We start from the raw sequence: 71,771 nt of genomic DNA, 5'->3' as shown, positions 1-71,771 counted from the left end.
ATCCCAAGTTTCAATAGACTCGCGTAAGCAGTCGCAATTAGTATTTCGCTGCCTTCATACCTTTTGAGAGAAGAGGACGCTGACAATAAAAGATCGTCTTCCTCGCTGAAAACTAGAATAATATATAGATTCTAGTCTGAAAAATTCCGTAGTACTTGCAGAAGTACAGGGAGATCTCAGGGTGTACTGTCTTAAAACACTTAAAACACAGAATGTTATTAGAGTTCTCCATGCTTCCCGAAAAGACACGGATGGATGTCAGTATGAAAGGTTCTGCTCAAGAATGCCAACTAATGCGCACAAAATTGGTTCTTAGGCCACAGCCACAGCCGCAGTCACGGCCCCGTAGAAAGTCTTCAAGAAAACACACCCACCTCAAAATGAGCTACTTCAAAGGTATACGGAGGAATTAATCGTCTTTGATTATAAAATCAACGAATAGAGTTGTCCTCTAAACGACTTTTTTTTTTTTCTTTATTTGTTTTTCAGCTATCCCAGCCACACAGGGTGAAAAGAAAGCACTACTTCACGAGGTGAGTGAGCCTTCCAGAAAGAGTGACCGACAAATCCTTCATCGGATATGCGCGTACTATGGAATAGCTGCCACTTACCGATTTCTCGAGTTAGACATCACTATGATGACTAGTTCCATGTCCGGTCCTCTGCCATCGGATCCAAAGAAGGCAAAGCGAGAACAGTGGCGTCACTAGGGTCAGCGGCACCCGGGGCGGTGGTCCGCGGCGAAACCTCCCCCCCCCCCCCCCCCCCCCCTCCCCCCTCGCTCGTGGCCTCGGAACCCCTCGGAACGCTGCACCCGGGGCGGTCACTCCACCTACTTTTTGTACATGTATTTTTTACGTAAACCGTTTAGCGATTGATTGTTTTTCAGCATATTCTGGATCGTCATCGCCCTCTGCCAAGCACACGAGGCCCGGACCCCGTCAATCTAACAATGATTGGCTTTCTCTCCGTGGCCTCCGGCATCCGTATTTTCAGATGCAATAAATTTATTTGATACCAACTCTAACATGTAATCGGATTTTGGTGTTTTTGTATTTCAATGTCTCTATTTCTCGAATTAGACATTAATATAAGGACTAGCTCTATGTGTTGTCTTGTGTCATCCCAACTGTGATGTTTTTATTTTAGTGCTCGTAAAGAGGTAATATGAATTAATAAATATTTGCCTCAATCCCTAAGGACGCAGTGGCCTTGCTCGTATATCATTCAAAAGATGTTCGCTGTAGACACGATAACAGGATCATCTGTGGACACATCACAAGATATGCTCGAAGCGCGTTGGTTTAACACAAAATGTGTATGTTTTGAACACGTCTGCAGGCGGTTTTTGTACGACTGATGGGGCAGGACCGTCGTACAAGGAAGAAATATGCCACAAAGTGTTCGAAAACTGTCTTTTGCACGATGTTTCAACACCGTACGTCCGCGGTTTATGGTGATACATTCGGAGGTTTTGCTGGCGTCGATGCGACCGACGATAACATATTCACAAAGGCCGTTAGAACATATAAGGAGTATTCACTGGGCGCCATATTTGTGGGTGCTGTTTAGAGCGCATGCTCAGAACGAGCTCACATCAATAGGCTGCTAAGACCGTCAATCTTGAGGGTGCGGAATGTACGTTACAAAAGAACTGTGGAAGCTATCGCCATCAGCACGCGCTCAGCTGTCGCGCACACAGCTACGGCCGCCAGTGAATACTTCCTCTAGCGGATCGTGCTATACTAGAAACAAAATATTACGAACGCATTTGTTTTCGTAAATAACTAAAAACAAAATGTTTATGTATATTAATGAATATTTTAATCCAGCTTTCACCATTTTGCCCTTTCATTTTTAATTCAATATTTCGTATTTTTCAATTTTATTCGAAATCATTCGACATAACGAGCTTTTCATGTTACCATTTAGCATGAACGTACCTAACCTGTCGCGTACCCCGCCCTTCAGCCTTGTTCACACGCACCACCGTTTTCTTACGTTACGTTATGTTACCAGAGCTTACGTCTGCTAATGTCGAGAGCCACCGGAAGATCAGTGTTTCGTGGGAAGCGTGGCAAATGTTGAAGGATAGCCTTGCACGCGACATTCGAGCCACGAATGTTCCGGTGACTTATATCGTAATGTAAGAAAACGCAAACAAGCGCCCGTTTGAATGGGTCTTTTTTAGTCCTAAGCTTCACGTCATCTTCGCGAAGTGTTTTTCTTTTTTATGCTCTTAATTTCTTCTTTTCGTTTTCTTAGGTGAAGCAACCTCCGAGCTACCTCGAGGCGACCCGTGTTCCCCAAATCATCATAACGGACTATTCCACAATCCCGAAGTCCACCACAGCGTATACGAGCGCATGAGCTGGCACACGGCTTGAATCTCAAGCAGGCACCAGCAACGATGAATGCTCCAGTGCTTCATACCATTGTAAACTGTAGATAAACAAAAATGTGTGTTTGTTCTGTGCCGTACTTTATCATCTTGACAGTTGAGTCTGACTTGAATTCACTAAGCTCAGTGTTACGGAAGCTCGTCTGCTTACGCACACGCCACCAAGACATCTGTGCTGCCACCAGTTCAAGTAGATAGCAGCTGGCACACGACATTCGAGACAGAAATGTTTCGGTGACTTATACGTAACGTAAGAGAATGCTCACATTTTAAACGTTTCTTTTATAAACTATGAAACAAACGAAAGAAAGAATGGGGAGGTAGTAGGGAGTTTTTCGTAGACCGCGTTTCCCCCTCCGCTAAGCCCTCCGCAACGAAGAAGCCGCTACTGCGCTTGCGCGCCGATGGCCTTGACTGTAGAGCTGCGGGTAGCGTATCGTAGCGGGTTGCGGAGAACGTTGAGAGACGGCGAAAACGATCTACGAGTCCGACAGACTCCGCCGGCGCCTTTGCACGTGTATCGTAACGTGCCGGGTTTAGTTATCGGAGGTATGGGAACGATTTACTTTTTAAAACTGGGGGAAGGGGGGGCGGGAACTAATTAGCTACGCCTATTTATTGATGGCTAGTTGGGCTAGTTGGTTTTGCATCATGGCCCAGGATCCAGTGGCTTTAAGTTTATCAAGAGTGCTTTATCTTCCTTCACTTCTTCACTTGCTACGTACCCCTCGTCGCTTTATCTGTGCCGACCTGCAGGGGTGTGGCGATCTCTGTAGCAGCCCTTAAAGCCACTGGATCCTGGGAAAGTAGCGCCATTGCCTTCCCTACCTGCTAGCCGGACACAAACGGATACTAATATACAGACGACCCAAACCTCGCAAGGCGATTGGCTAATCGGCCTACGTTGCCATAGAAATCGCCATCTTGGTCCATTTAAATCTTTAAACCAGCTCGGAGCGCGTGGAGCGAAAGCTCGCGCTGCAGAACCCAGGGATCCTGGGTTCGAGCCCCACCCCTGCCCGTTTCGATCTGGATGAGCATCGTACCGGCGTGCGATCGTGTATCACTACTGCGTGATGCACGTTAAAGACCCCAGGCTAGCGGCTGTACCGCACTGGCTAAATTTCTCATCTACAGCTGGGAGACTCGTCGCCCCTGTGAGGCAGACCAAGTTCTAGGCTGTATAAACACACACACAACCCAATTTTTTTTTAAATCTTTAAAGCTTCCAGGGGGTCGGAGAAAGCCTGGCGCGTCGCGAGAAAAGGCGGCCGCCGTAAATGGGAAAGGAGGGGCGGAGAAACGGGAGCGGAGAGAACCTTGCCCGCTAGCACCACAAAAGAGCGAACGGCCAAACGCAGAAACAATCTTTTTTTTTTTTTTCTCTCTTTTCTTGTCGCTACCGTGGAGAGGAGAAACTCAACGTCCACCCTTTCCCCTTTTCTCCCTGCGCCCTTTCGAATCGCCGCGCCCGTTTCACCCGGAGTACGAAAACGACGGTGACGAAAACACAAAAACAAGCGTGGTTCGGGGAGCGGCCGCTCATGACCCAAGCGCTTGCTGTCTAGGTCTGCCCTTTCTGCTCTGCGCTACCATATTGGTCACCGTTCGGCGCGTTCCTCCTCTCCTTTTTCCTGCGGCCGCGCGCCCTCGTCGATGTGCCAGGCTTTCTCCGTATAAAGGAGGCTATGACCAGTCGCGCCAAGATCACCATGGAGCATCATCGTACTGGAAGTGTTCCTCTTCAATATAAGAGTCTTTGGCACTTCGTATGCAATCAACTTATTAATCAGGCCCATCTCCATGGATCTCTTACAATTATATTGTTCTTGCGCATTTCAAGACACTAAACTTATTTTTCAGTGCCTCCAAGCACCGACACAGCATCTGGTGGTGGTACGAACGTGTACGCCTGTTTCGCCGGTGTGTGGTTAGCAAAATCTCGGTATACAAAAAACGACTCAATAAAGCTACCCGTCACCAGCGAATCTAGATCGGCTCACCAAGAACGGAGGGGTCAAGGAGAAATTGCTCATTTCATGGACCAAGATGGCGACCACACGCGGAGCTTGGCGTTACTTTCCCAGGATCCAGTGACTTTAGATAAACAGAAAGGGATGTGCCGAAAGCGCGTCTCCGGCGAGCACGTGGCGCGTATGAAAACAGTGCAGCACCAGGAATGAATCAGCGAGCTCGCGACACTGTTTCGGCGGTCGAATCAAACTGAAAGACACTTGGAGCAATGTATGGGAAAACAACGAGAGGTCATGTTTCCAAATGCAAAGGTTCATTTGTCCTCAACTTTTTGTAGAAAAAAAAAAAGTTGGGATTATTTTAGTTGGTTTGTACGAGAAAGTTGCAGCGTGCTTCCCTGCGACGTGGCAGGTCACTACTACGGAAAACAAGAACAAAGTGAAATGGGTGAAGTTATGGTGACGAGCACTGATCTCAATGGTGACGAGGGTACCAGTCAAGGAGGATAGAAGGGGTTGCCAGGTTGGGCTATTGATAGCCAAGTTGGGCTACTTTGTCATGCATTTGGCGTCAGAATTTGGCGGTTGACTATGCGGCTATTTTTGGGCTATTTTAAATCCTAACGCGGCACTTTTTTTTTTCTTTTTTTTTTGCTTGGTTTAGAGTAGTTGTACAAAAGACACTTCAGCATGGACACAAAGAGACAGTCCACCCTTTCTGGATTCTTGCTTTCAAGGATTTTCTGCGTGAAGATTCGTGGGCGTGATGCCAGCAGAAACAGCTCACTGGCCGCCGCCATTTTGCGACTCGAGCGACCCCTATCAGCCAAAAATTTCTGCCACCCGCCTGAGCTGTGGAAACCCGGTCAACTCCCCACCTGCATTGTGTGTTCGGAGTTCGCCGGCTTTCCTTGAAAGTGTTTACTCTATTTGCCTGTTCAGGATGCTTGCGTGCTTTTGTAATCTTCCACTGTGGAGTACCAGGGAATACCAAGGCTCGTAGCCTGCTGGACCTTCGCTGGAAACGAACGAAGAGAGCGAGCGAAGAGAGCGAACGTCGAGCAGCCCGCGACGCGGGACGTTCGACGTTTTTCGAGGATTATTTCCGTTGAGAAAATCTCCGAAAAGCCTTCCCGGCTATGTTCCCGGTCTTGGCGAGAAGTAGCTGATAGGGTCCGGTGGGGTCCATATCACAAGAGCGAATGACATTTTAGCGAACGGCGACATTTGAGCGAATGGTCGTTTTAGCGAATAACGGGGGCGCGCGTTAACCCATCCGTCGCGCTGCGCTTTACGCCGCTTCGCGGCGACAGTCTTCGGCAACTCATTACAAAAATGTGAACCCATTTGGCCCACCCGAAAACGCCGCTTCGCGGCGTCCGACTATTCGCTAAAGTGTCGTTCGATGAAACGTGGGCGTTCGCTAAAACGTCATTCGATCAAGTGAGTGCCTCCCGGTCCGGTGTATGGGAACTGAATAGACACGTTCGTTCATTTGCTTTAGTGCTGTGTAAAAAAGCATCAGTCTTCGAAACGTACCCCAAGGCAAGCCGGATTCCGTCCGATCGTCGTGAAGTGACTATCGTCGACACTGTATTTTGGATATGCTGTGTTATTTGAGACCTTTCTCAAATCCTGTTTGGATAACGAAACACAGTGGGGTACGTACAATATATGTTGTTCGATTGATGAGACTCGTTGAATTTCATATAGGAAGCGAGCAAGCCGGCCGTGTCGCGGCGGTCGCCTATTGTTTGCCGCGACCTAGCGGTAGCCGCCGCAGGAGAATCGGGGAGCAATGGCGACGAACAGCACGGCGGCCAGTGTCCCCGTCGTGATTACAAAGGCATTTAAGGCAGTTACGAACTCGGAAAGTTTCTTCGGTAGCGAGTGCCGTCGGCGCAGAATCATTGGGAAGTAATAACAACGATCACCACAGAGGAGAGTGGGCGATTACGAATCCGGAAAGCTTCTTCGGTAGCCAGTGCAGAATCATCGGGGGGAAGCAATGGCGATGAGCAGCACAGCGGACAGTGTTCCCGGTGTGATTACGACGGGGTTTAAGGCGGTTACGAATCCAGAAAGCTTCTTCCGTGGTACCAATATGACGAAGGGAAAACTCCGTGAATCTGGCCGCGTGTACGACGTGAAGGAGGTCCGTTTCGACGGACAAGTGGATGTCACGGAGCGCCGTACACCGCTAACAAAATTAAGCGCGCCCGCAAAAAAATGTAGTGGGCGTTGAGTGGACTGTGTTAATTATGTAGTACGTTTATTTCTGAATTAGCTTGACAATAACTGGGTGATTTTTTTCGCGCCGTTCCGCGATTCCCACTGTAGGTTGATGGAAACATCCAAGGGTAGGCTTAGGTGGGCGACCGCATTCCGCTTCTCGATTCCGGTGAAGTAGTTGCTGCATATTTTAGAGTTTGCCGTCGGTGTCGATGCTGTTCCATCGTAGCTAGAATAGAAAAAAGAATTAATTATATTATTCGTCAGCAGCTTAAACAAAGCGCGAACTGGAAGGTAAGAAACACCACTAACCTGTATGAACGCACAAGTCGCACCCAGATCGCGCAGTACTCCGCCTCATACGGCTTCGAAGGGACGATGTAGTACTACGTGCCGTGCGCGATCTTCGACGTACTGTTGCAGCCTACCACGCAGCGATTGTTGCGGCTTTCTTGGTGTGGAATAGCCATCTCAGAAATTACAGCGCTAACCCACTTCAACGCACAGCCAACGCAGCGACTGGCAGAAGCTCCCCGATGCAATGGACCCGTTTGCCGCTAGGGGCGCCCTGGTCGGGGCTTGAATTAGATGCGCACGGTTCCTATAGTGATCGAGCGGAAAATACCCATGGCAGTTCGGCTATCCTCTGGTGTGGTCAAATATGTTAGGCAGTTAAGACCTTTGTAGGTTGACGCGGCTGAGTGTATGGTGCCGTTAAAAAGATCAGCATAAAATGAAACAAACATCTCAGTTGCATTTGTTCTGTCGCGCACGGACTCGTCAAAAATAGCTTTCATTTGTTTGTTTTTATTCTCAAAAATAGTTCAACGCTTTCTTAATAATTTCGAGAAATTCTCTTCGCCATAGAACACAAAAGAAAAGATAAAGCTATGCGATTTTGCCGCTACCAGCGTTCGAAATTGCTCCTAAGCAGGCTGCCACAGCCTACTGACGAGAAAATCCACAGCTCAGCGCAGTCGGGCAACACTTGCGTACACTCTCAAAACCAGGGATGCGCGCTGGAAATCGTTTCGTTCGAGACTGCCGCTGGAAAAGCTCAAGTGAGCTACCGTGACCTAGATTCAGCTCCGACGACATCGCTTTTGTAGTATGGACTAATGGTGGCTTATTTTATGCTCCCAAGTTCTTTCTGCTTCTTACTGGCGTCTCTTATTTCCTCGGGTTTCCCACCATCCTCCTACAGGAAGCATATCATCCGAGGAAAAATGATACTAAAGGCAACTTAAGACATCCTGCAGAATTTGATGTCGCCCGATAACGCGTGCTGTACCGGATATAACGAAGGAGCCTTTTCCGCGAAACATGAAAGTTTCTTTTAAAGCACAATGTGCGCAGGAGCAGCCCTGTTTCCTTTGCTATCCGAGCTTGCCATCGCGCTGCCGACACTGTCCATGTCGAATGCCGCCGAGTCACGTGTCCCTCACAAAGTCAGTCCTAAGGTAGAACATGTCCTTTCCAACTCTTCAAAACGTCCTCTATGTAAAGTTTGCTTTCCTTGGGAAGAACGATTTTTGTAAGGACATCAGCCCTACTGAAGAAATTTTTGCCCGTTTTAACACGGAAATCATGTATGAGGCGGGTGAGCCGGGCTTGGTCGGGCACGATCGAGTGCTTCATAACTATTTGACTGCAAAAACGCGTGTGGAAAGTTGTTGTACTTTTGTGTTTGAAATAAAACGTTCAATACATTTCAAGATGTCGTAGATCTTGCAAGCTGCTTTTAAACCCTAGATATGCAGACGCAGTGGCTTCGAATTGAGCTCGCACATTCAAGCGCACACTTTTTTGCGCTCAGCAGAATATGGCTACCTTTGAGCTACATAAATCTCTTACATTTGGCTACTTTTGGGCTACACCGTTTGGCTTTTGGCGGTTTCAGCTCGAAACTACCTGGCAACCCTGAGAAGGGTAGGAGAGGGCATGACGTCAGCCGTATAGCGTCCACATGCCATGCTGCCTTGACGCCTCGCGTCTTTCTCATTTTCCTCCTTAAGGCCCGTTCACACTCTTGCAACCGAGTGCGACCGAGAGAGACCAAACCGGTTTTTAAGCCTCTTGCGATCTCTTAGGACCAGCTCCGCTCAGTGCATCCGGTCCCAAGAAGTCTTTCTCGGTCGTACTCGGTTGCAAGAGTGTGAACGCGCCTTTACTCTCCTCACTTATCAGGCCAACGTGACCACATCACGTGACCGTATTTAGCCTTCGATCTGATCAAACCTACCAGACGGAGCGCGCGCAAGCCTGCAAGAAATCCTTCTACAATCAACCATCCTGGTCCATCCATCTCACACGTGACATGTCACGCGCACCAACTGCCAGAGAGATCTACGGTCACGTTGGCCACAACATCGTTTAAACTTTTTATGACTAGGCTTCACCAATATTGCAACCACTTACAGGTTAAGAAGGTAGCGGCAAATGCCCCTCAAAGGGAATCAGATATCCCTCTGCCACCTTTGCATCCAATAGCGTCCCACCGTTTCCGTGACGTCGCGGACAACGCGCGAGGAGGGTCTTGCCTTTCTATAGATATTTGCTTTATCTTTCGACTTTGACTTAGCATTGTGGAAGCCACGAGAGGGAGATTAGAGTTCTCCCCCACCGACGGAAACAAATACGACTTTGGGGGTTAGCTTCCCCCCCCCCCCCCCCCCCCCCCCCCCCCCCCCCCGATGGATACAAAGGCTGCTTTCAGGGGCTCGGTTCCCTCTCCGATGAATACAAAGGTCGCTTTTTCAAAAAGTGGGATCGGAGACAAGTGGGAATCCATTGAAGCGGAACAAGGAGCGTTTCCAGTGAACTCTTCTTTCGACTGCGGAGAGATTTGAAACGGGCGCATCACACTTGTGGGAGGAGCTTCTCCTACCTTCTTGACTTGTAACCTCCTTGGTACCAGTGGTGTGATTACAGCGGCATATGTGCCAAACTCTGCTAAAATGCTCACCCGGCTTCACCCTACATTTCACCAAAATGTAGGGAATATGCGTCCACATTGCTCCATAAGTTCACTTCCCTTTTGCCAGTCTCACTAGTGCAACAAACAGAAACAACCGACACCGACAAGCCTGAAACACGTGCACCATGCATGCAAAAGTATACATATTTGGCAGGCTTGCAGTCACTCGTGCTTACTTCAAGAGCACCGAGAGGCCCTCAGGAGGCGCAGCATGTGTCGACCACTGATCTCAATGGAGCCCTTTTTTGCCCGTTTTCGGTTTCTGGTGACTCCGTCGGCCGCCATTTTCCCATTGAAATTTTAAGAAAATCACGCATAACTTTTTATTAAGGTATCGGATCGGGATGAAACTTTGACATCTGGTTGTGACCACTAGCACTACTTTTGGGCAGAGAATGAGCGTTCGGCGATGCCTAATATATTTTTAAGGTAAAAAAAGAAGAAAAAAAAAACTTTTTTGTGGCACCCTGCACTTGTGAGAAATGTTTTTTTTCTTTCTTTTTTTAACTTGCGGCTATTCATTGCTTTACATAAAGGCTATTCGATATGAACTTGGTTCACCGTATAAAACACTAAAGCTGGGGTACAGGAGACAGTCTGCATAGAGATTCGGACGCGAGTCACCACGAGACCCGTGCGTCGAATGCCGCATGGCCATGAGTTCAAGGAGAAACAATTGGCACGCGAGAATTTGCTACATCCTTGCACATCAAAAAAAAAAAAAATATATATATATATATATATATATATATTACGCACACAAAGCGCGCGCGCGCTTCGGGATCTCGGAGGTTATGGCGCAGCGGCCCCGTCGACGCGCGCCAGCCAATGGAACCGAAGGCGCGCGGAAACTATCTGCCGTTTTCGCGCTTCCAACTGATGACGTCAGCTCGCTCCATGAGACAGTTAATGCTTTCGCATTAAACAATAGTGAGTGGATCTCAAAGCAAATAGTATTGAGATCTACCCCTTATTTTTTTTTCAGTCAGCCAAGAGCTCGGCGTCGTCCTGACGTCACTGCAACTCCTGTGCAAGAAGCAGTACCGGTACAGCAGATCGCACGGTTAATGCGATTCCAGGCGGCAATCGGGGGGTGGGCGATGTTTCAGGATTTCAATGTTATACCGAAAGAAACACCGAGGAAGAAAACAAGTGGAAAGGAGGTGACTACCGACTAAAGAAATCGCGCCTCGCGCAGTCATTATTGCTCTAATTGTGTTTTTTTTTTTTTTGTTTTTTTTTTTTTTGCGTAAAATTCACTTTTTTACACGCGTGTGCCAACCAGACTGTTAAAAAAAAAAAAAAAAAAAACTTTTTTTTTTTTTTTTTTTTTTTTTTAGGGGTTTAACATCGAAGCTTATGCATACTTTTGCAGTGCACAACAATATAACTCCAGTTGGACAGGAACAAAACATCTGCAGTTTCTTTCGGAACAAAGTTCTAAAAGTAATTTCTCAATGTTTTTTTTTGTTTTCACTGATTGAGACAGAAAAGGGCAAAGGATACTTCACAATAGACATTAAAGCAACATTTAAGGTATCTTAATATGTCACTGCACTTCACTGAAGTCTACAAAGTCTACATGGTTCGTTTTTGAGGTGTGGAGCTAGCTTATATGTTCCTGCCAACCCTTTGCATCCTAGAAAATACTTTCGGAGCAGAGTAATTAAGAAAATGGTGAAATTCACTTTATGAATACGGGGAAAAGATTGGGTTTAACCCAGTCTTCAAGAACATGTTCAGGGTGTAAATATCGGGCTTTACACTAACAGATTGCCAGGTGCGGCCCTCGGGACCATCAAAAAGCGGGACATCAGAACGAAAATTGGATCTAGCAAAGAATGTGAACCGTCAGCCAGTTGCTATGCCGACATGCTCACAATGAAACCCCGAGTGCCAGCGGGTACCTCGGAAGCAGGGCATAACTGAAACACACGATTTATTATGCAACTCCTCGAGGGTGGTTATGGTACACAGGTGTCAGACTGTCTTCATGCGGCTGAGTCCTCCGGCAGAGGCTTCTTTTCACTGCGGTGGAATGGCCAGGCTGGTCAGGATTTCCCGTATTGATGGATAGATGCAACATTCTACGGGTTGGGAAAGAAGAAAGACAACACCCACATCCAGTTAAGACAACGACAAGCTCCCAACGATGGATGGGTGCGTAGGCTAGTCGGGAAGTCGCATTTAAAAACGATGGATGCACAAAACAAAATGAAGAAAAGAAGACTAACACATTATAGCTCAAGTCCTTTGCGTATTTCAATGGCTTTAATACAGTCCGTTGCAGGTTAAGGAACGCAGGACATGCTCCCCCCCGAGACTCTATGCTTGCCACAATCAATGGCTTCCTCCTCTAAAGTCTAAACCATTTGCTCTGCTAATGTGGAAAGAGTGGCGGGCTTTGGGGAAGGAGATTTCGTTTCCTAGTTGTTTTTTTGTGGTGCTACGACACAAGAATGCACAGCACCTGACTTGGGCCTTTTTATATTGCATATGCTTAAACACAACCGCAATGTAAACAGCGTGTTGCAATTAGCACAAACACAACATCGGCACTTTTTCATGTTTTGCTCAGGCAAAGTATTCATAAACAATAAATATTACTGCCTAGGTAAGTTGATGCCCAAAACATACGCAATCTATGGCGCAACTAGTTTTGGTGACGGCCTCACAATTGTAAGAAAAGGATAGGAAAGACGGCAGCCTCTGTATGCTACATGACGCAGTTTGTGAAAACCTAATATGTATTGGTGCTTTTTTTTTGCATATTACAACCACAATTATATGTAAGTGTCAAACTCCAAAGCTTACTAACTAGGTTGGTGTCTCGCAAAAGCACCTACCATAACGCTAATAGTTATGAACACAACCTTCCTGCCAGTAAAAAAAAAAAAAAAAAAAAACAATAAAAAAAAGGACCTTTTTCGTTTATGTTAACAATACTATACTGCCACACTCTGTATGCACTCAATGCATTACTAGATTGGTGTCCATACCTATGGAGAGGAAACAGTACAAACAGATATGGTCACTGACAAGACAAGAAGTGCAGGGCATCTTTTTCAGAAGCCCATTCAGTGCACGCTCATTGCCTTCTGCTGTACTTCTGCACGTGCATGCTCGAAGCTCACAAAACGTCCAAGTGCTGTCCAAGGTACGAAGCTCGCACCGGAGGCAAGACGACTCAAAGACCTTCCTGCCATTCAAGTCGTGTCGGTGACCACATCAGCACCAACTGAACAACATTGCAATACGCAGCAACGACGAGCAATCGGTGGCAGTTTCCGGTCAGAAGGGCACCCACCGTTTGGGGGTGCAAACTCGGCGAAGCGACGGAGCATGGCGTTGATGAGGACGATGGGGGCATTGGGCTGCACGACAGGAGTGTCCAGCCGCTTGTCGGCCACCTGCATCACGTTAGTGCTCATGTCGTACACCACGGGCACGGCAATGTGCGATGGCTCTCCGGGGACCGTCCGGGTCAGCTGCAGCTGCACACCAGACGAGGATTAGTCGGTTGTTGCGTTGGGACACGGCTCTGCCTAGAGTCGGCCGAGAGCTACGCTCGAAGTAGCCGCCCCATTGTTCTGGGGCAAATCCACGTGGCTCAGACTACAGTCGGCCAAAAGTTACACTTGAAGTAGCTGCCCCTTTGTGCTGAAATGAAGCCCCACGACTCAACCCAGAATTGGCCAAGAGCTACGATTTAAGTATTCACCCCTTTGTGCTGGAACAAATCTCCACGACTCTACCTACAGCCAGTCAAGAGCTACGATCAAAGTGTCTGCCCCTTTGTGCTAGGACAAATCCCTACGGAATTACCTGCCCCTTTGCACTGGGACAAATCCCTATGGCTCTACCTAGAGTCAGCAGATAGTTGCACTCAAAGTATTGTCTCTTTGCACCGGGACAAATTGTTACAGCTTTACCTAGAGTCTGCTGAGAGCAGCACTTGGGTATCGTTTCAGCTTGTGTTATGTGCAAATGATGTTTGTTGGCACTTACAGGACACTTGATGTGCTTCAAAAGATCACAATTGTTTTTTCTGCTGGTTTAGAAACAGCAGATGTCTAAGTTTCTCCATTACATCAGCTAGTTCTGTACGAGTATAAACACTTCCAAGTGTGTTTGACTCTTGCTTTCCTTTTTTATGAGCAATTCTAAAGGACGGTGCTAAAACGTTAACCACTGGCACTAGCGAGCACCAATTCTATAGGTTTTTCAAGCATAAACATTGTGTTAATTACCTCTGTTAAATTTAAAACAAGCAGCTGAGGAGAGAGTATGAGGACTGCATATTGCTTTATTATTTAGGGATGCGGTGGCAGTTTAGAAAGAAACACACTGGCCAGCACAGTGCACCTATGCATAGGCTCTACCGAAGTTCCAGCATACTAAAAAGCCACTGGAGTGAACCACTTACGAAGAACAGCATCTTGTTCTTGATCACGAGGACGGAACTCATGCCAGAAGGTGCGATGGGTGGCGCGGCAGGCGGAATTGTCAGACACAGTTGCATGCTCCACTTCATGCTACGGTCAGGAACCTGAAAGCACCCCAGCCGCTCGTAAACATTGCTTGATGAAAGCATCTATGTACAATTGTGAAAATGTCAATAGCTATAATGCAGTCAAGTGTGCCTTTGACAGTCCTGCAAGTAAACCTCCAGTGGGTTCAAAAACAGCTTTGGAGCTTAACAGTTACACACACAGACGTACAAATGAGTACATCGTAACAAAAAACACAAAATAAACTTTTTTTTTAGTGGAGATTGATTGTTTTTTCAATATAGTGATTCTATCTTCTAAAGGGCTGTCCATACACGAACGACAAACATGCATATTTGTGGATCTGGCAAACCTCACTGCCGGATATGACGTTTCTTTGGCAGCATACTCTCAATTCCAAATATGTTTGAGTCTAGAAGTTTGGTCAAATTTGTGTACATCCCCAGAAATAGCTTACAATAAAGTTCACCGGACTTTGGCCTCATTGTGGGTGTTTTACAACCTTCAAAACTGCACAAAAAAAAGTCTCCTTTAAAAAAAAAAAGAAAAAAGGCCTTGCAGGTTAAGACAAGACAAAGTCAAAAGACAAGAATGTCCTGAACAGTCATAAAATTGTAACTCTTACAGATAATAAAAGCATCTGTCACCCTTTCAAAAGGATCTTCCACAAAAAAGATAACAAGCTCACCAGTTCCAGTCTCATGAGTTGAACAAAGTCCTTGAGAATGTTCAAAGGAGCATTAAGAAGCCTAGTGAAGGACATAAATGCATTGGGCTTGTACGGGAAACTAACCACCTGAAATGGAAAACCAAAAAATTGGAAGCTGTATTTCAATCTATCGATCAAACCGTCATATGCCAACTGCCACGTAAAAGAAACTGTGGGTTTTTGTTACGTCTTTAGTGGCACACTTCGATTGATCGAGTGACATCAAAATGTCAAGTGATGTCACACATCATGTGCCACAGTGTCACGTGATTCGACGTTATGCAACATGGTCATGTGACGTTATGGGATCACACGGCGGTGAGGCATAACTGCACCCCGATACGACACTCTCAGATAGAAATGGGCAGGGACAAGAATCGAGCCCAGGATCCCTCCATTCTGCAAAGAGATATTTTGCTCCAGGTACTCCAAGCTGCGGTGTGCTAACACGATCTACTGCTAGACACCCCTTGGAGGGCGAGTCAGTTTCCGAGAAGCATATAGCAGAGGCAAGTTATTTAATCTATCCCTGATTGTGTAATACTGGACGTAAACACTCGCAACAGAAGCATGTCGTTCGCACTATGTTTCGTTTCGCCACCTGCTGAACCAGGTACACAAGCCCCTGATGTTTCAGCTGGATTGTTACTGTATCATGCAAAAAGCTGTATGCTACAAATAAAGCCATTCTGTTCTAAACGTACCTTGGTGTCGAAGTACCGCTCGAGCAGCTGCAGCTCGTCGGGACTCCACTGCTCTGGGGGACCCGGCGGGGAGAGTTTGAGGTGAAGGGACTGCATGCTCGCCGGGTTCAGGCTCACACGGCACTGGAGGGTCTCTGCCCTGAACTGGATCACCCCAGGCTCCTGGGTCTGGATCATCGTCAGCTGCGGAGGAGGAAGCGATCCCCTCGGCTGACTGCTGCTCGGAATACGCGCACACCAAGCATGGAACGGTAATCCGTCTCTTTTTACATACGCCGGGTTTTGCAAAAAAAAGTGTGCGTATGACGCAAACACTCTTTTTCTCTCGTCAACTCACAAGCACGAACATGCTTTCATGAGACAGAATGTGCCGTACGATTTGAAAAGAAAAAAGAAAGCCTGCAATGAACATATTATTAACTGTCACTTTTCCATAACACTGCCGATTAAGAAAAAAAAAAATGAGGAAAAGGTTATCTATTTGTGACATCGTGACATCTGACAGATGGCATGCCGGCCTCTTTGACGCGATTCGTGGCTGCTTCGGGAACACTTTTGATGCAGGGCGGTGCAGGACGCTAAACACGGCGGCCAAAGATGGCGCGAGGCAATGGCACGTCTGCACTCACGTTCTCCTCGCCCTGCACGACGCGGTGCAGGCTCTTGCGCATGAAGACGCAGCCGAGGAAGCGCTCCAGCGGGGAGCAGTGTGGGGCCAGCTGGAGGGGCAGGGGGGGTCCCCCCATGCCGCTGCCCATGCTGCTCTGGCAGGCCAGGTCCAGGCCCTTGTGCGACAGCAGGGTCGGCATGGCCGCCGCCCACGACCGCTGCGGCAGCACCCGCGTCGATCCCCCGCCCAGGCCTGCACACCATGAGTAACAAGGACACAAGGAGGATGCTGACGACACGGCGGGAGGGAAGGAGGGTGATGTTAAGCGGGGATATAAACTCAAAATTCAAACTTTTCAGAATTTTTAAAAAATTTTTATTTATTAACTTTTGAACAATGGTTTAAGAAACTTTCGTTCATAAACATGGAGAATTTATCTCACAAAAAGATATTTTCGGCAGCCCTCGAGTCAGTAGATAGCAAATTTTTACATTTTTAATTCAGATGTTTTGTGCACGCTTAACATAGCAAGAACATGTCGCCCTCATTGGAAGCGCCATTTACTCTAGATTAAGCCTGTAGTAGCTTCCCAAGTTTAAAAGTATCGATGGCCAGGAACACCCGACACATCCAAAAAAAAAGAAATGTAGAAAATATGGTACGAGCAATCTTATTGGTGGAGACCCAAAACAGGGCTTACAAAATTGGTCCTGCACAATGACGTGATGTTGTGTTATCTTCAGCGACATTCTCCTGACAGTGTCTTCCCTTTGCCTCTTAGTTCTTGGCGATTTATCTGTCGAGGAATGCCTGCCACGAAAATCAGCTCGCATACGACAACACAAGGTTGTAGCTTTTGCCAGGGGAAGAACCGAAACTCAAAGAGGAAAATGCTACCTATGCTCCAAGTGAATTTTGAGTGCCTGGGACTCGTGGAAAGTAGAAAAATCTTAAGTTGAAACTTCAAATGCTCTTTTCTCAGTTTCACTTTTTGGTAGAGAATGTTGTATGAGGAAATGTATCACTTGACATTTTGAAAGTGTGAGGACTTCATTTAGTGTGGTCTTGGAGTGAAATTTTCTGAGGATAAGGTACTCATAACCTGAAAAGAGTCACTCCTTCATAATGACAACTGAACATTTTAAAACAGAAAAATGTGCATACATTTTTTGTTCTTTTGGGCATTATTGCTTTTCTCTAGGATCACATTTTTTTACAATAAATTTTTTGCCTTAACTTGCACTATGGGTATTCTACTTTAAATTAAAACAAAAATTTTGCGGACGGCAATTATTTTTGTATTTAAATACATTTCCTAATAAAGTACTTTTTTTCTGGAGCGTGATAAGCATAGTATGTTGTTGAATTGGTCTATAAGGCTGAAACTTTGGACACCATCATTCCTAATAGGGTTCAATTCACCTTGAAAATATGAATAAATTTGAACAAAGGGTTCAAAAGTTGACCCTCCCAGGCCATATGACTCCTCAAAAAAGATAAAAGGTATACTCCGCCTTGCCTTGCGTCTGGACGCAGCGGAAGCTACGAGCTATCCTAGCCAATCTCGTTCTGTGGACGTAGACCGTGATATGTTTTCCGCGCGTTTCTGTGCCCCCTCTCCAAGGTCACGTGGCACTCACATGGCCTTGGAGAGTATGTTATTCGGCGGGTGTGTGCTCCTGGCTCGACAGTTGATCCTTTCGGATGTGACACGCACGGCGGCAATGCTCTGAGCTCAAGCACATCATTTCGGCACACATCTCACTTAAAATACTAAATCCATAACAAAGACGAGCTGGATATGTATCCCTCTACTGCACATAACCAATGTAAGTGCATACACTATGTAACATTGAGAGTATGGCACACTTTTTGTACCTCCACTCTTCCAGTACCATGCAAGTGCTTCTTCATATGGTTGCGGTCTCGCTTTCGATTCGGGTTTCCGTCCTGTGTTTAACCGGATGTTGTGAGTTTTTTGTTTGTGTATAATGAATGGGTTAACTACAAAACGATAAAGATGTTAAATAAAATGCTGTAAACGCAAACACTGACTCCTCAATGTTTCTTGATCAGTGTGAATGAACAACAATGATTCTGACGCACCAAGCAAAACTTCTCACATTGCAGTCTGCGCCGCGGTTGTAAAGGATACATGAATTTTGTGACAGCAAATGTCATCCAATCTACTGCAAATTCTATGTCACGAGATTCAGCTCCCTTGTATTTATAAAACATGTTTGGCTCAACCAAGCCAACGTTATGTGCAGCCTGATAGCTGATGTACATTGAGAAGATTTCTTTTGCATTCCCCATCACTTAAAAGGTCTAAAACTGCAGTTGACTGCCAATAAATGCATGTTGAACTGCAGCGCCGCCCGCAAGCAAGATATTTTTTTATTTTTTTTTACCACTATTTTGGATTTTAGTCTGGACTGTGAAGCTCCAAAGCTGTCCAAAGTTCTGAATTCCAAACAACAAAATAGTTAAAAAAATATTTTGACGGGAACGTTAGAATAATTTAGCAAGCATTTTCACGTCTTCAGAAAGTGGCGCAACGGATGTCAAAATAATACTTAAAATTATTTTAAACGTAGACGTCGAAACAGTCACTACCAAAACAAAAAGCGGGCCGATCCCGGATGCAGTGCTAACACAGGTCAACACACAAAAGAGGTGCAGCAAGCTTCAAGCACTACTTCGCCATTGGCCAGTGTTACCAACCAAGGGCGCAGCCGGGGGGGGGGGGTGCTTCAGCTTCCCCCCTGAAATCCAGCCGAGCCTATAATATACACATACATTTTGACTGACCCCCCCCCCCCCCCATCCCCCTCTCCGCACCCCAAGTCATGGACAGGGGTTTCCCAGGAAGTGCAATTAGGGGGGTGTCTAAATTTTAACCAAAGAGGGGGGGAGGGGGGAAACCAAGAACAGAGGAATCATTGCGAATTAAGGGGGTGCCTTCAGAAAAACAAGGGGATGTAAACCCCCAAGGGGGTGTGCAGGGAAATCACTGTTACCAACACGCTTGTTTTGTACTTAATATAAAGAAGGTTCTTCGTTTTGGGGTTTTATTTTTATTGTCATGTCCATAACACCATTTTCTAAACAGGTGAATTCTTTTTTTTCTTTTCATTTTGACGTCATTCTATTAGAAAAAAAAAATATTTATTTTTCTTCAAATTGTTTTTTTACTACGAACAAGGCAAATAGCCAGTATTTTGATTCGAGGGGGGCCGCCCTTGACAAAATGCTGTATGAGGGGGAAGGGGAAGAGGAGGCCCCAGCAAAATGGTTTTGGGGGGGGGGGGGGGGGGGGGCAAGCCCCATGCCCCCCCCTGGATACGTGCCTGCTATGAACCTAAATGGAAATGCACAGAAAAGAAAATCAAGGTTAAACCGTATGGCCCCAAGAGGAAAATGGGCAAAACCCATTGAAGACTTTGGGAGCTTTGAACTCCTAAACTAAGGGGCACAAAAGAAGCAGAGCAACCCTAATTAAGGACACACAGAGGACAATGAGGCCACAACCATTGGAACAAGATAAAACTTGGCGAACGTCAATATAGATGTTGACAAAAATAAAACCCGAAAACGAAGAATGCTACAAATGTAAAAGGCAGGTTTCAGGTTTTAACTCCCTCCCCCACTCCCCTACTCTTCACACCTACCCCCAGAGCCAACCCCACCTCAACCCCTCTGTCATATGGTGTTCCCTCTTCCTGAAAAAGAATTTCTGGCTACGGCATTACCATCGACCATACCAGATAAATATGACGGTTCTCGTCTGAGGATGCAGCAAAAACATGTCCTCTAAAGTAGCCACGAGAGGCCGTTTATGGAAAAATAGCAGAAAGGTAAACTGAAAGAAGCTGCTGGCTAAATTCCTGTACAAGCCGGCATAATGTTCCTGGAAAGAACCTACAAACCATCCCACATAAGATATAAAAGATATAATACTAATGCCAGCAACATGGTTTCATATGTTCCCAACGCAAGGACAAAATTGGTGGCTAAATCTTGCACAGTCGTCGATGGGCGCTTTGACCAGGGCAAACCTTGTTCCTACGAATAAAGTCGGCACACGATGAAGGTGCTGGTTTCGCTCGTTTCCCCACCCTCCTGTGGCTCTTAGGAACCTGTTCTGTGACATAGAGTCACGTGACATCGCCACAATATGGTCGCACAGTTACCCACACGTTTGCCACCATCAGCAGAGTAAAGAAGTACTATAGCTTCACGCGTTTTCCTTTTTGCACAGTGGTAGAGCATCAGGCCCAGAATCTTAAGGTCCTGGGTCCTAGTATTCTTGTTGGGGGCAATTGGAACTTTGCTCCTCCTTGTCAATTACTATGCATACTTTTGTAGAGATCTCTCCCCAAATTCTGCGTCACACATTTCGTCACAATTTTTCGTGGCATTCCGTCACACTTCGCTCTAAGATTCCACCCCCTAAACACATTCCGCATTAGAATAGCTACTAAAAGCCATCTGGCAGAAATGCTACTGCAAAGCAGATTCAAGAGGACTAAAATGACACAAGGGCAAAATGTTCCTAGAAGATGCCTTTCCAACCACCCCTTACAAAACAACCATCATAAAGAAAAGTCACAGGGCCTCTTATATTGTCCCTAAGACGACTTGAAGGCGAAAGCCCAAGCGCCAATGGTTAAAGACAGACATGACTTACTTAATTCACTTTGATTCCTCTTAATTCGCTTTGTCATTCTTCTTAATTTCATTGCCTCTAAATTGCCTGAGTGGACACATAAACATGATAGCGAACCTCCGAAGACAGTGCTCTCTGTGACGACGCACTTGTAACACACTTTTGGCGTATTTTCGTCGTTTTCGTGTCGTCGACGTGTTTTCGCTCAAGGACTTTGAAGGTCGACTGAACGATGAGACATATCAGGCTTCCGCCTTAATAAAGGCCCGACGAGAACCAACCCCACCTGTGGGCATCTGCGGCTTGTGGTCCATGGGGGGTCCCGTCTGGGGGCTGTGCAGGGCCGCGGCCGCAGCCCCGTGCGGGGACGGGCTCGGGGCCAGCCGGGGGGAGGGCCGGGGCACCGAAGGGCTGCCCGGCCATGTCCCGGGGGCGGGGGAAGACAGGGACATGCTGCCCTGGGAGCCCCCCGGCGTCGGGAATGGGGAGCCCCCCTCCGGGTGGCTGGCTGCGGACAGTAACACGGCAGGCAAGCGACTCAACTTTTGAGGCTTTGTTGGAAACTCGACAGCGTTCTCTCCGCCTTTTTTTTTTTTTTTTTATGGTCACTGATATGCCTCAAAATTAAAATCAAGTATAATTGCCCCAGTCTTTACTAACAACAGAAACAACCAACAACTGAAAATAAATTTTAAAAAAGGACACTCGAAACAAAACAAAATAAGGATTAGCATGACAAGCTACACCCAAAAAGCCCACCCCTCTTTTTACTTCAGCAAAGCAAACTCTGGAAAGGAAGAAACCACCAATCATGGCGAGCAGAGCACTTTGTAAAAGCGGCTTCTCTTGCTATTGAAACCCTAGCCCTAAGCAAATTCTGCTTTAAAACTGGACTATGGGTTGCAGAAATTTTCTCTCGACTGCTGGCTGCTTACAGGACATGTCACCGTAAAATTCTATCGTTGGGCACAAGTTAAAATGTGCCAGAAGCTCTGCCTCCAGCACAAACTCATTGACTTCCGTCCAGCATTGGCCGGGTGTGCTCGCAAAACCCTGAAGAGTTAAAGGAAGCGGAGAGCTCGGGCTGGAAACGGAGCTTCTGCCCTATTCCAACCTCTACCTCACTATGAGCACACATAGATACCATACTTTCCGATCTACAGTCTACACCCTGTGTATAGTCTGCAAGGAAGAACTTTGCCCAAAAGAAGAAGGTTTTCCTTAGATGGTGCGCACCTGGTGCATAGTCTGCAGTAAAAAATTTCCTATGCTGCACACCTCGAAAACCGTCCGCTTTACTTCTTAGTGCAAAAAAAAAAAATCTTAACACGTAGAAATCATCATTGACATACTGTCATTTACAAGATCTGTCATGTCGCCTTGTAATGACCTTAAAAAAAAGCAAATCCTTTTATTGTTCACACCCGTAGATAGACTACGCCATGTAAATTTAGGCTTTTAAACGATCTGCAACAGCTACTGCCCTCTACCTCTCTTACCCCTCAAATTAGATTACAGGGTTTTAGCTACACATTAAGCGCCGTTCACACTATTGCGACCGAGTACGGCCGAGAGAGACCAGACCGGTTTTTAAGCCTTTTGCGACTTCTTAGGACCGGATGTGCTGCAGGGAGCTGGTCCTAAGAGATTGCAAGAGGCTTAAAAACCGGTCTCGTCTCTCTCAATCTTACTCGGTCGCAAGAGTGTGAACGGGCCTTTAATGTTGCGTTTATGACATGCTCTGGAATTGGAAGTTCTCTCGGCAGTAGGAGAATGGGAAAGTTAGCGGCGAGTTGGCGGTGTGCCGGTAGGTTTTACCACAGGGTTTTACTGCGGTGATGGCGCAGATACCACCGACAGATTTTCTGAATCGGCGCCTCTCAACACCGCGTAGCCACGGACAAAATTAAATTAGATATGTTGTACTACAGCGACAGCATGGGACAGGTCCCATACGCCAGTATGAAGTGCAGCAGGTCGTCAGCAAGACAGCCGCTTCCCTGCCGCCGTCAACCATTCCCGCGGTATCTCTAAAAAGAAGGGGACGCACTGTCACTCACTGGCATAGCAGAGAATGCACAGTTTTTTATGGGCTAAAGCTTTATTAACTATTTTGTCAGGATAGGCTCGCAGGGCAGAGTGGATGAAAAAAGAAAAGAGAAAGATGTTGTTCGCCGTCTTGGACGATCAAGACTTAAAACACAACTTTACCGATGGTAGAAATCTTGCCACACGCCTTTTCTACGATTGCAAAAGACAATGTAATCTTGGCAGAGATATAGCAACGTAGAAATACGATTTCATGATCACATAGACGTTGCGTTCGTTCAAAGAATGCTAACACTACTCACTTTTCTCGGGTGATGAAAACACGTCAAAATCCGCATCCTTCAAACACACCTTTAAATACAATACGCGCCGGTAATATCTTGAACTTGAGCACACGCACGGAATGTGCAAACTAAGAAATCCGGGCAATGTTCGAGGACAAAAATGCTAAAAAAGCACCACTGTGGTTGAAGTAAACAAAGAGGACGGCACGAGTGTTTCTGCTGTCTTTAGGATGTTGCCACAACATCACCGCATGAGTAGATGGATCTTCCTTTCTAGGACGTGCTAGGTTATCATCGCGACACGCAATGAGAATTCAGTCAAGGATAGCGCTTTACGCGGAACAATGAGCTTCCACCACGCCGACCACGTCGATCATCACCACCGACGCCATGTTTATCAGCAGACAGGCGACTATGCGCAGGCGCACTCTGATTTTTCTCTTGCTTCGTTTACATTGCTAATTATTCAACAAAATGTGGATCAGAATATTCTTAAACAAAACTTTTAAGAAACATTCACCGGCAATTTATTGTTTATGATCGCGGTGCTGGTGAGGTAGGCTCTGATCCAATAGGCGACGTGGATTTGGCTGACGTGCCGTGGCACCGCGACGCAGTGAAAAGCCAGAGAGCTTTCAAAGGAAAGGAGGTATGAAAGAGTTTGCTTTCCTTTTAAAAATTCTATAGCAAAATGTTTTTTTTTTTTTTTGGCTCTTTATTTTTGTGTTTTGGTTTTCTCTTCACACCTTTTACGACGTGCAGTAGATAAAATTTGATTTCAAGATTGCTTCATGGTCCCTTTAATAAATGACGACGACGACGACCATGCCTAATTTGCAGACTACAATCCGGAAAGTATGGTGTATGCGTTGTTGGAGGGCTCAGAAAAAGGGAGGGTGGACGCCACTCACCCTGGGAAGCCATGAAGCCCGGCTGGGCGGGGCTGGGCAGGGGCACCTGGGAGGGCGAGGGCGAGGGCAGGAAGGAGGGCGAGGGGGCGTGCAGGGGGTTCACGGGGGAGCTGGCCCCGAACAGGTTGCCCGGGGACTGCGCCTGCATGTGCAGCAGCGAGGGGCTCACGTGGGGGTTGGCAGCCCCGCCCACCACCCCCGAGGAGGACGGAGGAGGCCCCGGCACGGGGGGGCTCGCCAGCGACGCAAACGACGGGTTCGGAGACGCCACGTAGCCCTGTTCTCCGCACGCATCACAAGCAGACAAGGGGAGGGGAGAAGGAACGATGCCAGGCCTCAATCCACGGCCGGCCGTTGTCGCGACGTCTTCCGGTTCAAACATTGTCTCAAAGCTGATTCGCACGCCTCCGTTCGCTTATGACCGAGTTTTTGCAATCTCTTACAACGAGAGGACACACTGGGGCCAAGATGGCCCAGAACTGCATTTCACTAGAGCGAGGGTTCTGCGGTATTTGCACAATCAATAGTATAAAAAAAAAAGATATATATATATATATATATATATATATATATATATATATATATATATGGGCTTGGATTCAGGCAAGAGGTGCAGACATATTTTTTATTTTGCATCAAAATTTTATATTTTGTGGCACATGTTCTAAGAAGAACAATCCTTTTTATTTTGATGTCCTGACATGTCTAGTTTCTGAGAAAAAAAATTCTCAAGGAAACGGGAAAGAACGACGAGGTTTTGACGATTGTCGTGTGCGGCATTTTTGAATGACTCTTAATCTCAAAGTATTCAAAAGAAAGCATCTTTATTTTTTTTTATTGTGATATATATACAAGTAGGTAAAACGACATTATAACTACTATTTATTATTCGTCACCTCCAGTTTTTGTAAAAATCCCCAAACATGCCTCCGCGAACAACTGTGACCTAAACTGCAGATATTTTTTTAGTCGACTATGTTTAGTATTACTTTTAAAATAATACCACGTGTAAAACCTTTCATTGCCTTCCACATTATGCAAAGTTTGTTTCTTAATCATGTACAAGTACTGAGAAATAAATTATGAAACAGAGGTCTTTACGTTTTGTTCAGTTTCAGCAACTGTATAAAAAAACATTTAAAATTTTTTTTTTAAATCTCGGTCGTAAGCGGTTGTGAGCATGCGAACCAGCCTTCGGACGTATAATAGCCTTGCTTGCAACAGACCGCCGTAACGACAATAACTTTCAAATGGCCTCTTAAAGCGATACTTCAACGAAATTGAAAATACAGTGCAATCCACTTATAACAACACCACATATAACGATGTACTGCTTATAACGATCAGTTTCTCGGGTTTCTAGACTAGAAACGATCAGTTTCTAGTCCGGATACAACGATAATCGTTTATAACGATTGAAATTTCAGGTTTTCTCGTTACCATTATAAGTGGATTGCACTGTATACCCGTCGTGCTCAAAAATAGGTTGAATATGGTCCACAATATCCGTAAATGACAATCGCACGTTTGTATTTTGAGCCTGATGGCTGCATTTATCGTTATAAACGGCCCACTTTGGCAAGCGCTTGGAGAGCAGCCAGCGGAGAACACGTCACATCCGACGCAATCGTGACGCAGTTTGTCTCGAGATGAGCAAAGCTCCGGCGAGGCTGACGTCGTCAGGATGCCCTAGCCGTTCCAACCACCGAGGTGGTCGAAGCACGCTAGCGATCGGGCCATTCCAACTAACCACAAAGCTGCTTTTGTGTCAATTTTGAGTGACAGGTTAATCTTCTATAATCTTGTAGAGGGAGAATAGCAACGTCTGGAACACAAAAAGAGAGTCCCATGTATAGACCACAAAATTGGTGTCGAAATTTCGCTGTAGTATCCCTTTAAAAGGCTACCCCGCTCAATTTAAAAAAATTGCGGGATCCCGGCTTTGGTTGTACTACTTAATAAATGGCCCTCCGTCGTTTGCTGAGTGGGAAGTAAAATATATTTGCGTGTTTCCTTTTTAACATAAATCCCAAACCGAAACCAAAACTTTGAAAAACAGGTGTCTACTGTCAGATAGTTCCTTCACAAAACCCGCCCATAACGCACTACTAGTATGTATTTCGGCCAAACATGCCCCTTATCGGCGGAATAAAGTTTTGAAGTGTAGTGAGTCTCGCTAAACCTCGTATGCTTCCTCAAAATGTGCGAGGTAGAACCTATTTATAGCAAGGACAGATACCGTATATTAAAGATCAGGGTACAATAAAGTATAGTTGAAGTAAACTCATAACTTGTGGTACAGGCATTAAAGGTACTGAATGTAATGAAGACCTTTCCTATAAAAACTGATGTCGTTAGAGATGGGTTCCACCAGATAACAGTAGTATGCTAAAACTGGGCCACACATCGCTCCCAAGATGTGCCCGCCGATTACTGCTAAAACAGAAAGATTCAGCAATGTTCATAACCTAGCAATTATATCAAGCTGCCATCGAATTCTCCAATGTAAACCACATCATTCAAACCTATTATGTACTGCTTTATGGGGAACTTATCTTTGAAACTATAAAATATGCCATATTTCGAATGCAGGTGTGAATTTCAGCCGTCATTATCCCCCTCCTCTCTCCTCCCTTTCATCTGACCCCCGCCTCAAAAAAAAAAAAAAAAACGGGCAAATTTAAACAGTGCTAGAGGGTGTTTCCACGTCAGATCATACAATAATGGTCCGGGTCATATTTATTTATATTTATGTAAAAACATGTGAAAGCCATGTTTTTGGGAGGAGCATTCAGCATCTATATGCAAACGCCATAGACAAATTTTTTCCGGAGAAATAAAATTTCAAAGCTCGAGGCATGAAGAATGTCAAGGTTTCGCTATGGTACTTTGCACAGCCGACAATTACACACCGAAGCATGCACATAGTAAGATGTTCTTCTACTTATTTTATTAAAGATTTACGACATGTTCAGAGAATATTAAGAATTACAATAAACAATTTCTATGCAAAACAAAATATAGGTTGTTACTTCGTTACCGAAAATGATACAGGCTCGACCATGCTGACAAAGACCAGGGAGCACAGAATGTTTCCTGCACAAACACCACTCTGTGTGTGGTTTGTGCTAGATATTTCATTCCTTTTATTATCCATTTCTTACTTTTCCCATTTCATTTATTTATTTATTTCCTTCATTGTTATATTTCTATTTATTTTATTAATTTATTTTTATTCATTTTGTTAATTTTTTTCATTTTATTATTTTCACCCAAAACCTGCCGCTTTCGTTGGCATGTTTGCATTCAGATAAAACCATTTACCCTACCAGACCAGCTGTGCTAGTAGCTCAGCGGCTATCCGACTGCCAATGCGCTGACCCAAATTTGAGCCCCGTTGGGGCTCAAACTTTAGCTTCATACATCTTAACGTCTATAACGCTCCTGGCGTGTCACTCGTTCACGACACTCGTCATGACACTTGTTTGTGACAGTTTTCTCATGGAAAACGACTCATAAAACACATTCCGTGCTAAAAGTAACTTGGTACAAGCAACGCGTTGTACCCACGAGCCTGATGAAAAGCGCAGGGGCCTTACCTGAGAGAGCACGGACGGGTGGGGGGAGGCCGGGGTGTGTGGGTTGGACGGTGGCGTCATGGGGTGGTGGAAGCGCAAGCCTCCCGCGGCAGCTGCCACTGCGGCGGCGGCAGCAGCGCTGGCGTCTTGAGGCCTCTGTGCGGGAGACAGGGGCCTCAGGCCCGGACCCAGGAAGGAGTCCATGCCCTCCAGGGTAGGGATGGGCGACGGGGGGTTGTCGTCCTCGGACTGCGAGCGCCTACGCAGCTGGCACGCGCTCTCATCCACAAACTTGCTCAGAAACGCCTGGGCAGAAGAGAAAAAAACCTCGAGGATCAGAGGGACCGCAAAAACAATCTTGTTTTCAAACTTCCGAAAATTGCTATTCGCATTCGTAAAACATAAAGCAGGCACCGCCCTTTGTTTACGCCAGCTGACTTTTCGCAACGAGCAATCCTCGAGGCAGTAAACTTAAAAAATAGCAACAACAAGAAAACAAATTTAAGATTAAAAAAAAATGTTGCAGACAGTAGTCACGTTGTCCCAACAAGAAAATCGCATGAGCGCATGACCTGCCATCACATCTTAAATCCTTGCACTTGGGGTGGGTAAAAATATAATGTGCGACCCAGGTCTGACGTGATTGAAAACCACCCAGTAAAATAAGTAGAGCCCTGCGGACATACAGGTTGTCAATCTCATCTTGGGGAAAGGGGGGCGCTGAAGCCCCCCCATAAAGCCTCCTTACCTCCCGGCCCCTTCACCCCCAGCTACACCCGTACCGTAGTTATCCACGGTAAGAACGCAGGTACGGGTCAAACAAACAAACACCCACTCTGAGGCCCTGAATGGGTGTGAAGTCCTCAACGGCCTTGGTCTTGTCAAACTTGCTGTAGGCGCCGTCCCTGACCGCCACCATTCCCTCTGGGCGACACTGGAGATCCAAGACGTAGCTGCACAAGGTGCTAAGGAAAACGCCGCTGCAATGGCGCCGTGCATATAGCCTACCGACACGAAGTGGAAACAGAGTTTCTGCCGACTGTACTTGGCGCAGACTACCGAATTTACTCGCATAATGAACGCACTCCCATGACGAGTACCAGTATTTCGACTTTTTTTCCCCCCCTTGCGTAATGAACGCACCTCCAATTTTCGGCTCCGTGAGTCTCGAATTGTGTCCAATTTAGCTAGCCACCAAGCCAATTTTCTTTTGCCGCCAAGCAGTCAGGCCAAGCCAAGCCAAGCCAAGCCGCTCTCGTAATGCTTGCAATAGACCATTTGCTATATTACCCAAGCATCAGGGAGAATGCAGCGATTGGTGTTCCACGTGCCACACGCGCACGCCTTCCCCGTACAAAATATTCAAAATAAATAACCAAAATAAAGCGTTGACGAATATGCGTGCAAGATGCCATTTGTTTTAGGTATTTGCTTTAGAAAAGTTACTGCTGAGGCCAGCACATGCGGCACGTGGAACACCAATCCCTGCATTCTCCTTGATGCTTGGGTAATATAACAATAGGTCTATTCTGTAGTTGCGGCAGTGATCAACCGTGAAACCGAGCGGTGCACACACTTGACGAAGAATTGCCCAGCCCCGGACATGCTTTGCCCGTCTGATGCATTGATGTCAACAAACACGCCGTCGTCTGAGGTCTGCTTTCGGAAAGTGAAAGTGGTTAGGCCTAAGAACGGTCGCGTTTCTCTCCGTGCTGAGTGAGCTTCGTAGGGCGCTTTTTCTTCAGCAAAAGGCACGCTGAAAGCACCCTAAAAAGATTCGCAATTTAAAAAAAGCATGGTTACTGTAGCACGCCCCCGAGCAGCCATGGGTGCACCTCCATCAATGGAGACGTGCCACAGTACCTTGCCGTGCCATACTGGCACCTAATATGACATGCACAAAGCGTGTAAATGCAAAAATTTTGCCCTGCGTAATGAACCGTGCCCTGCCTTAAGGCTACTGCACTGTTATTTTAGCTCTATTGCTTTTATCGAATTACCACTTATATCCAACCTTTTTGCCGTCCTGTTGACTTCGATATAACGAGGGATTACTGTCTTTAGGTAGTGCATTAATCATACTCAAATTTCATGAGTGTAGGTACTATATTAGGAAAAACAACTTACCGTATTTTCCGGGCTATAGTCTGCGGACTATACATGTTTAAAAGTTGGAATTTCTGGCTGTGCGGACTACTATGTGTGCGGACTACACAGGAATTATGTTTTTCAAGATCGTTTATTATGACGAGACGTGACGAATTTTGTTCGCGAAAGTGTATGTTAATGATGATTTATGCACATTATAGGCTTTATTGTGAGCTAAAGAGCAGACATTTGTAAACGTGTGCTGTCTATGAGAAGATTTTCGTGTCGACTAAGCACCAGGTGCGGACCATGCACCAGCTGCGGACTATGCACCGGGTGTGGGCCATCTAAGCAAAATCTTTTATTTTTGACCCCAAATTTCCCCCTGCAGACTATACACCGGGTGCGGACTATAGTCCGGAAAATACGGTAATCTTAAAAAATCCTGCTTTTTTTTTATACAGAGAGGAAAATGGTAAAAATTATCTGGTTGACGCGTATTCCAAGGATACGTGTTTCTGTAGGCCAAGCGGAGGTGGGTTGAAGACTGGGGAATGATCACAAAGGTCTGCACTGGCACTTGAGGCCTCTGCACGAAAAAGAGAGACTTGGCAAAAACAGAAACATTGTGAAAAATGTTTGTTCAAAAATGTTGCAGCTGTGTTGCTTGCACTTTATGACCTAATTAGCTGGCCATACGCATACTTAAAAATATTTTATTTTGCTACAATTTTTATGAAGCTAGACTGCAGGTAGACAGAAAACTAGTAATAATTACAGTCTTTTTCATCTGAACCTCTGTAATCTAGTTTGACTGCAGCAACTACTACGAGAGCAGTGATCCCGGCCTAGGCTTTTAAAAAACCGACCATGTTCCCTCATGCAGAGACATAGGTGTTATGCACTCTATCATTTAGAAACCAACTAAGCAACGGCATAAGTCTCTTTAATGGGCCATTCATTCTGCCGCTCCACCGCAGTATACTGGTGGTTTTCTCTTAAACAGGAGGACAGGTAGTTAGTCCATGAAAAGATAACCCTTCCATTTCCACCTCAAAGTTTAAATGAGGCAGCTCTGCAATAGACCATTGTACAACCTCCCCTCAGTTAAAAAGATAACTTGATGAGCAACGAACAGTTTGGGAAAAAAGACTTACGCTGTTGATGATGCCCAGCTGTGGAGCAGATGGCAGCTTAGTGAGTGACAGCAGGGGGGCGTACGTGTCCCTGAGCACCTGAAACAGATAAAAAGAAAATGTGCTTTGTAGACATACGTAGCTACAGTGCCTTATACTTCAGTCTGAGTTGCTTTATACTTAATCAAATGAAAAAATATATATATAGAGAGAGAGAGCAGAGCTCATGGCTTCTCTTGGCCATTTTTTGGCTAAAGCAAACAGAAATAAACACTTCTCCCAGAATAAATTGTAATGAGATGCCTCTCATGGGCAGATGGCATGACTGGTGCTTTCAACAGGAAGAACAAACCACTTACACATCTCTAGCAGTATTCCTTCTTGTATCAATACTGATAGCAACGAATTAATTTGATGCCAACAGTTTACACGTGCTTGAGAAAATCCAGGAAAAGTAAGCCACCAAATGCACACAAAAAAAAGGCAAACAAAGAAGGATGCCTGTTATGTCACTATTCCCCCTCGAAATCTTGTCTGGTAACACTTAGTGCACTTAAAGGGGCAGTCAAGTGGTTTTTGAGTTCGTGTTTTGATAATGACAGCTGAATTTAGACGCCTTAGGTATCCCTAAAAACCAAAAAGTATAGTCAAACGGTGATTATTTCTTTAATAAAAATGTAATTGAAGGCCGCCAAACCTCGGATCCATCCGAAAACGAAACGTCTCTCATTGGTCGTCGCACGCTTATCAAAAGGATCTCGGGCCAATGGCGTTGGACGACGTTCCGTCGCGCAGTGATTCCGAGGTAGCCGCATCGGCCGAACCTCTTTGTCATTCGAGCTTCGATCATGGCGGAGTTCTCTACGCTCGAGGACCTGACGCCGTTAAAGGTTGAAGTTCTTCGGCGGACAGCCGACCTGGGGATGATTTCCTATGACGCCACTCCGACGTGCGATGTGGACGATAGCAGCGCTTCGGAGTCATGTTTGGGTTCCGAGGACGACGAAACGCAGACCTTTTCGGGCGTTCTTCGATTTGCGGTTGGGGCAAGTCGTAACCAAACCAACGTTTGACATCGCAGCGTTACCTCTGTCGCCACGTTGACTTTCGCCTCGGGAGAACGGGGGTAAGGCTGGTTCAGACATGTGCAACGAGCGCGTACCTACGACTGCGTCCGTTGCAACCGGAGCGACCGGAACGACCGCACTGCGCCGCGCGTACACACACCTGTAACCACTACAACAAGCACAGCGGGTCGTCAGCACGGCGACCGCTTCTGTACGCCGCCGTCAGCTGTGTCAGCGGCCCCTCTAAAAAAGGGGACGCACTGCTACTCAATGCCGTAACAGAATATAGACAGACAGTTTTCTAGTCTAAAGCCTTATTATTTTTTCTTGATAGGCTTGGAGGGTACAGCGAATGAGCTCTGAACACGGCAGTAAGTTAGCAATTACTTCAGGGCACCAAAGTTTCAAATTATGCAGTAGCCAACAAAAAGCTATAGTATAACTCCCTCAGTGTTGTTGCCAAATCGCAATGTTGAATCTGCTTGAACCCACTGATACTGCCAGTTACATTTTCACCATATGTAGCAATCTGTGTCAGCCAGTATAAAAATAAGCCTTTTCAGCCGATGAAGCCAGCCAGACTGCAAGAAATATGCAGAACTTGACTACTTTGTAGACGAAAGCTATGTAGCGCAGGAAAGGAAGGGTAAGCGATGACTACAAGGAAAAGAAAGAGGGAGAGAGGGATGGGTAGAAAAGGGGGTGATCTCACCTCGATGAGGGTGGCAACAGAGCGGTGTTGGTTGAATTCGTGCTGTAGCTGGGGTGCCACCACCGTGTGAGGGTTGCTTGCAGAGGCCGTGTGGCCCACCACCCCAAAGGCCAGGTGGAAGCGCTTCTCGGACGGCCGCCAGTAGATGGTGACCTGGGTGGTTTCACAAGCGTTTTTTACCTTTTCTATTTGTTTGTCTGCCCCTCCCCCCCTTTCAGAAGAAGGACTGGTGTCATAAAACCTTCTGGATAGACACTGTTCCAAAAAAGAGATTAAAAAAAAGTCCGCAAAAAAAAAAAAAAAAAAAGAAAACGGTGCACAACAAAGCAAAACATTCACAAAAGTGGCTGGCACCCCCGAAACCCAGATGTAAAAACGCCCTCTACTAGATGCCTCGATGCCAGCCTTGGTGTTACAACTAGGGCAGACAGCTTCTATCGTGAGGATTGCAAGGCAAATCCAAATGATATATTATGTTTAAAAAAAATGACTGCAAAAACATTTTGTTTGGCATTAGTGTTGTCACTGCCTTTTCTTTGAAACAGCAATGAAAATGCTCGCTTTAAAGACGAAACACGAGAAACAACCGGGGGACTCACAGTGCTGGCCTTGTTCAAACCATAGCCCAGAACCAACTTCTTGTAGGTGAATGACTTGATGTCCACAATGGACATCAGCGAGTGATGTTGGTCTGAAAAACAGTAGTAACACAGGTAAGTCAAAACACACTGGCAAAGAAATTGTGGACTACTTCACAACAAGGTAGTGTTGTGCAAATATTCGAATTTTCGAATATTACGCTATTCGCTTCGAGGTGAACTGCCATATTCATGTTTTAAAGGGATACTACAACGAAATTTCGGCGCTCATTTTTTGGTCTATATGTGTTCAAAGGAGCAGCATCACATCGAACATACCAATATCTTGTTAAAAAAAGTCACAAAAAGGAATTTTAAAACAAATTAAACGATTAGCAGAGAGCACCTGGTGGATGTCGCTAACGCCTCGCTTGTAATGCCCGTCTAGGAACCTTGACAGCTAGTGACGGAGGTTGTCTCACCTCCGGCCACGACGAGAAAAGAGGGGCAGGAGGAACTCCCCTCTTCCCGAGAACGCCTTTTGTGTGTCGCAGAAGCCGCTATTGTCCCCCTACAGATTACAGAAGATTAACCCGTCACTCAAAATTTGTACAAAAGCAGCCGCCTCGGTGGCTGAAACGACTAGGCCATTGTCTCGACGTCAGCCTCGCCGTAGCTTTGCTCGTCCTGAGACGACCTACGTCACGATTGCGTTGGATGTCACGTGGTCTTCGCTGGGCCTTCTCTGAGCGCATGCCAGAGTGGGCCGTTTATAACGAAAAATACAGCCACCAGACTCAAAATACAAATGTGTGATTGTCATTTACGGATATTGTGGATCATATTCAACCTATTTTTTAACACGACGGGAATATTTCAAATTTCGTTGAAGTATCCCTTTAAAGTGAGTTTTGCGGCAGGTTAGCTTTGTTGAGTGCGCTTCTTACCGAGCACTGGTGCACTGTGGAAAAGCAGCACCTGTGGAGCTCGCTTCAACGGGTGTTGCTTCGGTCCCCAGTGCACCAATGCTTGGTAAAAAGCATACTCAATGGGGCCAAAATACAGCGATAAACTATTTGAAAAGTATAAATATTGCAGCGGCGTGCTTAATAGGAAAGCACACCTTCAAAGCGGGACGGTGCATGCACGCTTCTGGTGTATTTAAAAAGAAACAAACAATTTGTGAATGTTGATATATACATTTTAGTAAAATTTTCAAAATTAAAATGGCTATTATGCTTGAGTAAATGTTAGGCAGAGATGCCTTGACAACCTGCATTAATCATTCGTAATTGAAGAAAAGGTATTTGTATATAGCAAGAATATTTCTAAATCTCCTCAATTAGGTATATATGGGCCTCTCCATAGGCTTAATTATATGTCAAATGTGTCGTTTACTTGCCAACCTATTGTAGGCATTGAACTTTCTGAGGCCACAGTCAAGAAAAATAGTTCGATCAAAAATAATTTAGCTTAGAAATGGACAAGTGAAAGCTTGGGAACAACTTTTGAGAGTTCAGATGGGTTTTCATTTAAGCATGGTGTAGTAGTGGAAAGCTTAGAGAAACTATTGAATTAGAAAATATTCGGCCAAAGCCACTATTCACTTTGAATTCACTTCAAACCCAAAATCCACCATTCGCACATGACTACAAAAAGAAGACGCTGAGCCTGAAACACTGCCTATCCATCCTGTTGAATCTTTATCTATCTGGGCCAAATTTGCATTGAAGCTGACCCCAAAAATGACGTTTTCATGGTGTCATTTTTAAAATGACGAGCTGGACAAGAATGACGAAAACAATACCTGGAGAAAGGAAACAAGAGGGACAAAGGACAAACACAAATCTCCAAACACAGCTAGGTGACAGGAGCGGGACCGAAAAAATGGAGAGGTCCCTACCAGGACCAGGCAAATTTTTTCGGTCGCGCACCAGTCACCTAGCTGTGTTTGGCTTGTTTGTCCTTTGTCCCTCTTGTACCCTTTCTCCAGAAATTATTTTCGTAGGAATGTCAAATTTTTGTTTTTTTTGTTTTGCAACATGTAGCTAAAATAGTGAATTATACAATGTTGAGAGCAGACTTTTCAATATACACCAAGTCTGAAAAATTTACAGAAAAAGTATTGTTTTATTACTTGGCAACCACATATTGAACACAGCCACTGAACTTCAATCTGCTGTCAAATCACCAATCCAGCGATGTGATTGGTCAGAGTCATTTTGGAGCAGCCAAAAGTCCATTTTGGAGCTGCAAAATGTGTACCTTTGGAGCACAAGCACAGATTTTATTTTCATTCATACCAGGTTGAATATTACGTTAAGATTTATCTGTTTATGTTTACTTTGCCCTCCTGCTTCTATGAAATCTTTTGATGGCATCAGCAGCATGGCAGGTTTGATTTCCTGACTAGCAGTTTAACTGCACGTAGAAGCACAAGGCACGGTAACAAGACGCTGACAGACAAAGGGCAGTACAAACTGCTGTGCATGGTAATTTTGGGTGCAAAATCAGGTGTAAACCAAATAGTATATTCCACTAAAATAATGTTAGAATATAATTATTTCGAGCACCCAAGTTGATGTTTTTTTAAGTTCTAAATGTTGTAATAAAACTGCAGTTCTTAATTTAGATAAAAAAACAAAGCTTGTGTCACTTGAATGTGAACATCAATTACATTTTATAAGCAGAACTTCATGATAACCAAAAACAGCATGTAAACAATAAATATGCTTTCTTAAAAAAAAAAAAAAGATCCTGCCAAACTTGTTTAAGGTATTCCCAGGCTTGCATTTACTGCTCCAGCTAACTTACATAACTTACTATATTCACCGTGCTATTGAATGGATGGAACCTATAGAGGTTCCATCCATTTATATAACCTATAACTAAACAAAAGTTTTTACGTAAAAAAAAAACATAAAGAGCAGTTCATAAGTTTGCTCGCAATACTCAAATATCCTTGATGAATCTCGAATGTAAAAAGATACTGCTAGAATATCGCAGTGTAACATACATACTATCCGCAGTGTATTAAAAAAACCGCTTGTAACGTCTCGCAGTGGAGCCGTCTTTTCCCCCTCAGCACACTGGTGCACTGCGGTGAAGCAAGATATGCCAAACTGCGATGCCTATACTCCGCGACAACTTTTCTTGGCAATACAGTGGAAGTTGACGAGAACCCGCGCATAGCCTTATCCAGTGCTCAAAATGGGACAGGGATCACGTGTGTGCAACCTCCACTGCATTGCCAAGAAAAGTTGTCGCCGAGGATAGCACGTGGTTGTCGATTCCCTGCAGTATACCAATGCGCTGTGACAAGCACACTCAACAATGCTAGCTATCCAGCCAGAACAGACAATGAGCGTAAAAAATATTGCCAAACTTCCAAGTACTGTCAATGTTTGATACAGAGATTCAATAGAATATCATGTTATTTGAGGTGAAAATTGAAAGTTCTGGCGATTCGCACAATCCTACCTAACGATCTGGTCGTGTAGCGGTGCCTACATTTTGGCAAAATGTAGCAGGATGTAGCAGGGTTAGTGCATTGGCACAGTTTGGAGCAAATGGCACAGCAATCACATCACTGCTAATAATGGTCCAAACTCAGAACTTAATTACAAAAGTGCAAAGGACAAGGACAGAACAAAGTCTTTCTCTTCTCCCAGGGGTTCTCAAACTGGGTTCCGCGGAACACAGGGGTTCCACGAGCTGGTCTCATGGGTTCCGCGAACACCCATATTGCAACCCCCCTCTCCTCCCCCCACCCCCCATACCGCTGGCTGCGCAGCAGGACAATGCAAAGCGCCTTCATCTCACTTTGTACTGACATTGCGATTGATATGGTGGGGATATATGGGAAGCAACACAAGCAAAATTGTTTACAATTGTGCATCTGTTGCTTTTCGGTGGGCAAATATGGAGGAGGGGGAGAGGGGAGGGTTCCGCGAACGTATTTGAGGCTTCCTGGGGTTCCGTGAGACCATAAAGTTTGAGAACCCCTGTATTAAACAATCAGTTGATAGTAAGCACTTGTCCTGTTCGTATCTTTGTTCTGTCCTTGTCCTCGGCGCTTCTGTAATAAAAATGTTTACCCAACAAGCCAGACAGTTAATTTTACTCAGAAGAACTTTGTACATCGTATTGCTTATACTTTGTAGTACCAAGCCATGCCTTAAAGGGGTACTCCGGCAATTTTTCGAGCAACCCCACCTATAACAATATTTTCGAAATCACCATCTTTTACACCTTCCGGTATGCTATTTAGTATCGCAGAAACAAAATAGTTATTGTGAAATCGGCAAATAAAAATGACGCCAAAACCAAGATTCGCATATACCAACGCTTTTCATTGCCGTGACGTCACGAGATGGCAGGTTCGCGATTCGAGCGGGCTGTCTAAAAATGAACTATGCCGAGCATTTGTTTCGTGCTGCTGCACGGGAGCTGGAGCGACCTTCCAAGGTATTCATTTGACACCATGAAACTGTTTGTAATCAGTTGGGAACAAAGTCTACAACCCAAAGAGTGAACCCCTGCCTTCCCATAACGTCACTTTTTTAATGTTGCCAGTAGAGCTTTTCACTTTGAAAAGCACGATGAGGGCCAAAATTAAATTCTATAACTTCGTGAAAAAAAAAGTTACTTTGGCCAAATATTTGGGTTACTATTTCAGCGATGTTTGTTGGTGTGTTTAGCACGTTTTTAGGCAAATTGGGGACTATGAAGGAAATGCCAGAGTACCCCTTTAAACATAGTTCGTTGAGCAGTTTTCTTTCCACTGTTTCTGCAAACAAAGGCTGGCAAGTCTCACCCAGGCGCAGCGCCTGTGCAAAGCGCAGCACGACCCCGTACAGGTGACCGATGGTGTTCCAGTCCTGGAGCATCTCCTCCACCACCGAGGCCACCTGGGATGCTGTGCCCGACGCAAAGTCGTACATGAAGCACACCGGGCGCCGGGGGCCCCGTTCTTTGGGGGACTGGCTCGGCAGGGGGCAGCTGCAGAACACAAACTGCACAAACCCACCCGCCGGGGGGAAACACACCGTCAGAGGGGCCTGCACCCAGACACACGCTCACAGCTTGGGGCCAGGTGTTCCCAAACTAGTTAGGCCTCGGAGAACCCTCAACTGGTTCACACGCTTGCACGACTGCTTACAACCGAGTTCTTGCAATCTCCTATGACGAGAGAATGTGCTGGCACGCTCGTACCAACTATGAGGTGACCCTACAACAGCATTTCAATAGAGCAAGGCTAGGCAGTTAATGCGAGATCAAACGTGCATGCTGTCCGTAACAAACAGTCATTTATAACATTGTCAAAAATGTTTAAAGCAAAAAAAAGAAAGAGATGCGGAAAGAAAGGAGGAAATATATGAAAACGCCAAGTGTTCACGGCTACCCGACAGATGACGCCAGCCTCTCCTCTAGTCACAAGAAATCCCAAGAGGTTTTAAGGCCCTCGGTAGCAAGCAGTCGCAGGTGTGTGAACCAGCTTTTATAGTCCGTCTTACACCACGAAACCACGGCCAAGGCCACGGGCTGCCGAGGGATAATGGGACGGTTCAGAAACCGCGCAGCACTTCCGACAGGCGTATCAGTATATTGCCGTGGACGGAAATGGATCGACACGTGTAAAACGAAAAATAAAGGTTTTTCGGCGAAGTTGCACCAGAAACAAAAGAAAGGAAGGGCGTCGAGAGGGCAGCATCGAGCGTCGGAAATGGCAACAGTGAGTGTCGAGGCGTCGGCGTGACAGCTAGCTGGTGCGAGAGTGAGTCGGCAAGGTCATGTTGGCCTCCTTATCTATTACACTCGGTATCTTGAACACTCAGTTTAGTATGTTTCAGCATCAATTACTCGGGGTAAAAGTAAACTCAAATCTTTTGAACTACGGAGAAGCGTTCCTCTCGGTCATGCACACGGCAATATACCGCACGTTTACTAACTGGCCCATGAGTGAACCCGGAGGCCTGAGCTTTGGCCATAGTCCTTTGAAGAGAGACATGAAGCATAGCTACCTTAAGTAAAAGGCAAGGGACCCTCCCACCCTTCTCGACAGCCTTACAAAATTTTGACTTATGGCCCAGAGACACTTCCCAGTCTCAGGCTATATTAGAGAAAGATGAAAGTGTTTGACACATCGTCATGCATCAATGCATGGCCCAGGGAGTTGAGTCTAGAAGCAGAATCTACAGGGAACAAGTTCGGACGCATCCTTCCCAAGGACACTGGCAGAGGACAGAAGATGGAAACTCAGTAAGTACCGTATTAGTCAGCAGACTAAACACGTTTAAAACTTGAAATATCATGCGGTGTGGACTATAAAGAGGCATGAACTACACAAGGATATGTTTTCTCTACATCATTCATTATGATGAGATACGACAGGTTTCGTGACTAAAAGATTACGTCAATGATGATTTATGTACGATACAAGGTTTCTATGAGCTAATCAAGCAGACATTTGTCAGGGTGCAGTGAAGCAATTGATCCGAGCCATTTGGTAGCACCCTTTTGGAGCAGCCTAAAGTCAATTATGGAGCAGCAAAAAGTACTTGTAGAGCACAAGCACCCACTTCATTTTTATTCATACAGTACCACTTATGTGTCAAGATTTGTGTGTTGGCCTATCCCACTAAAAAACGTGCATGTTTGCTTTCACACTTCTGTGCAACGGCAGGTTTGATTTCTTCAAGGGGCAACTTCGGTCAATATTTCTGAATTTGGGATTACGACTATTTTCAGCTAAGGCAGTGTCCCTGAAATACAAGGTATAATATTTTTTCTTCTCAATATTGCGAGTGGTTTTATAAATATTACGGCTCAAAGTTTGGTTTCAGGCATCTACAGCAAAACTGAAATTATCTGCAAGAGGGATGGCAACACTAATCATCAGCCATATGGCTGCGACGTGAATCGAAAGTTCTTAAAATTCGCGTAAGCCTACCAGAACGATACAAACATGTAGCAGGGCCCGAGCCATTATATTTTCAGTATTTAATAAAGTGAAATTAAGTTTTGGCACAATGTTGGTGCAAGTTCCTCATATTTAGGCTAAATGTAGCAGGGCGTAGCAGGCTAAGCCCTTTGGCGCAGTTTGGTGCAAATGGCGCAGCAATCACATCACTGAAGGTATGCTTTGTATGGGAATTTTTTATCTGTAGGCTATGCACTAAATGCAGACTACTTAAAAAAAAATTCTGTTTGGTCTCGCGGGATATATATTAGGTGCAGACTATAGTATGAAAAATATGGTAACTTCTTACCTCTGCCAGCCACGCCTTGATGCCCTTGACCTGAAGCCTGAGGGTGCAGCTCAGAGTGGCCGCCTGGAGAGCCGCAGCAGTCTCTTTCTCCCAGTCTTCCCCTGCAGGCATCCTGTAGGCGGCACAGAGGCTCAGTGACCCAACGGTCGGACTACGCTGTCCTGGGCTCGGCAGAAGACAGTTTGAAACAGAAGTCCGAGCATGTTGAGAGTAATGCAACTTCTCAGTGTTGTTTCTGTAGTGCTGCGGTGAACTGTACGTAGTCTCTGCTTGGAGGTTACCGTGTTTCGACGCATGCCTGTTCAGGGTATGCATCAATGTGTTCAGGGCTTTGGCACTTTATACATCTGCAAGATCACGCTCCCTGGACTGTGTTACTGAACCTCAATCATTGTGCCTTCTAATATTCTTTATCCTTCTTTTTCCTCCCCAATGAAATGACAGACAAATATGTTCCCTAAGCAACCTCTTAATTTAAAAAAAAAAAAAAGGAAAAGCAGAGAACAATGTCAGTTGCTAGTTTCAAGTGCACTGCCTGTTAATGACCATAATTAATTTTATTCCGGCATTCTATTTATTTTTACCCTACTAAGTAAGTTACCAGAGCCTGTTGTATGCGGAGGGCAAGTTCGTCTGCTTCTTGCGCAGGGGGTAGCGGTGACGTCAGAACGCCGAGTCCTGATTGGCTGATCGCGACCCCCTATCCGAGTGTCGTCTGCTCCTTTACAACATCGTCTGCTCGCAACGTCGTTCGGCGTCTGTCTTACCTTTCCTGTGACTTTCGAAAGTGCAGAGGCCAGAGGCCAGGTTCACAAAACGACCTTACGCCAAAAATATGCGTAAGACAAAGCTTGAGAACAAATTCGTATTCACGAAACAAAATTTTCGTAAGTTTTTGCGCAGGTTACGACGAAATCCTACGACAGCTCCGAAGCTGTCTTACGCACTTCTTACGATCAACTCAGCATGGCCAACAGCGTCGCGGTCGCGACGACCAACGGACGTTTATTTTTCTACGTGCGCTTCTCACGCGTCCCGACTACAAACAGCAAGAAAAAAGTAAAAAGTACTTGAAACAAACCACGACGAACAAGAACGCTGGATCCACAAACACCCAAGAAAAGCTCCAACGGCCATGATTCCACCGACAACGACCAAGCGAGCACGGCAGATAGGCCTAGCAGGCACTACGACCCGGCGACCGTCTGCCCACGACCGGCTGGCGTGCTGAATGGAATATGCCCGCGCGACCCTTGTGAACCCTTCCCATCTCATACTTTGATCGCTGACCTCAATTTCAGATTAAGAGGTCAATCTCTTCCTCTTGTCATCTCCCTGTTTTCCGAGGCAAAGGTAACTCTCACCAGTAAAAAAGCGGCGAATCTCCGACAGACGCAGGAAAGGTAAAGCAGCCATTGCTTTGACTAGCAGACATAAAGCAGACGACGTTAAATACGCCAACCCGCCGACGCCGTTAAAGAGTGAGAAGTTTCGCCGCACACGAAAGGAGGGAAAAAGTATTTGGGAGGGAACTTGCGGACACTAACCACCCTCACCTCTCGGTTCTTAGCAAACAAACTTCGGCGCCTCGGGACACCTCGCCGGTGAGTCCTCCTTCCCCCCTTGATGCGCGCCTGCTTGTTAGACAAAAACAACGTTACCGCTCGAGTTATTTCGTCTGCCCTCTCTGAAAAGCGAAGTCGAGCTCGCTTTTCAGTTCGAAAGTCGCAGGAAATTTAAGACAGACGCAGACGATGTTGCGAGCAGACGACGTTGCAAAGGAGCAGACGACGCTGAGATAGGGGATCGCGATCAGCCAATCAGGGCTCGGCGTTCTGACGTCACCGCTGCTTCCTTTCTCATGCGCAGAAGACGAAAATGAGCCCACTTGCGAGGCGTATAGATTTCTTTTCTTTTCCTGGCCACCGAACGGACCGAAAGAACAATTCACTGCTTACGCAAATACCTACAGCAGTTCGGTGTTGCAAAATGTAGCGCTTACTGAACAATCTTGACTAGGAAGTTGGTTCCATTGGCCTCGATCTGCATCCCCTGGTGACAGATGTTCCTTTTGTTCAGCTGTAAAAAAAACCAAAAAACAAAAGACAGAGATAAAGATAGGCTCTTTCTGAAATGTTTATGCAAACAAACTTGATACTGAAGTTCACCCATGTCAAAGATGAACCCCGAAATAGAAACAAAAGCAATGCTTAAGAAAACAAATAAATAATAACAGAGCTACAAATTTGGAAACTGCTGAGCTGTTTTCCTGGGCCTCAGAACTCACATAGAGGACTAGTAACTGTGAAGGAAGATGAGATTAATGAGTAACAGGCACACGGAAAGAGAGTACACCCTTTGCAAGTTTTTGTGTGTGACAAACAAAGACAAGAGACAGGAACAAAAAAAAATGGGGATGAAAAGCACAATGCACACGGCACTTGCATCTGGACCAAGCCACACTACGAGTCACCAGCTCACCTCAACGGTAAGGGTACAGAACGGAATGCGGTCATCACAAAAGGCCACCACGTGAGCCAGTTCACTGATGAAGTAGCCCGTGTAGCGGGGCCTCTTGGCCAGCAGTTCGTTGGATGCCGAGAGCTGTAATGAAGATGTATGTTATTTCAGATAGAAGACACGCTAGTACCGAGTGGTCTGTAAACTGAGCTGCCTACAAAAGGACGTTGTGAAAAAAAAAAAAAATTAATGTAACGCCATCTGACTGCTAGCATAACCATATTAATAACTTTGAAGTGTCCAGACTGTTACACCAGGGGCCGCTCTTTCGTTTCATACTTTTACATTGTAGCTGAAGCGGAAGTCACTTGGTGACTGTTTATCTTCAGACACTTCATTATAAACAACGACTGGAGTAAAAGACAGTGCATACACAAACAAAAATTATTGTTCAAAACTTAAAATCAAAAAATTAAAAAAAAAAAACACTTGAATTTTATGTTTTGTTAAGGCTTGTCCAAACAGGCTACAACAAAAGTTGTCAGGCCACACGACTCCAGCAAAAATCGTCAAAATTGAACCGTCCGGCAGTCGTCGGTCGCATGTCTGTTTGGACACCGGCCAAGCCAAATTCACGACTTTCCTCCTCGCCTTCTCCACTTTTCTTTAACGTCGGTACTCGTCAGACTTGACGTCACACGCCACCTGCCAATGGTGTGCCTGATGCCTGTCTAGCTCCAGCGGCTCACGAAGTCGCCGACCTTGCTACAGCCGTCACCTCGGCAGGAAGGCCAAAGAGGTCCGGTTTCGGGTGGATTTGGGAGATTCCTGCGTCGAAGCGCGCGTTTTGGCCGCCCCGGCTCAGCTTTTTTCCGTCAAAAGTCACGCTCGTAGCTCGAAAAAAAAAAAAAAAAAAAAAAAAAGAAGTGCAGTGCTTAACAGTGAGACTTTTAGTTGTAGGTAGAAACACTGAAAACTTAAGAATATATCATTCATTTTATTAAATTTCAAACCAACCAGGTTTGTTTGTCTATACGAGGTACGTTTGGAACAAGAGCCACGGGAATCCGATCAAATCCACAGAACTTCTGGAAGGTGACACGACCTTGGACACGACGCACGCTCGCCTGGCTTGCCCGCTCACACCAACCTCACATTCGAGTCTTCCCTTTCCTGTTTTCGGGGCTTCCAAAGCGGCGGAGGCCTTGAGCGATTGACCAACAGCCAACAGAGCGTGTGAGTGGCTCTCCGGATCCACTTGATGAGCAAAGCAAGGCCGCCGTGGAGGAAGCGAGGGGGAGGTTTGACGGGGGGAAGTTTACCCCGGCAGATTTGACAGGGGGAAATTTCCCCCCGATGGCCGGAAGCGGAGCACCGCACGATTTGCCGGAGTCGTGAGTTTTGTAGTATCCTGTTTGGACAGGCCTTTACATGACCAATAGCCACACCACTTGGCCACGAGAAGCCTCTGTATATGACACTCGGGTAAATAATGCAGTTTATTGCACGTAGTAGCTAAAATTCATAGAAAAGCAGGAAGCAGACTCACCTTTCTTTTCCCTCCTCCCGACAATAATGACACTGAAAAATAATCAAATGGCAAAAAAATGTAAAGAATTTAACTCACCCGTGGAACACGCATTGCGTGTTCCACGGGTGAGTTAAAAAATGTCAAGCAACAGGCAAGTAAGCAGTAAAACCGAGCCAAAACCAGATTCAACAGGTTGAAACTGACAAAAAAAAACTAAATTTAAAGGTTCAACTAAGCCACGAATGACTAGTGTGAACGACAGTTGAAAATGTCGACATTCTAAATTACCAAACTTGTCGCATCAGTTCCAGCCGGTTACCAAAAGAAATAAACGAACGTCCATGAAACAAGCGGGTATGTGAACGCAAGGCAAACGGAGGTCCCGCTCACGGTCGATCTTGGTGCACGGTCCATGCACAATCGCGAAGGTGTCGAGCTGCATGAAGTTGGCCACCCTGAGAAAGGCCTTGGGCAGCTCAGTCTCCATGGGGGTCTCTCCAGAACCCCCCTGGGCCCCCGCCGCAGAGGAGGAGGAAGGGTCCTCCTCTGGCAGCGCGTGCGGTTGCACAGTCATCAGGTAGTACGTCTGTGAAATCTCCTGCGGGCTGCTTGGGTTCTCCTTCAACTCCACCACCTGAAAGCGCGGAGAACGGTCCGACAGTTGCCAACTTGCCAATGGAAGACAAGAAATTCTTGCACGGTGCACCGGCACTATGCTGCCTGCAACGTGCCGTGAACAGGCGTGTTTACTGCCTTCTCGTTCGTGTTTCTCTATTTCCGCCCGACGACGTCGTAAAACGATGACAATGTCACGCAGCTGCCTGTCGCAATCCTGGCAGTCGCGCGGTGGCAGAGGCAAACGCAGCAGACTGCTGTTCTAGCGTAAATCGTTTTTCGGACTGACGGACAGCCACGAGCTGGGACACTACGACTGCAGCGGCACTTCGGTTTGCCCGTCTCTTTCGTCCAAACTTTTACGACCAATCATCTGGATCGTGACGCACCGACTTCGGCAATGTAACTTGCGGCCACTTTGGTACTATGTATCTACTCGCATGATAAATGCACTTGCATAATGAACGTAGCCCCCACAACGGGCATCCATATTTTGACTTTTACTTTTTTTCCTCGCGTAATGAACGCACTTCAAATTGTCGGCTCCACAAGTCTCGAGCTGCGTCCAATTTAGCTGGCCACCAAGCCCAGCAAGCCAATTTTCTTTTGCTGCCAAGCGGCCAGGCCAAGTCAAGTCAAGCCAAGCTGCCCTCATAATGGCTGCAAGTGTGTAGTTGCGAAAGTGATCAACCGTGGAACCGAGCAGCGCGTATACGTAACGAATCTGGGGTCGAGGAATTGCCCAGCCCCAGACATGCTTCATCCATCAGATGCATTGACGTCAACAAACACGCCGTCGTCTGTGGCCCGCTCTCGGACAGAAATCGTGAAAGTGGTTAGCTTCGTAGGGTGCTTTTCCTTCAGCGAAAAACACGCTGAAAGCGCCCTAAAAAGGTTTACAATTTATGGAACATGGTTATTGTGGTGCGCCCACGACCAGCCCTGGGTGCGCATCCGTCAATGGGGACGTACCTCATCACCCTGTCGTGTCATATTGGCACCTAAAATGAAATTTGCGCGAAGTGTATAAATGCAAAAATTTTATTCCGCGTAATGAACACACCCACCAAATATTTGTCAATTTTTCGGGAAAAGAACTGTACTCATTATGCGAGTGAGTACAGTACTTTTGATGCACGGGTGGCATAGGACGCTCGCCGTTCGAAAGACGTGTTCCGGCCACCGTGCCGGCAGAGGAAGAGAAATGGGGCCTTGCTGTCATCCCACATCCGAGTCCTACGGCTTAAAACTTGTCGTACAAAGAAAGTTTAGATGAGAAGTTACACGGACCGCAAGCGGGAGAAGGAAAACTGCCCCACGGAGAGTGGTTCAGACGTCTTGGCTCACCACGTAGCAGTTGTGGTGCTTGCATAGCTTGACATAGAGGGTGTGAGGTCCCAGCCGGGCGGCCGGATGACCCCTGGGCACCACCAGGGGCAGCTTGGGACTGGTCAGCACGGGCAGGTGCTGCAGCGTCTTCTCACAGCGCTTTACCGTCATCCAGAACCTGAAGCGGAAGGGCCAAGGCCGAGCAATGCCACGGTGTCTCGAGTAAAAGATGGCAGAGAGGCACCGAGGATGCTTGTACAGAAATGCACAAACAGCTAGAGATAAGGCCAGTTCACACTCTCGTAACCGCTTTTTGCGCCGCCTATCGGGTGGACCTGGAACACTTCTGATTAGCGCATAATTAGGCCGAAGGTTTCCCAGAACTTGTGAGATCTTTATGACAAATGGTGTCTTATAACATTGTCACGATTACCTCAAGGCCACGGTAAAAGAATGGTGCGTGAAATAATAAAAAAATATATACGAAACATTCATTGTGTACTCGATAGGTGGTGCCTTAAAGCTAGCGCGTTAATTAAGCGCTTACAAGAGATCGCAACACACTCGTTCACAGCCAAACGCAAATCTGTGAACCAGGTTATACACGGGAGTAGAGCTAAATTCTACGCTACATTATACGTTTCTCAGATTACATACGCCAATGAGCAGTCAAACAAAGTCAATTTGGGAGTTTTACGTGCCAAACCAACAACGGGCATCTGGCATGCCCCAGCGGAGGACTGAGGGTTAATTTGGACCACCTGGGGATCTTTTGACGTGCAACCGAAAGCTCAGTTACACGGCGCCTTCTCCGCAATAAGCCTCCGTCAGATTGTGAGCACCTCGGCCGGGATTCGAACCCGCCGATGAGCAGAAGTAAAGGAGACGAACAGACAGTGGCAAAAGACCTCTTGATCTATACAAACAAAAACTGCCATTTGTTTTACGAGGAGAGTACCTGACACCACAAGCCTCGGCCTCACCTCAGGTCTGTGAGGAGGGTGTCTAGCTTTGCCGCATCTTTGTTCAGGGCCTCTTGGATCTCTCCAATCATGGGAGGATCTGCATGAGGAAAAACCCATGTTGAAAAACAGCGCAAATAACACACGGACAAGGAGAAGAAAAAGAGAACACACAGGACGAGGCGTTGTGTTTTCAATATAGATTCATACCGACTAGCCCAACTTTCAATCCGAGGAAAAAGCCGGAAACACTTTTTGACTGTCTATCGGGATCGCAAGGTTGCAACGCGGACTGCGGCCAAACGACGTCCCGGGCACCAGAAACCGACGGTGGCAAGTGGGATAAGCGCAATGAGGCATCCAATATCGCAAAAAAACAACACGGCGAACATATTATCGTAAAGCGGGCATGCGAGAAAAAAAAACACGAAAAAGGCAAGCTCACCGTACTGGGGCACAAAGGCCAGGAAGTATCCGGTGTGGGTGTCCACGGTGACGAGCAGGTTTTCCGACTGCATGCAGGGCTGCAACAGGGGAACCTGCAGCATGGCTGGGGAACCCAAAATGGGGCCTGAAACGCAACAACGACCGCGCTGTTTTCATACCGTTCAAAATGGCTCCTTTGTTTCCGGCTTCCGGGAGCCGAATTGGGAGCCGAGAAACGAGCCGATTCTCGACAGCACTCACATTCGGCGGGTCCCACGACCGAGCTGCGGAGTCTGCCACGAAGGTCGGACAGGCGCTGCTTGGTCCGGATGTGGATCGTCTGGATAAGAAGCTTCTCCACGGACAGAAACTCCGACTGCAACGACAACGTACGCACATGGTCGTCGCAATGGGAGTCGTGACTCCGGGGCTCCCCCCAAACGCCTTTTATACGTGTTACGGAAAAACGTCGGCGAGCTTGAACGTGTTACCGAAATCTCACCGACGAGCTCCTGCCACAAAGCCCCTCCGCTGTTTTAACTTTAGCGGAGCAAACGCTGGAGAGGAGGCGGATGGAGAAGACCACCCATTTTCTCGAGCGGGGAGCTTTCTGGCAGGGGTCCAGCTGTTCTTAACCTGCAACAGGCTACGGTGGCACTCGTGACATTATCAGACAGACATCTCAAAGGCTTTTACACTAAAGACAGTCGAGGAACTGACTTAACCGATCCCTGTCAGTAGAATGCGAGGGGTCGGGACAGCGATCTGGTTTGTCGATTGTGTACTCGCTCTGCCCTGAAGGTCTACAAAATATCCGCACAACGCAAGTGGTACGCTTCGCTCCCACCGCTGCGTTTTCACGCCTTCGTCCCAACAGCGCTGCATACGCCGGGCCAGCTAAGGGCGAAAGATGGCAACCTTGATGGCCTGGTCGGCCCAGACAGCATCCTTGTGCGGAAGCGCCGGGTTGTGGGTCACGCGGAGAGGCTTCCTGGGATCCACCGAATCCACCTGGATGTTCAGCTGGTAAGACTGCTTCTCCTTGCTGAACTGGTCCCTGCGGGCAAAAAGAGAGGAGCCCTCAACACCATGGTAGAGTCGCGAGCTGTCACGAAGTACCACAGCTCCCAAGCCTCCAATCAGAGTCGCTTGGCAGTGCAGGTGTCGTAGCCGCATCAAGATAAACTCGTCATCTGGAGCTCCTTATTAGAACTAGACTGGATGCGCCTACAAGCAATATAACTCCGTATGACGTTGCACTAAAAGCTATGGACTCCAAACTGGCGGGAAGACTTGAAAAAGAACCACCCTGTAGCCTCAATGCGGCAGTCAGCACTGCACCAAGAGGTTAGAAACTAGAAATGTCAGTAAAACTGACAGTGAAAGCAAAGAGCTTGGAGCTGATAACAGATGCCTTTTCAGGGTGACGTAAAATGAAGACAAACGCCTTACTTTGATGAAAATCCATTAATTGTCAGACGTTTGTCCAAGGGATCTCGTGCCTTGGCTAACTCAAGCGGCACGAATGCGGTGCAATCAACCAAACGACAAGTTCAACTTTCTGAACGCAGCTGAATTGTGAAAAAAAAGATGGTTATTAGGTCAGTTGCAAATCAATTATGCATAATAAAATTCTCTTTATGTATCAGTCCTAGTTTTCTATGACGCAGGATTTATACTAACAATGTGGCACTTGCAGCATGCTTTTCTCCCGTGGAGATCGCTTACCTCCAGTACTGCACAACCAGATTTTGCCCTGGACGATATTCATCGACGCGGACGAAATCTCCGAGTCGCTCGCGGCAAAGTCTTGCAAGCTGAAGAAAACAAATGTAATCTTTGCTGTGGTGACTTATTTCAGAGCCAAAAAGGTGGTCACCTTGAAGAATACTTATAAAAAAAAAATATGTGGACAACCAATGGAAAAAAAAGTGTGTCGTAGGCACTTACCTGAGAGTGTATGACCTCTAGTTGTAGACTCAAGCAAAAAGAGTCTATTGAGTGCAAAGTTAAGAATCATTGAACGCAGCAGAGGTGAATGTCCAGGACAAGCCTCATTCATTCTACGCGAAATTCCCTCGAGGCAAGTCCCGAACACCACAGAAGAGCCCCCGTATATGTTGTCCTGCCTACAACCACCGCCCAGACAATAGCACAACTGCAACAATGAAACATATTGCACGTATTTCTTTGCAAAGTAGCCTAAAGTCAAAACCAATAAATAAGCCTGTGCTGAAGCTTCACTGTTAAGCAAAATTCTGAAGCAAGCGACAAAAGCGTGACCTAAGAAAGCGAACTGTTGCAAAACAGACGGAGGCTATATTTTTCAGAATTAGGGGCTACGTGCAATAGTGGTATACAAGTGGAGCTCCCAAAGAGAATCACCCCATCCTTCTCTCCGGCGCTGGTTCAAAATGAATATCTCTACTCGGCTTGACACACAAATGAATATCTGGAATGTTATATCGGCAAAAAGGAAAGTGGTGCAGTAACAATCTCCGCCTCCGGGAAAAGAGGTGTAAGAAATGGTGCGAGCCTACTTGTACCCTCATTGCATGTGGCCCCTCAACTGTTCCAGAGTAGCATCCGCACAATCGAACTTTTCGTACTACGCAAAACGGGTGCCGGCAAGGATACGCAAGCAGTTGTAGAGCTCGTGCAGTGGCTTCGGGTTGTCGACCAGGCGCGACTGTATCAGCTGGTGAATAAACTGGATCTGTAGTGAATGTACCAGGGCACGGCAGTCTGCACAAACAAAATAGGAATACGGTCAGTGTCTGGAAAAAAATCGGAAGTACACTCATCCATTAGGGCTAGCTTCTCTCCGGGCACTGTGACAATGCGGAGCGCAAGTTCACTTGGTTTTTGCAGGGGTTGTGGTGACGTCAGAACATTGAGCTCCGATTGGATCTCATTGAAGGATAGTGGGTAGACCTCAAGGCGGCTTGCTTTGAGGTCAACCAACTATCCTTCAATCAGAACCAATTAGAGCTCGGCGTCATTCTGATGTTACTGCAAATCCTGCGCAAGTAGCAGACGACTTGCGCAGGACGTGTGCATAAGAACTCCAAACATGCTGTCACAAACTTTGGCTTTGCATGATCCCACTGCATGGGTGTTTTTTTGCACGCAATCCACCGAAGACGAATTTCTCTAAATCTGGAACAAAGCCCTACATTTTAGGCACAAAGAGAAGAAAAACTGGACGGACCTCCGGTGTCCTTGTCTTCCACGAGGATGTCGATGTCGAGCAGCCTCCAGGGAATGTGCGGTCCATCTCCCATCAGCGTCAGAGACACCTGCACATTTGCACAGGGTTAGAGCAGAGGATGTGGTGAAAAGAACTAGTGCCAGTGATATGCAACAGGTCCGGTGGGTGAAGTCTCGTAGCAAGCACACTTTCCCAATACAGTCTGGATGTATAGTAGGACTCCTACTGTAAACACCTCAAGACACCTGCCCTGCTGCTGCCATGTGGTTAAGACATTTCTCACCAACACTGTTCTATTAGAAATCAAAACAGAAACAGCTTCCGATACACAGCATGTCAAACTTCAGAACTGTGGCAGGCTGTGAAAAAGGAACGAGGTCATAATGGTATGTTTGGGTGCCAATAATTAAATTTGCCACTGTGGAGCAATTTCTGATGTTTTTCACAAACAGAATTCCAATATATTTGCACAATAAGTTTTCCTTGACTGTTTTTAATGTGAGAAATTAAGTCACCACAAAATGCTCGGTGGTTCATAGTGCTATGCGACAAGAATAAAGCAAAGCATGGCCCCAGAAAGATGATTTACTGCTCTTCTAAGAAACAAACTGTTTCAGTAGCACGCTGCTCGACTTGGGCACCACTCGTAAACTCCAGCCACAAAATCCTTTTTTTAAAAGAAAAGCGAAGCCTAGCAGAAGTAATAAAACAAACAATATGAGAAGAACTGACCTCAAATTCATGTTCCACGTGAAACATCACCCTTCCATTTTCTGGAAAACAAAGACCATAAAGTCGGCCCATTAGAATGAATGAGCATTGCCCATTAAATAAAGCATGCACGGGCCACCACACAGGAGATCTAGTGAGGAGGGGCATTGGTAGACGAGCATGTTAGTGCACCATAGCTTGCAGCAAGTGGAACGAGAGCTCGCACTGCAGAAGCCAAGGATCCCGGGTTCAATCCCGACCCCTGCCCCTCTGGATCCGGATGAGCATCATACCGGTGTGCTGTCGTGTATCGCTACTGCGTGATGCATGTTAAAAACCTCAGGCTAGCGGCAGTACCAAACTGGCGAGGTTTCTCAGCCACAGAGGTGACACCAGATGCCCGTCGAGGGTGACTCACTTCCCATTGTATGAACACGCACTCGACACAATTAGTTTTTTATCTAGTGAAAAACTCGAGGTCAACCCACCAATGCGAAGGGACCTCATCTGAGGTGGCAGATCTGAGGACACCAGGCGATATTGGATGATTTGATTTAGCCGAAGCAACGTTGATCTTCTCTCCGACGGAGTGATAGGGTCTGGTGGTACGATTTTGTCCTGCCAACAAAAGAATGAAATAAAAGGTTTCGGCTGGTTTCTGTCCAGAGACCATTCCAATATCTAAAAATCCACAGCCCAGCACCGTAGAAGGCAAACCTATCATGTGCAACGTGCGTCAACACCGAGAACCGCACTGGCCAGATGTCTGTTTTTGGAATGGTCTATAAGGCTTTAACGTGAAACAAAGACAAAAAAAGTGCTTGTCGATGCCACGAGTTGTTTAAAACCAGGATGCTAAGGTTACCCAAAAAGGCCTCAAGGTACTGCTTAAAGGGATGGTGAACCGAAATTTGGATTTAAAAAAAACAATGCTGGAGATGTAAGCTGGGCACTACAAACCCTACAAGACTACTAGTAGGGCGATATCTCAAATGAACGGCCGTATTTTTGGAAAAAAAAAGTCGAGATTGAACCAGGCCGATAAGGCGCGTGACGTCAAGATACCTAGTTTTCTCCTCTCTTCACTTCGCTCCCTCAAGGCCGCGAGGCGGAGAAGAAGCGAGGCCGTTCCCTCTCCTTCTTCAAGAAACATGACGTCAACATTCCTGGCAAACGCGCCTCTTTTTTTTTTTAATACGGCCATCCGTTTGAGATATCGCTGTATGAGTGATGTTTTAGTGTTTGTAGCATCCCGTTGCATGCTTTTGCATCCAGATTTCGGTTCAGAATCCCTTTAAAGGCCGACGTACAACCTCGGTTTTCTGCACAGAAGAAAGTCCTCTTAGCGCTCCCCTCTCCTAAGCTGCGAGGGGAGCCAAGTTGGGGCAAGCTAAGCAGTGGAGAGGATATGGGAAAGGATGAGGAGGGCAAAAGTGGAAAGCACGAAGTGTACGTCGGCCTTTAAGGACTATGACATCTGATAAAATGACACATGGCGGCTGCCTTTTCTCATAGCAGTCTTAAAAATCAAGTTGCACGATACCACAACCAATAGCTTAAGTTTTAGAAGAAGAAAAGCGAAGAACTCAAACATAAGGACAACAGAGACAACTTCTCAGTCTTGGGGTACTGAGACATCGGCACATTGACAGTGCTTGCCTCAGTTTTGAAATGGTGCAGTTTCTACGCCAAGTTGCTGCAATTGCTAACGTCAGAGGACTCGTCCTAGCTTCACAGGTAAGCAGGGGAGATGACAAGGCCCTCTGGCCCAGAGGGTACAAAAAGAGGATGTCCTTACACGGATGCAGGTCGGAAGCCTGGAGTAGGTGCCTAGGGTCAAGACCTCAACCGCACATGGTATGTGGAAACTGGGCAGCCTGCACAAGAAAGGAAATAGAAAAGCATCAGTACCTAAAAGCAACTTCTACACAGAAAAAAAAGAAAATACAAAGAAAATTTTTTTTTAAACAATAGGCAGTTTTTTTTTTTTTTTTATATCACTGCTGATACGATCATTTACTTAGTCCGTTCTGAAATTATCCAGTCCAGCCATGCACATACTTCTGTAATTTTAGCACCCTAGAAACATATAAATGATCAGGTGTCGACACTCTGCAAAGGAGAACACTAAACAATCCACATCGCAGGAGTTCTCAAATTCAGTTCCGGTGACTCCAATACAATTTTTGGTCAAGTGCCCAGTGGATGATCTTAAGTGCTTTTGACAGGAAATTGTGCCATGTCATTATCCAGCTTCCTCACCTGGCTTGCACCAGTGTCTCTCTCGCCATCATGGCCAAGATGTCAGCAGTCTCGACAAACAGCAAGTTCTGCTTGTCCAGGAATCCCACAATGGCCTGCAAACATTATTGCCAGCTGTGTTTTAGGCAAGCTAGAACAATGAACATCATACTACAAGCACGGTGTACATTCAAATATCTATTGGCCCTCCTTCTGTACTGTTTTACGTATAAGGCATGAACACCAGAGTAATTTGAAATTTCTAGCTGAAAGAGCAAACAAGAACTACCAACAACCACCAATGACTGGCACAGCAAAACATTGTAGAATAAAGAATGGAAAATTTAAGGCCTGTTCACACATACAGTGGAGAGCTAAGTCAGCGCCACGTTCGTGCTCAAAACAATGCTCACGCAGCGCTTCCTAGCGTGTGACTTAGTTCTAATATAGCTTGCAATTAGCGCTTTAGTAGCGCCTTGTTAGCGCTTCAAGAGTGCCTTATTAACGTTTCAGTAGTGTCTTGTTAGCGCATCTTGTACTGCAGTTACTGCTGAAAATTAGCACGTGCACTGCGGTTCCCATTCCTGTGGTTGGGTGTGCATCAGCAGCCCCATGGCGGACATGTGGGACGCTGAAATAGAAACGCAACAAATGCTCTTACATACGCAATTAGTGCACATGTGTGTGGACGGCTTAACGCCCAAAAGAGCCTTCTGGATGCGCGAAATCTTTTGCCACCGAGATACCGACCAATACCCGGCGAACCTTGTTTCCAGGCTGAGGGACCAAGACATACAGCTCTTTTGAAGGTGATTACTTTTTAACTGCGTGTCTTTGAAACCAGGGGCACGCATGTCAAATAAAAAGCGATGAGGTATTACCCAATCAATTAGTCGCTCAAAGTCTATGACTCTGGATCATCTGCCCAATTGTTTGCTTGGAGAGCAGCTTTTTTACTTCCTCTTCTTTCACCACTAAAGGAAAAACAACAACGGAATCGCCGTGCACGTGCTATTCCGCAGCACCAAGCACGGCATAAGGAGCGTGAGAGCGCTTGCACTGCACTGCTGAAGCGCTATGTCACGTGCAAGTTGGGTCAACATGAGCGCTGCTTCCAGTGCTCACGAGGCACTAACTTAGCGCTCCGCTGTATGTGTGAACTGGCCTTTAGTCTGCCATGATGCACATGAGCATAAGTTCTAGATCCTAAAAGGGTTGCTTCTCAATCAAACAACAGAGCTAGACAATGTTGTCACTAAATTTCTGCAGCCAACCTTATCGTTAAACCACCACTGCCACAAAACTAAAAAAAAAAAAAAGAAGTACTGGTACACTTTTTTTGAACAAATTTACTCATTCAAATAATCCAACGGGCTGGACAACAGCACCCAAACTGAAGTAGCTGGAACTTTGCATTATGTGTCACTCACATATTGTCCTATATCATTGCAAATTGGTGACACAAAAAAAAAAACTTACGGCACATTTCTCCACCTTGGTGGCACTAGCAGCCCACTTGACGAGCGCTAACAGACGTACGAAGAGCTGCCTCGTGCTGCTGGCAAACTGCACAATCTCTATCTTGCGTTCCACATCCGTCTTACGGGGCAACCTGCATGGATAGATGGTATTGGACCTGTATCTGTATTGGATCTGTATTGGGTGGTTACTTGCGCCACCTAGCCTACAACATTAGTCGTGTGCCAGGGCTTGCAGAACATTGGTAGTGGTACGCCGTAGTATCAAGAAACACGAAGCTAATGGAAGCCACACGAGAGATTTACTGATTTCATTCATTATTCTCCCCTAAAGCCCGACAGGCATCTGGAATGAAGCCAGTAGAATTACTCCCTTTTCTGATAGTCCCAATGGGAGGTGCAAATCTAAAGAATCTCTAATGAGCAGTACCAGTACCACCTAGAAGACAAGCTCTGTACATTACGTCATTGTTGCTTGATCCCCACAAGTGGCAAACATGCTGAAACTCGACAAGCGTATGCAAAAAAGTGGTGGGCGCACGCACCTTGGCGTCACCATGGCTAGCATTGCGCTCGTCACGAGAGACGCAAGACGCGCGTGCGGCAACGCAGACACGAGCTAATAGGCGCCGCGTGGCTCCGCTACTAATAATATTCTTGGAACTAAGGTTTTGTGCCCATTGTAGATTATCCTATGCCCTCTCCACCCTCCCCCAACCCCATTCCTACAAAGTATGAAAAGTAAAGAAAAGAGTTCCCTCCCTCGTGAGAATTATGCAGGTCAACCTTTCTAAGGGCCCATAACTTTATGCAGGTAAATAAAAGAGACTGCAGGTGGAGCTAATCCTCTAGTCAAGGCTGAGTTATACAGATCTAATGCATACATGGCTGGCTACTTTGATGCCAGAATGCATCTTCATAAACAAATTTTAAAAAATAATTTTTTTTAACATTATGAATAACTCATACTGCATATTTCCTTGATCTTTCTATATTACCTTCACACAAGGTGTGTCCTATGGGATGAAGGTACCCCGTGACCGAGTTCCGTATGCCCGTTCGCGCTTTTTGATTTACGACATTTGAACGCAGTGTTTCATCTGAAGAGGAACAGAAGAAAGGCACTGGTCGTTACTAAGGGTCTGAAGATTCTACGACCTGAAACTTGAGGCGCAGAAGATGAAATACTCAAAATATATACTCTGACGCATAGAACTCGATCAACAGAACTTAAAGCATAAAAAGAAATGTAGCACAACACCAGACTTACAATTCAGCAAGCACAGTCAGTTCGTGGTACGTCCTTTGCAGAATGAAGTCGATCAGTCTCCCCAGGGGAATGCTTCCAGCCCCTGGGGAAGTGTTGGCGATCTGCATGGCCATCGCCTCCAACGATCTTCAATGCTTCACTGTGAAAGCGAAATCGACTTGGAAAGTTATTGACATTATTTGACAGCGTGAAAACGCTACATTTAAGAGAGGGCGGCATTAGTAGCGTTGTTGGAGCACGTAGATTTTTACCTAGCACGTAAATGATACTCGATCGATTTACTGGGTCTTAGTCGACATAATCTTTCAGATTTGACAGGTCGGTGCGGTTAAAGTGGGCTACTACTTATTGTTATTTTTTTTTAAGTAACACTGATAGCGCGGTTTTAACATGAGCACACATAGAGACGATATCATTGGAAGACGATAGCCTTTCCCTGGAACCGACAAATTGAAACGGGGTTTTCCTGGCAATGATGTTTGGTCAACTCACTTTTGAACTGATTGATATGCATGCAAACAGAGAAAAATCGAACGCAATAGAAAAGTAGACATGGCGAACGCAAACAAGCGAAGTTTCCGTCAGTGGTCTTCCATACAGCCCCTAGATGTGGACTAAAATAGTTGAGGCTCTTAATGTACAAGAAGATTACCAAAACGAATGAACATCAACGATCAGCTTGCGACGTCACAGGTCAGTCTTGGGCTCAGTGCGGACAGAGCAGAAAATATACAGGTTTTCCAGCAACCAAAGATGCTACACATAGTAACGTCACTAAAATGAGACACAGATCATATAGGATGTCTAAGAATAAATAATTAAGGTCGCCTGTAGCGACGGAAAAAAAAGCCCACAACGACCCACTATCAACTCGGAGCTGCCATACTGGCGTACCAACCTACCAACCTAGCCAAACCCAATGTTGCCAAACGAAACGCGAAAGTGAGCAACACTGGTAAAACAAAATTCTTGAAAATACTAAATATTAAAAGAAGAAACTTATACTTGTAGGTTTCATTATTTTAAATTAGTTTATAACTAATTTTTGACTGTTAGAAACGCGGTTGTTTGGTTGATAACGAAACTTGCTGCCTCTCTTGCCCGAAAGAGGACGCCAAAACGCGCGCATAGGTAGGGTGCCTACATGTCTGTCTGTCTCAGGGGTCTCAGGGTGAAGACATCCATTGTTGCCCTGAATGTGCCAGCGCGTGACGCTCTCGCGCACTCGCTGCGTGACTTGGGCGGTAAAATGGCGTCTATGCATTAGCCAAAGCTACGCGCTCGAGCTGAGTGACACCAGATTGCGCGCGCTTCAAAATGCATAAAAAAACGATTGGGCGGTAAAATGGCTGAGATGTCACCACTCAAGCAAAAGCGCGCGTGTGTATGAAGGCACTCTACGCATAGGAAGCGAGCATGCCGGCCGTGTCGCGGCGGTCGCCTATTGTTCGCCGCACTGGTTCTAGACCTGTGCGCCGGTCAAAAATCGCCGGCGGCGGCGCGCCGGTGTTTGTACCTCCGGCGGCGACGTGTTGACGGCGCGGGAATCAACGGATCGGCGGCGGCGTGGCGCGGAAGAGGGGGGGAGGGGGGGTGTAAATTAGAGGGTGAGGGGGAGAGAGAAAGGAGTCGAAAACAACATACAAATACCATAAAAAGGAACACACTTTTTTATTTTATTTTTTTCTGGAGAGGTAAACATAGCCTTCGCTGGTGAAGAGTGCGTCCGTTAGAAGAATCAGGCACTTCGGCGTCTTGTTTATTCTCGTTTGTGAGAATATGTCGCCGGCTGGCAGCCGCGCCGCAAAATCCTCCGCAAGACGAGGACCGACGGCAACAGGTATTTTATCACCGCGTTCCGCCTCACCACGCGCTTGTCGCACGCCCCGTGCCTAACAAGTCGACCGAGCACGTCCTTCGATTTATAGAACTCGTACTCATTCGGTACGCCGCAAGCCGTCATCACCGACAACGACAGGGTCCCAACCTCTCGTTCGGCTTCGCGGTACTTCGCCGACAGGCATTCAGAGCGTCCCTAACAGTACCTTAGGCTCCCGAAGCTAACGGCTTTGTCGAACGCGCCAACGGAAAAATCCTTCCATGTCTGCGCGAAAGAACGTCAACGGCGACATCGACCATTGGAGCGATTATCTCGAGGCAACCAGCTTTTGAGTGAACCAGCAGCCGTACGCCAGACTCCAGAGATCACTGCTCGAACTCCTGTTCAACTTTGTCCCACGTCGACCAATGGAATTTTCCCCGCTTCCCGACGAGGTCGGCGACGTCCGCGCGAACTGCGACGCTGCAAACGCGAACCTCTCTTACCTCCACGGCATGAAGCGTTCCTACGATGCAAAACATAGACCAGCTCCATACAGCGTCAGGGACAGGGTATGGTACACGAACGGCCTTCCTACCTCGAAACTTGGCCACTTGGCCTGCTTTTCCACGGACACTTAAGTCATCACCAACGTGAACAATCAAACCTAGACCATTTCCAGGTTTACCCCGCAAGGCACACCGGATTGCCGCAGAGCTGCCGCACGATAGCTCTTTTTTTTTTTTTTTTTTTTTTTTCACGACCAATCTGCAGCGATTGACGTCGATTTCAACCAACTCGCCTTGCACCGCAGCAGATCCTCCGATTACAAGCGCATCACGCCGACGCCGCCCTCCACGATGGCTAGACGCATAACAGAGGATCATGACAACATTAACAAAATGTGCGAGGGCGCAAGGATTTTGAGCTCGGGAGTGTAAGCAAATACGCTGGCGGCAAAGACCCGTAAGGAGAGCCTCCCCGACTCGACCGGATGGGAGCTCGACTTCGACCCCCGATGCTGGATCCCGGCGTGGAAACGAGAAAGAAGGACCCCTAGAAACACGATGTGACACGAACAAGCCAGGCGTGTGGATCAAAATAAAATACGTTTGAAAGAAGCCTGAAAACGGACGCGAATATAGCCCTCTTGTATCAAATTATTTCACAAAGTTTTCATTAAATCGTTTTGCGGTCTACCAAACCGTTCAGTCCGTTATAACACTTTAAAAACACTGGCGAGCTGACTTCCATAGTAACGGGAGACACGAAACGATAAAAATAACGCACAAGACAACAAGCCTCAAACACAGCTTTTATACCCGTTTTCACGTCAAGAACTCTGGTAAAAAGAGTCCGACTCCTTGCGAACTAATTTCCACCTTTATGTGGAGAACTAAGATATATGTAGCTGGATTCTACTATATATGTTATCAAGACGTACACGTCCCAGCGCCAAAATCATCGCTTTTTTCTTCGACAACCAAATCTCGTAAGACTTTGCGTCGCGTATACGAACATCTTTGTTTCATGTATGTGCTCTCCCCCTCTGTAATGCCTTCGGGCCCTGAGGGTAGTTTAATAAATAAGTAAATGCTCGAAACTTTCTCTTTTTCTTGAAAAAACGGGTATAGTTTATTTGAACAAGGAACGCTCTTATATATATACGTCGAGACCCTCATCACCAAAAAAGAACTCTTTAAAAAAAATGGTATCACCATACACCCTTTTGTCCCATATAACGCACCCAAAAACTTTAGTTTGACGCACAGCGCACAGACGGCCATACATTTTACAAGGGGCTTGATAACGGAGCGACATAACTGATTAAATAGCTAAAGTACGTATCAAAGACCACAGAAGGAAAGCACTGAGGTTTTGCAGTAGGGCCAAGAAAACCTCGATTATCTTTTTGTAGTCAGTAACACGTACATTAGCTATGTTAATAAGTTGTACCGCACGGCTATCAAGCCTCTCGTGAAAGGTAGTACCGACAGATCGAGGTCTGAAGTTTTCGGGTGTCTTATAGGGGACTAAAGGTGTAAGAATACACCCTTTTTTTTTAGAGTGTAGGTCACTGAAAGCCGGACACTCAGACAGATCCAAATGATTCATGGTCACACCAACCTGCCACCCAGGCGACCCCGCTTGATGAGTGACCAGCCACATGCGATAACAGGCAACTCCATCAGAACCCCTGATACACGCGTGACGAGATGTCCCTAGACTCCCTACAGCGTTCAATTCGCTTAACGAGCGTCGATGAAGCGATCGTGTCGACAAAACGTGTGTCCGTGAAACGTGTGCCCATGAAAAGTTGTCTGCGATACTTAATTCCACGAAACGAGTTTCGACGAAATGAGAGGATCCCGTACACCACTCCTGCCTGAAAAGTTACATTTGGGTTCTTATGTTTTTTTCTGGCGCCCCTGAAGACCACCAGAAAGGGGGTTGACCTTTCTAATTTGTGCTGAGCTTTGAAAACTAAATTTACACCGAACCTATTTGCCACTGATATAAAGTTATGAGAGGTTCCATGGTAGTAAGGCACACACACACCATTCTTCACAACCGGTTTTTCCACAGGAGCCGGATTAAACCTTCAGCACCTTGAGCACAACTCTAACATTTACATCGTGGTGATGGTCCACTTCCAGACGACGCATCTTTTGAAACTCAACTGCCTCACCCAACACATACGGGATTCTTTACAGGCGTTATCCATCGCAGACGCACACCACTCTTAACTATTTTCAAGTGACAGCTGTCAGCTGCCAGCAGAGGTTTGGCTGATTCCTTGCCGTACCTCCAGCACAGGCCCTTTTCCGTGTGCAACAGCAGGTCTATAAGTACTTAATTCGACTGTTGCGATGGCAGGGTTGTGCAGTCCAATCGACAAGGACCGCACAACCGTGCCAACGTGTAAATAAGTCTTGTTAAAAAAAAAAAAAGAAAAAAAAAAAAAAACCTTGGACAACACTGGAGCAATTCACGACCCGATACACACACCCTGTTTTTAAATAAAAAGAGAACCATCAAAGGCTACGGCAGTGGACTCTAAATGAAACTCCAGAATGCTGATAAAACTATCTACATCAATCCCAGTGGCAGACTGCAACTTCACTAGATTATCATCACCTCCTGACCCTTATTAACAGCTTCGACTTGTCCATAAAGTTACATAAGTCCTTGATGTCTACAGTTGTCACATCGCACCTTCTCCCATGATGCGGATTCAATATTTCAATCAATTGCTCAGAGTTTTTGAGTGACAATGGACTGTTGCTCCACTCCTGTCAGGCATTTCTAGATAAAAACCGACAATACCTTCTGCCAAGCTCAATTTTCGTTCACAACCATTTTAACAATTACAGCAGGATGAGATCGTTACAGTTGTGCTCAAGGTGCAAGGAACGTACGTTCAATCCGGCTCCTGTGGAAAAAACCGGTTGTAAAGAATGTTGTGTGTGTGCCTTACTACCTTGGAATCTCTCATAACTTTATATCAGTGGCAAAGAGGTTCGGTGTAAATTTAGTTTTCAAAGCTCAGCACAAATTAGAAAGGTTAACCTCGTTTTCGGGTGGTCCTCAGGGGTGCCAGAAAAAAACACGTACACAACACGTGCCGGAACTATTGATGGCGTCCGCCTCAATTATCTCTCCAACAGTCTTATCTTTGTGCCTAGCGAGAACAGTGGAAGAAGCAAATAATGGTTTGCACCTGCAGTCATGCGTGGTTTCAATCGATTTTGCAGAAAAAGAGATAGTGTATTTGCGGTCCGCGGCGGGGCCACGGATTGGTTGAGATGTGGTGCGGTGACGCAGTGTGTATCTACGCTGAGGCTGTTGGATTAAATCAGTTGGAAGTAAGCGCTCTGTGGTGTTCTTCCTCTGTCTATGTCTTAAAGCGCAATCATGTTTTCTCACGCACAATACCAACTCGCCCAACAATCAGCAAAGGTAGGAGAGTCCTGAGGGAGACCATGCGTATTTTGACCTCTGGTAATTGAGTAAGCACACCGTCCTTGGCATTGGACAGTGACATGAAGCGTTTTTTTGTGTCTGTTTTCTAAGAATTGTAAGGGCTGTGCTGGAGCTGGAGTTGCCTGTTATCGCATGTGGCTGGTCAGCCCTCAAGCGAGGTCATCAGGGTGGCTGGTTGGTGTGAATCATTTAGATATGTCTGAATCATGAATCATATGGGTTCTGCTTGAGTGTCCGGCTCTTGGTGACCTAGTGAAGAGGAGGTGTTTCTTTTTTGGTGGTGAGGGTTTTGAAGTATGTGTAACAACGTTCGTTGTTAAAATAAACAACAAACGGTGTTTCAGACTTGTTGTTTTGTCCGTTTTTTTTATCGTTCCGTTTCTCCGTTTTTTATGGAACTTCTACATTTATTGATATATTTACAGGAGTAAAAATGAAAGGCAAAAAAATCTATTCATTTTTATGCATAATATAGTAGGTAAAACTCACACAGAAGCAGAAAAAAAACCATTATTACGCCCCCCCCCCCCCCCCCCCCCCAAAAAAAAAAAAAAAAAAAAAAAAAAAAAAAGATGGCGTTGCCGGCGGCGCGCCGGATTTATTGTGCGGCGGCGGCGGCGGCGTGCTGGCTCTGGGGATTCCGGCGGCGGCGCAGGGCGGCGAGAGCAAAACAGGCGGCGGCGGCGGCGCGGCGCGGCGGCGCACAGGTCTAACTGGTTCGCCGCGACCTAGCGGTAGCCGCCGCAGGAGCATCGGGGCAGTGTTGCCAACCGTAGGGTAATTACCCTACTTGTAGGGTATTTTAGGCATTTCTGGTATATTGTAGGGCTGTAGGGCCGTGAGGCCCTTTTCCCACTAAAAGTAGGGTATTTTCAGACGTTGCTTCTTACACGGCAAGCATTACAAAAAAAAAAAAAAAAAAAAAAGCTGTTGCGCAAGTTTTGCATAGCTTCACAACCCGTGTGCTGCCGCACCACAACATCGTGCAAAACGAAAGAATTCAAGTTGCAAGACGTGCTAACAGAGAGCACCACACACCAAGGTGGAGTATATATGTAGGCTCCCGAAGTTGGAGAGTATTGGAGAGCTGGAGCAAGTGGGAGAGGTGGGACGAGGTGGAGTTGCGCTTAGGAAGTTTGCAGCCAGAAGAGGTATCTGGGAAAGGGAAATGGTCCCGCCAATTTTCCTTTGATTTCCTCCTCCCAATACTCTGACTGACTGACTCCCGCCAATTTTTTTCTGATGACTGGTCCATCCGGCGGTCCTTGTTACACCTGCGAAGCACGTGGCACCACGGGCGGAACCATCCCGAGCCCATCAGGACGGGTCCATATCGCATGAGCGAATGATGTTTTAGCGAACAGCGACATTTGAGCGAATCGACGTTGTAGCGAATACCGGGGGCCGCGCTGCGCTTACGCCGTTTCGCGGCGACAGTCTGCGGCGGCTCATTACAAAAATGTGAACCCATTTGGCCCACCCGAAAACGCCGCTTCGCGGCGTCCGACTATTCGCTAAAGTGTCATTCGGTGAAACGTGGGCGTTCGCTAAAACATCATTCGGTCAAGTGAGTGCATCCCGGGTGTAAAAGCCTAGTTTGTCGAAATAGTACCTTAGTTTGACGAATCCCTAGGCGCTACACTCAAAGAAGCTAATATACCGTTCGGATTAGCTTCCTTTTGTAATGAACCGCCTTGTCTGACGCCGCGAGTGCTGGTTCCACGTAGCCCAGTTTTTAATTTCACGACAAATCGACTAAACATGTTGGTTTGGGATGTCTGCGCTCGCTACATCACTATTCGCTAAAACGTCGATTCGATCAAATGTCGCTGTTCGCTAAAATGTCATTCGCTCATTTGATATGGACCCCTACACAGCGCACATGCAAGATACAGACATGGTGTTCTAGAATAACGCAGGTATGCGCGTGCATGCGTGCCCCGTCGCTTTGTACTGTATTAATATTACCCTGTATCATCATAATTCATGCAACAGTATTATTTGAGCAAAAATTTGCCTCGTAGGGTAAAATGTAGGGTAATAAGAAACATTCGTAGGGTAATGTAGGGTTTTCTGGACGCTGCCGTGGGGTATTTTCGAAAAATAGGTTGGCAACACTGCATCGGGGAGCAATGGCGACGAACAGCACGGCAGACAGTGTCCCCGTCGTGATTACGAAGGAATTTAAGGCAGTTACGAATTCGGAAAGTTTTTTCTGTAGCCGGTGCCGTCGGCGCAGAATCATTGGGAAGTAAAAGCAACGAACACCACAGAAAACAGAGGGCGATTACGAATCCGGAAAACTTCTTCGGTAGCCGGTGCAGAATCATCGGGGGGAAGCAATGGCGATGAGCAGCACAGCGGACAGTGTTCCCGGGGTGATTACGACGGGGTTTAAGGCGGTTACGAATCTAGAAAGCTTCTTCCGTAGTACCAATATAAAGAAGGGATACTCCTTCGTGAATCTGGCCGCGTGTACGACGTGAAGGAGGTCCGTTTCGACGGACAAGTGGATGTCACGGAGCGACGGAGCGCCGTACTCCGCTAACAAAATTAAGCATGCCCGCAAAAAATGTAGTTGGCGTTGAGTGGACCGTGGTAATTATGTACGTTTATTTCTGAGTCAGCTTGACAATAACTGGGCGATTTTTTTCGCGCCGTTCCGCGATTCCCACTACTATCTTCCTGTAGACTGATGGAAACATCCAAGTGTAGGCTTAGGTGGGCGACCGCACTCCGCTTCTCGATTCCGGTGAAGTATTTGCCGCACACTTTAGAGTTTGCCGTCGGTGTCGATTCTGTTCCATCGTCGCTAGAATAGAAAAAAAGGCTTTCCTTCGTCTGGCGTACCCAAATTCGCCGACCAATGTTGCCCGCTGACCATAGTTGCCAGACTACCGCTACTGCGGCGGGTGTATGAGGGAAAGGGAGAAGATTTCAAAGAAGAGAGGGGAAGGAGGCGGAGGAGGAAATGTAAATAGAGGGAGAGAGTGTAAATAGAGGGGGGGGGGCCTGCGGGGGAGCGTAGCGCGTTTTCTCCGCCGCCAGCGTCGGGTCGCTGGTGTCGTCGCGCTACCCTCGCCGTCGACGACGCTTGTTCGCGTTGTGCTCGCGCCATCCGTTTTGCCTCCTGCTTTGAGGCGCTGGCGTCATTTGCGCGTTATTGGACGTCGCCGTAAAAACGTGCTCGCGCCCCGCACGCGGGAATTCGTTTAGATGACCCGTAATAATTACTTCCTTGGTTTATCTGCAGCGATGCAGCGATAGGCTCAAGAATACCGATCGGTGCTTGCAAATAAGCCCCAAGTTCTATTTATACATAATTACAAGGACTGCTTCAACTGGAGTGGGTGGCCCTAAAAAGGGCCGTTTGCTGGGTGTGTTCAGGCACACGGATACCCTCCGGCCGATGGCTTCCACAAGCCATGAGGAGCGGTCCCTGCACCTGGTTCGGCTGTTGATAGAATTACATTTGCCTTTCATGCAACGGGATAAGCGGCGGAGAAAAGCTCACCGGCCTTTGAGCGGATCCGGAGAAAAGGTCACCGATCTTTTTTTCTAAATGCTTCCTTAGCTTGGCAGATTCTGCGTCACATTGCAATTTAACAGAATCCGAACTTGTCACATCATTAAAAATATGTCCTCTTTTCTGTAATATTCTTGAAGTTCATTGGGGATATTTACTAATTCTTCAATGATTAATAATCACCAATTCTGTATGTTAATGAAGCCGACATCAGAACATTGGACACCGGCAAGGAAGACAACAATTTATTGACAGCTGACAGTGCGCCGTCGGTAGCTCTGTAAAAAAATAAAGAGGTTTGTTCTTTGCGAACTAATATAAATAGCGGTGTGTGAACCGCCTCAGCTCCAAAGGTTCTGTAGTGCCTGGTAGATAAGTATCTGTTTGTTGATATAATCAGTGGCGGGCACGCTGTTTCCTTTCTGTTATTTCACTAACAAAACTTTGGTTGCAAGAGCAGCTTCGTCCTGTCGTGTTGTTGTCTTCACTCCGTCGTCGCCGATTGAGCGGTTTCCATTGTGTATTACGTTTACCTCTTCACCCAATTCACTACCTTACAGAAGACTAGTTCTTGCATATAGGTCACGAGTAACAACGGTGACTGTGCAGCTCCGAAGGTCATGTATGCCTCGCCGTAGAAGAGCACTATCACACAAAGGCAACGCGTGGAAAAACCAGCACGAACGGCTACAAAACGTGCATGTCCGTGGAAGAAAGAAACTTCGATATCCTAGTGGTGTACCCTGTTTTCAAAGGTTAACAGAAGTTGTTAACCTTTTACGAAGTTGACGTATTTTAATAATAATAAATTGGCATATGTTTTGAAGAATCCAGCAACTTCCATATCAAAAAAAAAAAAAAAAAGGGGGGGGGGGGGGGGGGAACGGTGGGTTTTTTTCCGCATACTCAATGGCCGGTGACCTTTTCTCCGGGATTCCAACGCGATACCTCCAATCTTTCGATTTCTGGCACTTCAATGATTTCTGGAGTGAGTTTATTCTTTCTATGCATCTCACACTTGTCGAGGACGGAATAAAGATAAACTCATTCGAGAAACCATTGAAGCGCGGAAAATTGGATGATTGGGGGAAACTGTGTCAGCGGTCCTTCACTATGTTTATCCTATCAGAATGTTGCTTTTTAGATCGACACACAGTGACAGAGCGTGACCGTCGTGACGGTGGCTTAGGAGCACGCGGCGTCCATGTCGTGTATTTTCTCTTTGTTTGTTTGCTATGACGTTACAGTCTCTATACTCGATGTTTGCATTAATAAACTTCAGTTGCAAGCCAGCGCTTCGTTCGTCTACCTTCTTCCTCTTGTCCGTGTTCTTGCGCTGTTTCCATATTAACTAGCCCTAACTTCTACGTTAGTCAACTTCTATTCAGGAATGCAGATACAGATACTTATAGAAATACACTTGCTCACAAACGGTGCTACGCAGGGAGGGTGTAGTTCGTGGCTAATGCACGTGGCAATTTATGCTTGCCATTTACCCACGAAATGTGTAATTTTGTGTCATTTTGTGGACTTGTCCTTAGCTCAAACGTTTTATTTATTATTAATGCCGATAAGAAAACGTTAACCCGTGTGAACCACATAGTAACTGAGCGGCAAAGACTGCGTGCTTGACAAAAGCCGTCTGCACGAAATGAACCCTGTTTTGTCGTAAGGGCGCATCTCAAACTCGATCATGCCATGAAAGGCAAATGTAATTCTATCAACGGCCGAACCAGGTGCAGGGACCGCTCCTCATGGCTTGTGGAAGCCATCGGCCGGAGGGTATCCGTGTGCCTGAACACACCCAGCAATCGGCCCTTTTTAGGGCCACCCACTCCAGTTGAAGCAGTCCTTGTAATTATGTATAAAAAGAACTTGGGGTTTATTTGCAAGCACCGATCGGTATTCTTGAGCCTATCGCTGCATCGCTGCAGATAAACCAAGGAAGTAATTATTACGGGTCATCTAAACGAATTCCCGCGTGCGGGGCGCGAGCACGTTTTTACAGCGACGTCCAATAAAGGGCCGCCCACACTAGCGAGAAAACGCGCCCGGCGCGCCGATAAATCGGTTAAGCGGGATGATAAAGGGCGTGTCTCTGCACGCGCTCGTGGCGCTGACTGTGCTTTGGCGACATTTTGTTACTTGCCGCGATCGGCGTGCCACGCGCGTTTTCTCGCTAGTGTGGGCGGCCCTTTAAGGTGTATCCACACGACGGACCAAATTGCTGTTTTGGTCCGCGGGCCGCGCATCACGTGATCTTACGTCACCGGTTTTTGAGGTCCGCCGGCGGTCCGCGGCCCGCGCTTGTGAGAAATGCCAAGCGCTTTTCTCGCCCGGACCTTGGCGGCGGACCGCGGCGTTTTTAGTATAATTGAAGTGTTAAGTCTGGCAACAAGCTGACTTTTGTTGTTTAGATTGGAATCCAAATCCAAAGTCGTGTTCTTTTGGCGCCAACTGTTGAAGACGAAGAAGACGAACCTTTTGTTGTGCGACGATGCAACTTTTTACTTCATCGCGCTCGTGGAGCGATTCCCCGCTCTGTGGGACAATAGATGCATGCCCTTTTTGGTTCACTTAAGTCCTCCTCGTCGTCAATAGTCAACGCCAGGGCCACCGCGGCCAAAAGTCTCTTTCGTTCAACCTCCATCTTGGCTCCTTACAAATAGCCTCAAAGCAGCTCGTTGCATGCTTTTGGCGGAGCTGTGAGGTCGAGGGTTAGGCCGGCCCGTTCACTCTGTCATCTGCTCTTTAGGTCCGCCGTGTGGATGCTCATTGCAGCCGGGCGGCCCGCGGGCCGCGCATCACGTGATCAATCGGTCCGCGGCCCGGTCCGTCGTGTGGATACACCTTAACGCGCAAATGACGCCAGCGCCTCAAAGCAGGAGGCAAAACGGATGGCGCGAGCACAACGCGAACAAGCGTCGTCGACGGCGAGGGTAGCGCGACGACACCAGCGACCCGACGCTGGCGGCGGAGAAAACGCGCTACGCTCCCCCGCAGGCCCCCCCCCCCCCCCCCCCCTCTATTTACACTCTCTCCCTCTATTTACATTTCCTCCTCCGCCTCCTTCCCCTCTCTTCTTTGAAATCTTCTCCCTTTCCCTCATACACCCGCCGCAGTAACGAGCGTTTCGCCGCAGTAAGGTTGCAACGCCTATTGGCTGAGATAAAAAAGCAAAAACAAGCAAAACAACACAAACCGGAAGTGACGAAAATTTTTGTTTTGTTTGTTTGTTTTTGTTTCTTCCAATTTTACCTTTTGTTTTTACTTTTTGTTGCTCCAAGTGTTTGTTGGGCGCTTTTCGGAGCGGTCGCGTCGGTTCCAGCGGTCTTTCTTGTATTATACATTGTCGGGTTCTGTGCCGCGGTATTGCCGAGTGGAGTTGGTCGTGATATTCAATGCTTGGGAACGAGCGTCGGCAGTGAAGTCCACAGAGCATTCATGCAAGCTAGCAACAGGCCCCGTCTCGCCACATGGAGGCCCGTGGGACGCTTGTTCGGAACGTAAAAGGTGAGTGGAATTCACCTACTGGTGGCGTTCGATCGTCGATTCGACACCGCTGTGGTGGAATTTGATAGCGCTTGGCTACCTCACGTAGCGTCGGGGACAAAGAGGAAGATAATAGAGATAATCAACGGGAGCGGCGTGTGGCTCCCGGGTGCCGCCTGCGCCGCATTTGCATTCAGTAATCGCACTGAAAGAAGGACCAAGCGCTTTGGGAATGTCAACTTTTGACGAGCTCGTGCAGTCACAAGAGCGTTCTGTCGAAAGACGGGATTTACAAACAGATCAGGCTTCGCGAATGGCCCTCCCGGCGCGTTGAATTTGTGGCGGGTAATAATGTTGCTGTTCCTCTGGTAGGCCTGCGGTGGTGTTTTCTGCACAAATACTGTATTCTGCCTCGTGGTACATTCACACCTGCAGCAGAACTGCTAAGCTATTCTGATACAGGTTAATCGCGAAGAGTTGTGCTCTTCCATAATGTGCATGTTAAAGTGACAACAAATAAGTGCCTCTTTGTTTTACTTCTCCTTTGGTATTCAACTGGTTTTATTTTCTACTACATTTTGTTCAGAAATCCACTGCGAGACAGGCATTATTGATGTATACTATCCAAAATAATGCTTGAGCATGAGACGAGGTAACAGAAATACTTCTATATGTGCCTGCTTTTTCTGTTTTTGCAAGACAAGGTAACAGAAATACTTCTTTATGTGTCTGCTTTTTATGTTTTTGCAATTCACCGGCTAGACCACTCTTCTCATGGTTATTGTTTTGTTAGGTGCAAAATTTTCCACCCCAGGTGTCCGATGCTTGCGGCTGATGGCTTCTACCTACGTGCATCAAACAGCGGGCCTGCACCTTCGCCGAGACAGCAGTAAAACAGTTCTGGGTAACTGCAGCGACTGGGTCACCGATGCCGTTCCACTTCCTGCACTGCACTCCGCGTGGGTCAAAGGGCCAGCGCATGCCTTTTATGGGTTGTCGCCAGCCATAGTGAGTGTAGCTTGGAGTCACGTCATAAGAGTGAAATGCTTGTCACCCGAGTGACGTCAGTGGGGGGGGGCGCCGCCGCCGCCGGGGCTATGGCCGGTGGTCTGCGATCACAGACCACCAAGCACCATTGCACAGTTCCTGCATGAACTAGCCGCTCTTGAGGAAGAACAGGGTGCTTTGGGAAGAGCCATGGTGTCCGCTTTTTCACTACCTCCAGCTGTCGCCACGGACATTTTGTCGAAAGGAGCAACATCTATGAATGAGTAGACGGCGCTGAATGGCCGCAAGGGGCCTCGCTTCTGACCGAGGGGGTCAAGATAGCCTCGTTTCAACAGAGGTACCTCTTGGGGTGTTGTACAACACAGGAAATAAAGGGGCCGAAAGTTTTCTACCCCGACGAGGTGTGGGTTATGGCAGGATCAATTTTCTGAAAGGTGCGAGTAGACACAAATGCGGCTTTGTTCCGTGGACACCTTCATGTGTGATGGCACGAGGCAGTCATTGCTTAACCTTGCTTAAAGATCAGCGACTGGAGTGGTCAGGGGTGGCTTGCCTGAGAGTGGGACAGTAGACGGCTGTTATATACCAACTTTAGACTTCATTCAACCCTTAACTGACAGGGCACTGGAGGCTACATGCTTGGTGAACCAGCGGATTGTCAGTCTTGCATCACTTAGCATGCCCCTTTCTCAAACAGATGTGCAGGTCGGACATGAGACAATACAAGCTTGGCCCTCCAACCACATAGCTCCTACCGCCCTGTCAACGTAGGGGTGAACGGAGCGTAGGGGCGGCAGAGTTGCTGGGGTCTGCTGAGTGCTTCTGGCATAGCAGCTCGGCAGTGGTGAGTTATTAGAGCACAAAATGCTATACCGCACTTTACTCTGAATGCTGCGAGCCATCGGAGCCAATCCAGTGCCGAAGGTGTGTCACGTGGCCTGTCCGTTGGGTGCAACGGCACGTGGAGCACGGTGTCATCTGGCAGCGACAAAGAGTTGGATTGGCTGCGGTGGCTCGTATCGTCAGCTGCGGTACAACACAAGGTGAAACGGAGTAGAATGTGATGGCGTGTCGCATCACAGAAGGTGAGCAGAGTAAACAGATAAAAGTTCAATTTTTAGAGTGCCTTTAGGGCGCATCACCGGTGCCCCAGGGCGGGCGAGGAGGAACCTCCTCGCCCATCGATATATTGACGGGGGACTGGGGGGAGGGGCCTCTGGGGACTGGGCGGTGCCGAGAACAGGCAAG

At 46.7% G+C, this 71,771-nt stretch overlaps 2 protein-coding genes across 4 annotated transcripts; one reads left to right on the top strand and one right to left on the bottom strand.

The window, feature by feature from the left end:
• Positions 1–316: 316 nt before the first annotated feature.
• LOC115312916 lies at positions 317–2,471 on the top strand (the record flags this gene model as incomplete). The annotated part of the gene is given in 3 exon segments (XM_040209644.2): positions 317–396; positions 490–533; positions 2,266–2,471. Coding segments are annotated over 3 exon segments (229 nt in total), but the record flags the coding sequence as incomplete, so codon positions are not given.
• Positions 2,472–11,505: 9,034 nt separating this feature from the next.
• LOC8035696 (mediator of RNA polymerase II transcription subunit 14) lies at positions 11,506–57,578 on the bottom strand. Of its 3 annotated transcripts, none has more exons than XM_040209642.3 (36): positions 57,366–57,578; positions 56,695–56,834; positions 55,426–55,558; positions 53,968–54,062; positions 53,504–53,582; positions 52,194–52,323; positions 51,727–51,767; positions 50,995–51,082; positions 50,421–50,528; positions 49,734–49,777; positions 49,512–49,600; positions 48,702–48,840; positions 48,045–48,159; positions 47,803–47,928; positions 47,379–47,457; positions 46,414–46,573; positions 44,842–45,085; positions 44,470–44,501; positions 42,942–43,064; positions 42,463–42,539; positions 40,461–40,572; positions 38,006–38,204; positions 33,211–33,302; positions 32,612–32,764; positions 30,854–30,931; positions 30,209–30,285; positions 28,444–28,561; positions 27,630–27,914; positions 24,031–24,307; positions 21,073–21,294; positions 16,137–16,369; positions 15,508–15,690; positions 14,783–14,890; positions 14,010–14,132; positions 12,891–13,077; positions 11,506–11,670 (listed from the first exon to the last, which is right to left on the bottom strand). In XM_040209642.3, exons 2-36 carry the CDS (start codon positions 56,805–56,807, stop codon positions 11,609–11,611), a joined length of 4,524 nt encoding a protein of 1,507 aa, XP_040065576.1. In that variant the 5' UTR covers positions 56,808–56,834; positions 57,366–57,578; the 3' UTR covers positions 11,506–11,608. The 3 variants fall into 3 exon arrangements, with proteins under 3 accessions (XP_040065576.1, XP_040065577.1, XP_042150019.1); XM_040209643.3 differs by having other exon boundaries at positions 24,031–24,172; XM_042294085.1 differs by having other exon boundaries at positions 56,695–56,829.
• Positions 57,579–71,771: the final 14,193 nt, after the last annotated feature.

This window comes from Ixodes scapularis, unplaced genomic scaffold (assembly GCF_016920785.2).
Source record: "Ixodes scapularis isolate PalLabHiFi unplaced genomic scaffold, ASM1692078v2 PGA_scaffold5__190_contigs__length_132052651, whole genome shotgun sequence".
NCBI classification, from domain to species: domain Eukaryota; kingdom Metazoa; phylum Arthropoda; class Arachnida; order Ixodida; family Ixodidae; genus Ixodes; species Ixodes scapularis.
This window is presented reverse-complemented; position numbering and strand designations above follow the sequence as displayed.

Bases quoted from the DNA above. Each gene is read 5' to 3' on its own strand.
- LOC8035696 (XM_040209642.3), bottom strand. From the start codon at position 56,807: ATGGCCATGCAGATCGCCAACACTTCCCCAGGGGCTGGAAGCATTCCC. The intron at 54,063-55,425 runs GTAAGTTTTTTT...TAATGTTTGCAG, and splicing joins CCAAGGTGGAGAAATGTGCC to GCCATTGTGGGATTCCTGGA. The intron at 28,562-30,208 runs GTATCCTTGGAA...CACCTTGTGCAG, and splicing joins CGCTTGGCCTACAGAAACAC to CTACGTCTTGGATCTCCAGT.